General features: G+C 52.0%; 1 protein-coding gene and 1 pseudogene across 5 annotated transcripts; both read left to right on the top strand.

The window, feature by feature from the left end:
• Positions 1–4,807: 4,807 nt before the first annotated feature.
• On the top strand, positions 4,808–30,653 carry CDK18 (cyclin dependent kinase 18). 4 transcript variants are annotated; one of them, XM_029229712.1, is made up of 16 exons: positions 4,808–5,033; positions 21,337–21,487; positions 21,650–21,789; positions 22,355–22,480; positions 23,309–23,365; positions 24,204–24,318; positions 24,506–24,600; positions 24,827–24,889; positions 25,364–25,487; positions 25,611–25,731; positions 26,715–26,812; positions 27,092–27,197; positions 27,327–27,369; positions 28,022–28,112; positions 28,462–28,516; positions 29,192–30,653. In XM_029229712.1, the coding sequence occupies exons 2-16, from the start codon at positions 21,373–21,375 to the stop codon at positions 29,484–29,486; spliced, it is 1,644 nt and encodes a 547-aa protein (XP_029085545.1). In that variant the 5' UTR covers positions 4,808–5,033; positions 21,337–21,372; the 3' UTR covers positions 29,487–30,653. The 4 variants fall into 4 exon arrangements, with proteins under 4 accessions (XP_029085545.1, XP_029085546.1, XP_029085547.1 ...); XM_029229713.1 differs by having other exon boundaries at positions 28,439–28,516; positions 29,192–29,461; XM_029229714.1 differs by having other exon boundaries at positions 21,713–21,789; positions 28,439–28,516; positions 29,192–29,461.
• A 20,981-nt stretch (positions 30,654–51,634) lies between these two features.
• LOC114899702 lies at positions 51,635–52,254 on the top strand (annotated as a pseudogene). Its single transcript, XR_003794635.1, has one exon. The product of XR_003794635.1 is annotated as a 60S ribosomal protein L21 pseudogene (transcript).
• The last annotated feature ends 3,923 nt before the right edge of the window (positions 52,255–56,177 follow it).

Below are 56,177 nucleotides of genomic sequence, written 5' to 3' on the forward strand. Positions count from 1 at the left end.
TGTGTGTGTGTGTGTGTGTGTGTGTGTGTGTGTGTGTGTGTGTGTGGTATGTTTGGGAGGCACTGCTGGATACAGGGGTGGGGTTCTAATTGGTTTGATGGTTGCTAGGGTCAACAGGGCTGTGATTGGCTGACTCTGTTTATGTGTCCGCCCTGTCCTAGAACCCTCTAGGGATGCAGCTGTTGCCCGATCTGAGGTCTGGCGTGGTCGTGCATGGGGGGCGGTGTGTGTGTGTACATGTGTACACACATGCACAAGTACACATGTGCCTGTACATGTGGCACAAACAGTGAGGAGAAGATGCTTGGTGCAGCGATAAAGTGGAAACTTCCAGGCTCTCTACCGGAATTACAATGGAATCAGGTAAATGATATTTTTCTCCTACTCATCCCCACTCTCCACATGTCATTGGAAAACAATGGCCTGGGTTTCTTCAGTGGAGGAGTAAGAACTGGCTGAGTCCAGCCACATCCTGCTTTTCCAACTGACTAGTACAGCCTAAGGAGCTAGGCCATAGGGGCTTGGTACATGGGCTCAGGTCTCTGCTGCCACTTTCCCCCCTCCCTGTCAAGGACATACATGCCCTTGGGGAGAATTTCTCTCTGTTTTTACTTAGTTTCTCATTTCTCTTGTCTTCACTTGTCTCCTAGAACCCTAAGAAGGGCTCTTTGGTCAACCACTAATGATCTCACACACATGCAGATCTTTTTATAGTTTACAAAGCACTTTGACATTCACACTCTCATTGAATCCTCCTGAGAGGCAGGCATTCACGTTATTCCCATTTTGCAGAGGAGTAAAACTGAGGCCCAGATAAAGAAATGACTCCTGCACCTTAGGGGCAGAGTCAGGTCTCTGGGCCTTCCAAGGGTTCCTGCAGTGCTTCTGGAGACCATGCCTGCCTGGGTGAGGGAGGGACCAGAAAGGAGGAGAGCCTGCAGCAGTGTTGCAGGAAGGAGATTCTCTGTTGGCTGAACTCTCCCTGTCTGGATGCTGCGCCTCCCAGGAGAAAGTGGGGCGGGCTTGAACTTTGATTTTTCAGAAGCTATTCAAAAGCGCTGCCCACACAGTCTGTGAGGGAGAGCTGTTTCCAGCTTCCCCACTCAGCCCTCAGGCACCCAGGGATGCCTGTCCTAACTGCAGAGCAGCAGCATGTCACTGGCAGTGGGGAGGAGGGACAGGATAAGAAGGAAGAGTGGGTTGGGCTGCCCCTGGGGCCCGCATTGTCATGCTGCTCAGGCCTGCCAGCCTGTTGTGCTAGGGCCACCAGAGCCTCCCAGGAATGCAGCAGACCCTTTAGGCTAGCAGAGGGGAGGGGCCTGCAGGGGAGAGGCCCCAGGAGCTGGAGCACCAGGGGAAACCCCCAGCTGAGAGAGTCTTGTCTGACCCTCTGCAAGGAGCCAGTTATTGGGCTGTAGAGAAGGGAAACAAGCATTGATAGGTGCTAGATTTACATCTCATGAAAACCTCACAACAGCCCCGAGAGAGAGACTATTACCATCTCCATGTTACAGACGGGCAAACCAGAGATGTGAGTAACTGCCCAAGGTCATACCGTCTATGTGACTTTAAAGCCTGAGGTTTTGGTTCGTGGGGCAGCAGCGTGGGAGTCCCTCCTTAGTGGAGGACACAGGTAGTGCTGCTTCTACTAAGCTGGGCTTATTGAGAGATGTATGGAAAGAAAATTGGCATGGGAGAAGGGTGGGGTCACCAGAGGATTTGGAGGCAATTTTCCGAAGGGCAGAGAAAGGGAGCCGAAAAATTAGGATGAGCCAAACACACACACACGTAGGCTCTTTATCCTGCTAGCAAGCTCCACCCACATGCCTATGGTCACTCTTACCTGGCTCCCCCTTCTACCTGTCCATTTGCTCATGCCCTTCCCTGGGGCTCCCAAGGCTCCATTTGCCATACAGACTGCATATAGACACCCATCTGCAGCCCATCCCCCTCCCCCAACCCCAAGGAGCAAGGCGTTGCCTTCAAAACTGAAGATTTCAAAGATTCTGAAATGCAATCCCACGTCAGGGGGTGGGGGGGATGATGTGATAGTCTCTGAGCAGGTAGCTGACCCTACATCATTTAAGGTGTCACCTCTCCTCTGTGAAACTGTCCCTGATTCTCCTGGGCACAGTTAAGGGATTCCTCCTGGAAGTTACCTTTGCCTTGCTAAGGAACTCTTCCTCTGCACATCTCTCTCCCTGGGATGCTGACCTGCATAAGAATGGGGACTGAGATTTAAATCCCAAGGATCCATCCGGTACAGACCTTGGCACGTAGCAGGTGCTCAGTAAATGTTTGTTGAATAGATAAACAACAGTAATTTCATCTCCTATTTATTGAGTTCCTGTTACAAGCCAAGCCCTGTGCCTTGGCATACATTATCGTTAATATGCACAAGCACACACATCGATTTTAGTATCTTTGATTACAGACTGCAAAACTTGGCTCAGAAAGTTTAAGTCACTTGCCCAAGGGCACATAGCCAATACAAGGAAGTTCTGGGAATCGAGGCATCCCTAAGGAGCTCCCAGCTTGGCCTATCACACCAGTGGTTCCAACCTTGACACTCTCCACTCCCTTAACTTCTAGGTGCGAAGTTCCGTGACCCTGTCTCCTAACTATCTCTCCTCCTCTCCTCCCTGCTGCCACTGCGCTAGTCTAAGCTTGCATGATGTTTCACCAGATTCAGCCTTGAAACTGGGGTCCGCATGTTCAGATCTGACCCCACCATCAATCCTCCACTTGACTGCCAGAAGGATCGTCCTAAATCACAGACCTGGTGATACCTCTTTCCTCTGAAATGCTCCAGGTTGCCTTGTATTGTCAGGAGAGGGTCCTGGCTCGTTAGCCATGGTGTACATAGAAGGGTCTTCAAAATCCAGCACCTGCCTCCCTTTCCGAAGTCACCTCCGGCCCCACCAACCCTAAGCTCTGGCCTCACAGAGCTGTGTAGCCGCATCTTCTCACCCCTGCACTGTGTACATCTTATCCCTGCTGGAAAAACAGAAAAGCCCTTCCTCCCCCCATTGTCCTCTCATCCTGTAACCCTCAGTTCAAGCAGAGCCACCCCTCCAGGCAGCCACAGCTCTAACCTTGGCCCTCCACCCCGGAATTGGTCACTTACTGCCCCATGAGACGGTGAGCTTTCTGAGGGGGAGGGCTGCATTTCATTCTTCTTTCGTGCCCAGTAAATTGGCCGTTATTTGGCATATAAGAGATGTTCAGAAAACTTTGTTGAAACCTCTTGACCTCACCCATCCCCCTGGTTCCTTTGGCTTCATTCTCTCTAATCCTCTAAAATACAGTTGCTTAGCATAGCTCCTTCCCTGCCTCTGCATGGACTCCTCCCTGCAACCCTAGTATTCTTATCACACACGTGGATTATGGAGCCAAGAAGGTTGCTTCCTTTCCTGAAAGCCTGGAGACTCTGGATCCATCTGCTCTTTGCAACGCTTCAACACTCGGCAGTTTTATTCTCAGAGTGCATGTGCCCAGGAAATCTGCATGCCCTGGCAGGGAAAACATAGGTAGCAAAGAGTTGGGAGGCCCTTTGCCAGGTGGCCCTGCAGACTACCCACAAGTCACTCTCCTGATGGGCCCAGTGTCTTCCTTCTCCCTCCCAAGTCCAAGCCCTGTGGAGTTGCAAGAGATCTTGTGCTACAGGTTGGATGCAGGCTGATGTTGGAGGGCAAAACTCAGGCCCATGTCTTCCAGAAAGAAAATTTTCCTATCCTCAACAACTCATTCTCTCTAGGGAAAGGGCCCCAGGCTCAAAGCCTAGGACTTAAGAAGTGGCATTCACTTTTGATCATCGTCAGAAAGTGTTCAACAGAAACACATCCCCACTGTAGACTACCCTTCCTCAAGAGACCCCTGACAGGGCCCCCAGACTGCAGAGGCCATGTCCACTGGCAGGGCAGAGGCCACAGACCTCCCTGATTTGGTGCCCATCTCTTCTTCAGGAGGAAGCAGGGCTGGGAGGGGCCCAGATGGGGCCACTTCATTCCATCCCAGTTTTCCTTCGATCCCTGAAGTCTGATGGTTGAGGGAGAGGAGGAGAGGCCACTGGCTTGGATCCTAATCATGGCTTGCCACTAACCCTGTGGGACTTTGGGCCAATCCAATATCCTTTCTGGGTCTCAGTTTCTCCTTCTCTAAAATGAAAGCTGGACTAGAACTAGCTATTCTGTAAGCCTTCTTAGATGATTCTCAGTTGGCCTGCGGGGTTTAATTCCAAAAGGACAAACTGCATTTCTCATCAGGGGAGGAAGTGGGAGTGATGATTACCTTTACTTACCTAAAGGTAAGTGACAAGTTCCACTGGACAGGACAGAGGGACAGCCCTGCCCGGAATACTGTTGTCAAGAACTCTAAGGGCGAAAATGACCAACAGGACCTGGCCACGCATATTAGCTCCTGCGGTGCCAGGTGCTGGGATCCAGGTTCAGACTCAGAAGGTTGGAAGGGCTACACCTAGGGGTGGACACTCAGCAAATCACCCCGTGCCCTGGCCCCAGTCCTGGGTGAGTCCGGAGGGCCTCATCCCCTAGTGTAGGCTCTCAGGGCCAGTCCCACAGGGCTGGTAGAAGCCAGGCCTAGGAACGAAACCGGAAGAGGCACTTGTACCCTGGTTCCCAGAGTGGGAGAAAGGGGTGGGCACCCGGGCAGAGGGAGCCCTGGGGATTGGCAGCGGCAGTGGGCAGGGCGGGAGGGACGGGGGAGGAGTCAACTTGTACGTGTGAAAAACTCTGGCGGGGGCCGGGCTCTTCCCTTCCTCTTCCTCCTCCCCCTCCCTCTTCTTCCCCACCTTCCTCCACCCCTTCCCTTCCCCTCCCCTTCTCCCTCCTCCTCCTCCTCTTCTAGCTCAGGTTGCAGCTTCTCTGGGGAGCCGCTCACCTTTCCGGAGCTGGGGAAGCCGCCCCGAGCCCGGGCAGGGACCCCAGCAGGGCGCAGGGCACGACGCCCAGCCCCGCCGCACCCCGGCCGTCGCGGGCTGGAGCTGGCGCACCGCGGACCCCAGGACACGCGCGGTGAGTCCCGCGGGCGGCGCGCTGTGTCCGGCCGGCTGGGCGGGCGGCGTGCCGGGGGAGGAAGGGGAGGTCGGAGGAGGGGGCACCGCGGCGCCGGGTGAACGAAGCAAAGGTAAGCGGAGCGGCTCTTAAAGGCGCCGTTCTGCTTTTGCCCTGGGGAGAGAGGTTGGAGGGAAATACCGGAGCGACATGGAGAGGTCCGAGATCACGAGGCGAGTGGACAAGAGTGTTGGGGGGTGGGCGATGCCCTGCAAAGGCCAGTCCCATGTTCCAGGTGCTTAGGAGGGAGGACTGTTTTGCCTTCTCAGATCCTCCCCCCCCCCCCCCCCCACCCCCCCACTCCCGGGAGTCTCCACCGGTACTCACTTTGGCCCCCGGGCTCCTAGGAAGCAAAGTTTTCCACCCCATCGGGAACCAGGCGCTTTCTCAGTTCCCTTCCTTATGGGAAGGGCAAGCTTCAGGAGTCTCCGGTAACGGGAGAATCCGCCAGTGTGGGACCACATCCCGCCTTGAAGGCCTTTCTGGGCTCCGGTGAACTTTCCAGAGAGGCAGGCTGTGGCTGGGTGGGAGGCCAGGGCCCTGGGGTGAAGGTGGAAGGACAGGACACGTGAAGCCCTAAAGGTGCCAGCGCTGAGGGGTGTGTGGGGGGCTGAGTGGGGGCCTCTGGGGTTTACTGTGCCTCTTCTCTCCCTGCCCACCCGGGAGCCCAAAGGGGCAGTACCACCTCCCCACCCAGCAGCAGCGGGCAAAGGGTTAACGCAGCGGTGGGAAAGGGTGGGTGGCCTGTTGGGAGATGTGGCTTGAGGATTCTTCTGTCTCGGGGGAGATGATCAGGAATCAGAAATCTGAGGTCCGCTGTGCTGGAGGCCTCTGTTCTCTCCCTGTTAGGGGCGGGGGGTTTCTGGAGCTGTCTGCAGGCTTTGTGGTGGGAGTCCGGTTGTTGAGACAGTAACTGATCTTCTGTGCTTGGGGTCAACGCCCTGCTAGGCACCAGTGACCTCTTTCTCATTCTCTCTGAGCCCCTTCCCGACAGCAAGGGTGGGAGAGTTGGGGCTGTGAGGAGTGGGGGTCAGCTTCCCAGAACCTCAGCCCCACCCCCAGCCCAGCCCTCAGCAGTTCCCCAACTGTGTCCTGGGCCCTGTGACTCACTGACACCACCAGCCTGCCCCTCCTGTGTCAGCGCCCTTTGAGATTCGGCATGTTCGTGTGACGTTTTCCACTGGGCACGGGCACACAGCACATTCCCGGACACTGGACTGAGGGAGTAGAATCCTCGAGGACGAGGATGCCTGGAATGTCTGGCTGACAGAAATGTCCTCAGAGATCCCCTACCTTTCCTCTGCCTTGGCCAGGGGGCTGGGACCACCTTGCTTAGGGTTGGGGGAAGGCGAAGATGGTCCCAGGCAACACTGGCTCCTGGGTTTGGGTCTGCATCTTGAAAGTGTTCTGGAGAGAGGGTCACCTTGCTACAGCAGAGCTACTGTCTCGGGTTACCCTGCCCCAGTCAACCTCCTGTGCCGCTGATGTGCCTGTGAGGCTGACCTCCCCCCGGCCCTGCAACCTCATTGCCCACTGGGACTCTCCCCGCTGGCTGCCCACGCCCCACCAGGAGCTTTCATTCTTCCCAAACTTCCTGGGGCTTCCAGAGCCAGAGTAGACTTCAGTAAGTTGCATCCGATTTCTGAATGCCTCAGTGGCTACCATTTTTTGATTTTATTTTTGACTGGGCATTTATTATTGATTGGGTGCCACACAGCTTTATGAAGTAGGTATTATTATCTTCATTTTATGGTGAGGAAACAAAGACTGAGATACCAACCTTCCCAAAATCCACAAAGGTGGGATCCAGCCCACTTCATCTGACCTCAAGCCCCCTGGCTCTTAGTTCCTGCCGCATCAAGGGAGATGCCAGCCTACTCTGGAGTTGTCTGATTCTATAGCAGTCCTTGGAGAAGGAAGGATGGGGCTGGTGCTGTGAGTAAGGAGGCTCCCCCTTATCCTGTGTCAGGCAGAACCAAGCTTCTCCATGGATCGCAGGAGAGAGGGTACCTGGTCTGAGGAACAAGTAGGTTTTTGGTCTAAGATCTCATGGGACTGATTGAGCTGCCTGCCTTGGAAGCCTTCCCATCGGGCCTTGAGGAGATGAAGCTGCCTTTATGGCTGCATTTGTTTTCTTGACAGACCCAGACTGTCCTCTGCCAAGCTGGCCTTCCTGTGCCCACGCAAACAAGCCCCATACTATAGGGCAGAGCCTCGCTTGGCTTCTCCCAGCTCCTACTCCAGCTGTGCCTCTACTTTCTGGGGTCACCCTGTTTTGGACTTTTGTCCAGCATCTCCATCCATCCCTCCGTGGATTTCTTCTTTCCTTCCCTGAGTTTGAGGCCTAAAGGAGAGGGCCAGCCCAGCTCCTGCAAGTATCAATACCAGCTGTGTGACTTCTCTCTCCCCAGCAAACTCTTGAGCTTCTCCCAACCTCAGTTTCCTCATCTGTGAAATGGGGATCATAATAAGGAGGTTTGTTGCATGAATTAAATGAAGTAATGCATTGGCACACGGCAAATACTAAATAACCGGTAGCTGTATTTGTTATTTGGAAGGGAATTCCTAGTTATCACACTGTACCTGGCTTTCAGTAGAGACGGAGGCAGGCTTTCCTGATCCCATCAGGCCAGGCCCTTAGAGAGTATCTTTCCTGTTCCTCCAGGTTGGGGAGGAGGGCTCTGTGTAAGAGAATGGCGGGTGGGGTGGGATACCAATTGGATGAGAACCTGCCAGGAGAGGACCAGGAGTCTGTGCTGTGGGACTGTACCTTACCCTCTATCCCAGTTTCTAGGATGAGTGAGGTGGGACCTGGAAACGCAACAGCTCCCTTCTCTGAGGGCCTCTGGCAGGGCCTCCTTTCCCTGGGGTAAGAAGACCCTCCCCCAGTACTTAATTAATTGCAGTCCCTGCTCTGCTCTGTTGTCCGGGAGGGAGTGGCTGGCCTGGATCCAGACTCACCTGATTAGCTTCACCCTGTTGGGTGTGAGTCACATTTCTCTTCCCCCGTCCACCCTGGACCCTTCGCCCTCCTGGCATTAGCTGCTGAGTAGGCATTTTCCCATCTCCAGGGGGTGGGAGCAAACCGAGGTCTTGTCCTGGTCCCCGCAGCGCATGTGTGCGCACACACGGAACCCAGCTCTGAGGCTGGACTCCTGGCAGCTCAGGCGGAGGGTCTGGGACCCAGGATCATGACAGAGCCAGTGGCTGGGCCTGGCAGGAGCTGGCCAGTGGCGCAGCAGCAGATCAGGAAGAGGGAAAGCTGTAGGCGCATCTCAGCCAGACCTCCTGTCTGAAGGAGAGCGCATCTGTTCCTGAAATCTCCACGGTTCTGTCTGCGGAGGAGGAGCAATGAGGAGGCGGGTGTGAGAATTGCCTTTGAACTGAAAAGGGTCTTGAGGCTTCCTGACAGCATGAATTACCCTGGTGAGACAGGACACCCTGGTCTTGGAGACATTGGCCCAAACTTTTGAAGGGACAGTGGTGAGACCCTCTTTCTTGGAACTCTGGATAATGGTTTTACCCTGTGCTCCCACCCCACCCTTCAAACATTAAATAAAGTCTTCCCTGGAAATAGAGGGGTCAGTGTAGACAGCATGACCCGACAATGGCCAGCTGGTACGTTCATCAATTTTTTTTTTTTTTTTTTTTTTTTTTGCGGTACGCGGGCCTCTCACTGCTGTGGCCTCTCCCATTGTGGAGCACAGGCTCCGGACGCGCATGCTCAGCGGCCATGGCTCACGGGCCCAGCTGCTCCGCGGCATGTGGGATCTTCCCAGACCGGGACACGAACCCGTGTCTCCTGCATCGGCAGGCGGACTCTCAACCACTGCGCCACCAGGGAAGCCCCTCATTCATCATTTTTGTGTGTGGAGTGTGTGTCTCCTGCTCACCGTGGGTGGGGGCAGTGTATGGACTCCAGGGTCAGTGCAAATCCTGCCGCTGTCGCTCAGTAAGTGGTTGCCTTAGGTGAAGGAACTTGCTCACCTGAGTTTCAGTTTCCTCATTTAGAAAATGGAGAGAGTAATAGTATTACCTCATGTGGTTGTGAGAATTCCAATGAGATAATGTCCACAATATTCCTTGAATTTTGCCCTGCCTGGTGTCATTATCCAGGGTGGTGGCAGATGGATTTAGTGGCCACATTTGGCAGTTCTCAGGACCCTGGCCTCTCCTTGATCCCTGTAGAAACCAGGGCTCAGGCCCTCAGTTGGGCAGGAAACTCTGTTCTTAAAGCATTTCTACCCTCCCTTACCCTGAGCACCCTCTCCATTTTATCATTATTGTGGGAAGCTCTGGCAAAGTTCCAGAATGATTTTTGTCCTCACACCTTGCTTCCCTAAAGGAGCCTCCCCTTTCCTGCCTTTGGGGATCCCCTCAGGAACTGGGGCTCCTTCTCTCCTCTGGCCCTAGCCACCCAGCAAAGGAGATTCTTGCTGGGTGACCAGGCCCAGGAGGGGACGTGGCTGTCCTTCCCCACATCCTGGCAGGATCCAGTGCCTGGAAGCAGGTAGGTGGTAGGTCCTGCACTGGAGGGCATCACACTCATGACATCAGCGGTGCTGGGTCTCTAGACCCCCTCTGCTAGCAGGGCATAGGCTGAGGCCAGGAAAGGGGGCCCTGAGCCCCTCCCTGTTCCTGGCACGGAGCCCAGCTGGCAGCACCCCTTGCCACGGCTGGGCCGGGTGCCACATTCTGGGCTGACGCCAGACCTGCCTGGCTCCTTCCCTGTGCAAGGCAGCCCTCCAGTGGGCTGCTGATTTCCCTGATAATGGTGCCCGGTGCGGAGAATGCCGTCTCCGGCCGGGTCCTTGCCATCCTTTCCAACCCTGGGTGAGCAGAAAGGGCATGGAACTCAAAGTCACGAGCCCTCAGTTCTAGTCTCGGCTCTGCCCCATCAACCCAGTGGCCTTGGGCAGCTCGCTCCCCTTTCTGAGTCTTCCGTTCTTCACCCGAAAAACAAGGACACAGACTAGGGGATTTCTAGAGCTCCGTCCAGGATGGCTGGTTTGTGGTTCCAGCTTTTGCCAATCCTGCTGGCAAGGTGAGCTGTGCTCGGAGACCCCAGGAGGGACTCTGCCTCTGATCCCCCAAACTCTGCAGCACAGGGCCTTCCCCCAGCTGAGGCCAGGGCAGCTGGTCCTTGCTACAGCTTCAGTGGATGAGAAAGGCCTGGAAGACCTCCTCCTTGTCAGATAAGAGGAAAATAAGTACTTCCCAAAGGAGTGGGTGCCGGATTCAAACGCCATCCAGGCACTGATGCCCAAGGGCAAGGCTTGGCGAACCATGGCTCTTGGCCAAATCCAGCCTATATTACTCGACCCGTGAGCTAAGAATGATTTTTATAGTTTTAAGTAGTTGGGAAAAATTCAAAAGTTGAAAGTAATATTTTGTGACACTTGAAAATTACATAAAATGCGAAGTTTCGTGTCCACAGTGAAGGTTTACTGGAACACAGCCACACATTCATGTACATCTTGTCTGTGGGTCCTTTATGGGGATAGAGCTGTGTAATGGCAGAGACCATATGGCCACAAAGCCTAAAATACTGACAGTCTGGCCTTTTACAGAAAAGTTTGCCGACCCTGCTCAAGAAAACCATAGTTCTCCCAATGTTTGCACTAAATAGTTCTGGAATCTACCTAAAAATACTTTTTTTCATTTAAAAAGAAGCGTTACTTCTTCTTTTTTTTTTTTTTTTGTGGTATGCGGGCCTCTCACTGTTGTGGCCTCTCCCGTTGTGGAGCACAGGCTCCGGACGCGCAGGCTCAGCGGCCATGGCTCACGGGCCCAGCCACTCTGTGGCATGGGGGATCCTCCCGGACCAGGGCACGAACCCGCGTCCCCTGCATCGGGCAGGCGGACTCACAACCACTGCGCCACCAGGGAAGCCCCGTTACTTCTTCTTTTAACATTAGCAGTGAATGTTCATTATGGAAATATTAGAAGATGCAAATAAGCAAAAAGAAGGTATTAAAATAACCCATAATTCTGCCACCCTGTTATATAACTACTGTTAGCATTTTAACTTAGATCCTTCTGGAATATATATATGTGTGTATGTGGGGGGGGTATATATACACACACACACACACATATATATATATTTATATCCTTCTGGATTATATACAGTGTATTTACATGTATTTATATAGTGTACATGTATGACACATGTATATCTAGCACACATACAGCTTTTACAAGTGGTACACAAATGCCCTTTTCATTTAAATACACATCTCAAACTATTTGCTGTCTCGGGGACTGTCCTAGGCCCAGTGGGGTAATTCTAGGATCTCAGACCCTAGGGGAAGATCTAGACCGAAATGCCCAGCAGGCAGTTGGGCCTGTGTGTGTGAGGTTCAGGGGCTTGGTGGGGCCAGAGCTGTGGATCTGGGAGTCATCAGCACATGGGTGGTGGTTTCCACCGCAGGAGAGCATGAGGTCACCAGGATGAGTGTAGATGGGGAGGAACAAAGGGCCAAAGAGGGAACTCTCAGGAACACCGACATTCAGGGACAGGTAGAGGAAGTAAGTCCACCAGACAAGGGAGGGAGAAAGAAGCAGGAGAACCAGAAGGCTGGGGGAGGGGAAGACAAGCCAAGAGCCTGGGACAGTGCCTGGTGCTGAGTGGATACTTGTGAAATGAGAGAGGGTCTAGGAGAAACCAGCGCCACCCCTGAGCTCTGGGTGGTGGGTGCCGCTGATGGGACGTTTAAAGAACAGGTGAACAACTGCAGGATGTTCAGAGGCATCCCAGAGGGGGCCTTGGAGACAGAGAGGAGCAGGGAGGTGGTCCCGGCCGAGGCGGCCGCCTGGACCCAGCCTGGTGAGAGGGCGGCCATGCTGAGTGGCCCACTTGCCCTAAAGGATGGAGAATGTTGGCCAGGGTCCTTCAGAATGTGGGCCTGGCGTTGTTGGGCCAAACTGGTGGCGGTGGAGGCCTGGGAGTGCAGTATAAATAGAACTGTGGTCTGGAGGTGCTGGGAAACCCTCCCCTCCTGCCCTCCCTGCTCATGTGACTGAGCAGTCCCCCGGGATGCCAGAGCTTGAAGGCCCCTGCCGTTCTGTTGCTAAAGTTGGGCATGGCGAGAAAACCAAAGAGATGTTTACAAAGATCCCATGAGAGGTTCTTCAACCTGCACAAGGGAAGGCTGAAGGAGAGGTGACCTGGACGCTCTTTATTTCTCCTCCTACTGATTGTATAGAGGATGGTGGGCATCAGCAGCTGTCCTTAAGCAAACAGAGAGGGAACAGTTGTGAGCTGTTTCCATTGGGATTCAGGAAGAAAGACCTAAGAAGAGGTTCCAGACTCTGGAATTTTAAAAACACTGTGTAGTAGGTGAGGGACCTTCCTTGAGGGTCTTTAATGGATGCTGCTAAGAGGAGTGGAAAAGGGTCTTCTCTGTCTGAGAGGTGAGGCAGGCCTGGTCTGGAAGCAGACATGGGAGACAGAGATCTTGCCTGCGCTGGCTCCTTGCTCCAGCCTCTGGTCTGGGATGTTATGCACGGTCAGGACAGAAGGGCACCTTGTCCCATCATATCACTTAGAAATCCAGAGCCTCCACAGAGATTACAGGCCAGCCTTAGCTGGGTCTCCAGAAAAGGCTAAAAAGAAAATACCAGAAGATGATATATGTGGCTTCATTCCTTGAGCCTTAGGAAGCCAAAAAGAACAGAGTATCAGCGGTGCTGATGTGGGGCCCACACCAATGGGGCAGGGGGGTCAGGAGGGGTCATCTGTAGGGGTCGAGGCCAAGGTCTGAGCCTGGGTAGTGCACCTGACCTGTGAGGCCATGGAAATCTGCCCCTAGGGGATGGGAGCCCATGAGGAGGGCCCCAAGGTCTGCCAAGCCCCTCTCCACAAGCCCTGGAGGCCCCAACTCGGTGCATGTTCAGTTGGTACCTCTCTTTAGGATCGTTTCCATCCCCTGTCTATCCCTCACTGTGCTGTGGCACCTGCCAACCCTGAGGCCTCCACAGACCTCACTGGGGGAGTTGCTGCTGGGCAGGAAGCTGCCCCCTCTGCCCCAGCCCACACTCCCCCCACTACCATGGGGAAGAGTTGGCTGGAGAAGGAGGGCTAGGTTACAGATGAGGCTTGGAGTCCAGTGGGCAACTGACAGTCTCCTGGCAGCCCTCTTACCTCCAAACAGCTCCCAGAACCAGGAATTTTCAGCTTTTATAGATTTGCTCACTGATCATTTGAGGGTTTGCTTGGTGCCAGGCCCCATGTCAGGCACATGGGGGTGTAATGATGAGTCAGACCCAGTTTTTGCCCTTAACAAGCCCGCAGGCAAACTAGGGAAACAGAGAAGCAAGCAGTTACAGTACAGGGAGCCAAGGGTGCTACTTGGGGACGTCCAGAATGCCGTGGGAGCACAGATGAGGGGCCCCCACCTGGCTGGGCCAGCAGGGTTTCAGGCTAGAGAGGACATGAGGGGCATCGTAGAAGGCGTCCAGGAAGAGGTCATGCCTGACTGGAGCCTTGAAGATGGGAACACTTTTCTGGCTTTCCCCTTGTCCCGGGCCCGCAGGTCCCTGGGTTCCAGTTCCCACTGAGAGCCAGGAGAAGCGAGGAGGAAAGATGTCCCAGAGAGTCCAGGGCTGGTTGACGGACCCCCGGGCTTGCTCTAGTGTGCCCAGAAAGAGGGCAGGACCAGGCCATCCCCGTGGGCTCAAGTCCCACCTGCTGAGAGTAGGGCTGGCCTGACAAGGAGAAGATAGACGTAGGAACAGGTCCCTGGCCTGCCTGAGAGTGGAAGGGGCTGCACACAGACAGACAGTGTTCTGGAGGTTCAAGGTGCCAAAAGGTCTTTGTCTTCAATGGCCCTAATGTTTAAATGTCTATAGAGGAAAGAGGCTTGAACGAGTCATTATGGTGCACTGGCTACGGTCTAATTCAGCCGTGTGTTCATTCATTCCACAAACACTGGCTGAGCACCTGGTAGGTTCCTTCCACCGTGAGGCGCTGGGGAAGCAGAGCTGCCTGAGACCATGCTCTTGCCATGAAGACATCACCATCTAGTTACGAATGTGCACAGGCTGCTCTGGAAGCATCTCATTTTACCTTGAGGGAGGACGGGTGGCCACGTGCGGCTTCCCAGGGGAAGCAACACTTGAGTTGAGCTTGGCAGCGGTTTTTACCTAGGGAAAAACGAGGAAGGGCATCCCAGGCCAAGTGAAGGTTCATGTGGGCCGTGAGTGTGGTTTACCCTGAGAACGCCAAGTACATTTCATAAAGCTGGACCCCCCAGGGAGGGGTGAGAGCTGAGACAAGGAGGAGACAGGGGTCAAAACACAGGAGGCCTAGTCTTCTGGCCACTGGAGTTTGGACTTTTTCCTGAGGGTGGTGTTAATATTGAAGGATTTAAAATAGGGAAGTGACATCATCAGAAAGCAACTGAGAAAGTTAGGTCTCGCAGCCAGTGGCAATTGGATAGGAGGTTAGGCATTATCCCCATTTAGCAGAAAAGGAAACTGAGGCATCGGTGTCTTCCCAGGTCATAGTGCTAGTAGGTGGGAGAGCTGGGACTTCTTCCATGACTCCAAACTGCGGAGGATTTTGGAGAGCAGGGCTGGGCAGCACGTGGCCCTCACTGCGGGACTTTTGCATCAGGTAGGACGCCGTGGAGGCTAGTGGTGCATTTGTCCAGGGCAGGGGCCACCCTGAGCCCCAGACGCTTCGCCTCCTGACCGGCTTCTCGCAGGTTAGTCCTGCCTGCTCCTGGAAGGCCTTCCCCGCCTGCTTCCCGCATTCCAACAGGGGCTGTGAGAATCTTCCCTGAGCTCTGTCCCTGTGTCCAGAGCATCTGTTCGCTGGCAGAGTGACCACAGGCCTGTCTGTCCCCTTGATTCTGACCACTCAGAAGGCCCCAGGCTGACAGCCTCTCTCATCCAGGCAAGAGCTCGCGGAATGAGGTGAGTGATGAGGGCTCCAGGGCTTCTGCTTCTGCTTCTGCCACTGCCTCTCAGCTCCAGCCAGTCATGCGGTGACTGGCTTCTCCTGAGGTTTGTCGCAAACTAGGGAAACTAAAGCCTCAAGCTGTGCAAAGCAGGGTCAGCTAGAAGATGAAGGAAGAGATGGTATCTGCCGGCTCCCTGCAGGCACACTTCTACTGCAAGGAGGGAGTGGCTCTGAAGTCTCAGCTCATGACGTCTGCAGACTTGGTCAGCTGTGGCCTCTAGCTGTTTTGAAACCCGCCCAAAGGCCCAGAGTGGCTGAGTGGCTGAGGTGGGGGCAGGAAATGGGCAGCCGAGAATGTCATAAGGATCCTAGCTGATGGTCAGCCTTTGGGACCAAGGGTCAGACCCTCTGGGCTTCAGAAAGTGGGCAGCTGGAAGTTACATCCTTCCTCCCCTGTCCCTGAACTCACAGAGACTGAGCGCTGAAAGAAAAGGAAACAAAGCCAAAAGAGGGACTTGGAAAAGTATCTGACATGTGCCTGGAATGCAGCAGGTGCTCCATGTGCTGGTGAAACAGCCAGCCAGGCCCGCTGTATGTGGCCAGCATTAGGCACTGGAATCAAAGCACCCCTGATGAGGGAGGCACGAGGGAAGTCCTCACTGTGATCCCGTGGATGATGCACTTGCATGGAGTGTGCCCATCAGATGGGCACCCTGCGGTCCTAGGGGCTCTGGGAAGCTTCTGAAGACCTAGGACCTGAACTGCATGCTGTGTTGGGGAGTGGGGAGAGCAGAGCCCGAGAGGAACGGGGGGGCAGGTCTTGAAGGACCATGGGTTGCAGGCTTTATTGTGATTGGGACTTTATTCAGGAGGAAGGCAAAGGGGCTTCTCATAAGGGTTCCCTGAGGAATCTCAGAGCCTGGCTCCCTGGAGGTTAGGAAGTGAAGCTGCCCTCCTCCCTCTGCACCAGTCTGCAGCCAAACTTCTGTGAGAGGGAGGCTGTGGCCCAGCTTCCCTGGATGCTCTTGTCAATCTCCTTTTCTGCCTCCATGGTCTCCCGGTCTGGGTCGCCCAGGTGTCCCAGCCTAGAGGCAGGTGTTAGTTCTGGGGCCTGGCAGAGGTCGTCCAGGGGGTGGGGAGCGGCAGGCCACCTCTGCACTACCTGGATGGTGGGCCCGTGGGCCGGCCTGGCCTGCCCCGTGGATAAGAGCAGTCAGCTAGGAGGCCCAGGTCCCCTGCCCGGCGTGGCCCTGCCGAGTTGTGTCAATAATTGGGGGGACCCCTCCTGCCTGGCCTTTCCGTCTCCATCTGGTGGCTCAGGCCTGCCGATTGCCAACCATGTTCCCTGTTCCCTGGTCCTCTTCCATCCCAAGGCTTCAAAGTGCCTTATGGGCTCTAAGAACGTCTGTGAGGGATGTGTCTGATGCGCTTTATATGGGCCTCTTTTCTGGTACATTTTTACATCTGTGCAGGAAGTCGAGAGAAAAAGAAAAAGAGAAAAGAGAGCTAACATTTTCTGGGTGTCTTCCTTGTGTCAGCTCGCTCAGCATCCCCACTCAGACATCCACTGGACATGAAACACATGCCTAAAACCCCACCCAGACCTCCAGTCCTAGCATCCCTCATCCCCACTATGGCCACCCATCCTTCCAGTTGCTCAGGCCAAACCCTTCAGAGTCCTGCTTGACTCCTTTCTCACACACCATATACAATCTGTCCGCAAATCGCTCGGCTCCACTTTCAAAATATACCGAGAATCCGGCCGCTTTTCCCCACCTCCACTGCTCTACGCTTCCCCCAGCCGTCACCTCCTGACCGAGCTCCCTGCTGCAGCCAGAGGGAGCCGATCAAAACCTAGATGGGATCAGATCACTCAACCCCGCAAAGCCTCCCAAATCCCGAGGGGCCCCAACACGATCAGCTCTCTTCTCCAGCCACACTGCTGTTCCCATACCGTACCAAACTCACTTCTGCCTCAGGACCTTTGCACCTACCGTTCCCTTGCTGACATGCTTCCCCCAGATTCTGTTATGACTAGCTCCCTCCCCGGTGCCTACTCAGAATTTTTCCCAGAAGATGTCACCTTCTCAGGGAAGACTTCCTGAACACCCTATTTAGAACTGCAACATCCCACCTCTCACACCCCATCCCTCTTTCCTGTTTTATTTTTCTCTGTTGCGCTTGTCACCATCTAACATACCATATATTTTATTTACTTATTTTCTTTGTTGCCTCTCCCCACCCTTTTAGAGTGTCAGGATTAATGAGGGCAGGATTAATGTCTGTTTTGTTCACAAGTGGATTCTCAGGGTCAACAACAGTGCCTGACACATAGTAGATGTTCAATAAAGAATTGTTGAATGAAAAGCTACGAGCGATGGTGTCACTGAATCTCCGTCATCAGCCTGCTAGTGGTGGCACGGGATTGGAAGCTGGGGTTGTCTGACTTTAATTCAGGATGGCGGTGGAGGAGACCTGGAAGGTAGAAAACCGTACTTACAGCCTAGGCCGCAGGGAGGGGCAGGGTGGGAGAGTTCCAGTTAGGAGAAGAGAGGAGCAATGTGGTCACTTGAGTCTGTGTACTTGGCAACAGTCAGGAAATTGCTGCATGATTCTGAGCAAGTCAGTTCCCCTCTGGGAGCCGCGTTGTCCTCCACAGGCGAGCCAGGGAGGATTAGAATGGTGGCTCTGTGAGTGCCCGTTCCTGCTAACACTCCAGGAGTCCAGCCCTTTCTTGCGGGGCACACGGTGGCCTCGGGGCAAGTGTCAGTTTCCTCTCGGTCTGGCTCCTCCTTCCTCCTGAGCTACCTGCTTCTCTGGCACCAGCAGGAATTGCTGGGCTGGCTGGTGTGTGCCCAGGAGGAGGTGATGGGAGGTAGGCCGAGAACTCTAGGGACTCACCTGGGCAGGAGGGAAGGCCTGGTTGGGGGTCTGCCTGCCCACACCTGCAGCTCCTGAGGGGGCCTTCTCCTTCAGCATCCCCCCATCCCACCCGGCCAGGCCAGCGTCCTTGGACGCCCGTCTCCCTCTTCCCCTGACACCAGTTGCACGGGGACAGCCCCAGATGGCTCCCTGGCCCTGGGGACAAAGGCCACACTGTGCCCAGCCCTGGGCTGGCTTCAGGCCGGGTCACACTGAGCCCTTCTGTCCCCAGATGGGGGTGAGGGGCAGACCGCACGAAGGTAACAGGCCTTTTTCCTGTCGCCCTTCCCCCCTGACCCTCAAATCTGAGGAACTGACTCTCCCAAGAAAGAAGTCACAGAGGCATCTTGTGTCCTGACGTAGGGAACAACAGACCATTCACTGCCCAGCCTGCCCTGTCACACCCAGACCCTGCCGGGTTCAAGGCCCCAATTGTCCCCGTCCGAGAGCAGCGTCCACTCTCTGCGTGGTCACCACCCTTGCCGCCTGCTCCCCTGCCACCATCAGGAAGTCCATCCCTACATCTGACCGCCATCGCTCCTGCTACAGTGACAGCCACTTCCTCTCGGTCTCTTCTCAGGCCGGGTGCAGAGCAGCTGGTTCCCATCGTCCGCGTTGCTTGGTCCCCCATTCCGGCTCAAGTGAGCCGTCCCCAGTTTCACCGTCCACATGCTTGCTGGTCCCACTGATGTCTCCTTGCTGCTAACAAGGAGGGCAGGTGCAGTTCAGGCTGCTTCTCCTTTGTCTTGTAGAGATTGGGGGCCTCCCTCCCAGAAGGCTTTTGATGAGCTCCCCTCTCCCTCCCCTACAGGCAAATGCAAGGGCGTGAGATATATGGCCGCTACTGGTGGATTCCCGAGCCACAAACCCTATGTGCCATCCCATAAATCCCAGACTGTAGGATGGCTTTATGGGGAGGCCTGTTTTTAGAAGAGGGCGTGACTGGCCGCTCTTGGCAGAGCCCAGACCTCAGGGAGCCAAGTGCCCACTCGCCCCACCCCCTAGGATGAGCATGACTGAGCTTGGGGTATCGGTTTATGCAGGGCAGACATTTTCTCCCCTTCTGGTGGGTCTTCAGCTCCACTCAGCATTCCTCCACCTTCCCGTGCCTCCGCAGCTTCGAGGATTCCTCGTCTCAGCACATGAGTGCAATCTGGAAACCTGGGCAGGTTACCATCCCTTACCTAGACCTCAGATGCTTCCCAACCATGGCTCTAGTGTTCAGATCATTGGGCGTGGGTTTTTTTTTTTCATTTGTGTGTTTGGTTTTGGCCACCCCCTGCAACCTGTGGGATGGGGGATGATTTTTTAAAATGCATTTTCCCAGGCACCATCCTCAGAGCCTCAGTTCCAGAATCTGAGGGCGAAGCCCAGGAATCTGAATGTTTCCCAGAACTCCCTGCTGATGCTCGTGTTCAGCCAACTTGTAAACAGTTCATCTGTACAATGGGGACATCTCCACTCTCCCGTTGTGTGGGAAATATGAGTCAGCAGGCAGGGCGTGTCGAGGTCCTCTTGTCACTGGAGGCTACACGCTGCCACCATCATGAAGCCCCCCTTATGCCCCCCCATCCCCGGCTGGCTGCACACAAGAGTGAGGTGAGTGGCAGCCTGTGGGAGCTTCCTGTCCATGAGAATCCTGCAGACGACAGGCCCGGACATCGCACAGAGCCAGGAGGAGTGGCTGAGGTTGGCTGGCAGGAATGAGCTTGGAGATGGTGAAGTAAGAAAGCTCCAGGCTGGTGGGCTTTGCAAGGAAGCTGGAAGAAGAAGACCTTTCAGCTACCTTCTCATCAAAGGAGGCCTCACAGCCCCCAGGTTCCTTGAGAAGAGGGACCAGGCTTTACTCACCACTAACCCCAGTGCCTAGTGTAATGCTTGGCACTTCATTTGTTGAGCCGAACGGAGTGAGACTTCACGGCCCACTGACAGAGATAGGCTCGGCTGGCAGTGCAGACCCAACGTATGTACTCTGAGAGGTGCCAGCCTGAGGAAGGAGTGCCTGGCCATACCCAGTCTCTGGGCTGAGAGGAGCTGGAGGGCCACAACTTAGCTGCATTTGGGGGTAGCCAGGGAAAGGACCCTTTCCAGGCTGGCTGAGTACAGAAGGATGTGATCCTTAAGCAAAGTAAACATGCTACTGACCCATAATCCCTTAAACCAGGATTCAGGAGGGGCCTGGTCGCCTTGGCAACTGGTTACTGGCCAGTGACAGTGCTGAGAGCATCCTCTGGAAATGGGCTATGCTTGGTGCATGGGTAAAAGCTGGGAGAGGGTGGCCCCCTCCCATCACAGGGCTAGCCCTGATGGCTTCACGGCAGGCGTGGGTGGGGGCCCTTGTGAGGCCTCTTGATCCCAGCCCCACTGTAGCTGAGGGAGAAGGAGGCAGAGTAGAAATGAGGGGGTGGCCACACTGGGAGCTTATGAAACCATGGAGGGGAGGGGAAGGGGGGAAAGGGGAGGGGAAGGGGGGAAAGGGAAGGGAAAGCATGACAGCCCCACTCTGAGTTTTCAGGGCAGAACAGAGAAGGGAGGGTCTATGGGAAGAAGCAGTTGCACAAGTCTCACTGGGAGGCCAGCGGGTGTCCCCTCACTCGGGGCAAGAGGAGCCGCAGGGAGGGAACCTCTTCTCGCTGGGGAGGGGGCCCTGGGGTGAGCAGAGCAGCCCACCCCTCTCTGCAGTAGACACCCTGCCTGCTGGGGTTCTGGTGTGGGAGGGGCCAGCAGTGTTCAGCCCCTCCTCCCTGGGGGCCCTGTCTGTTTCCGGTAAATTTCTGTCTTTCCCTTGAGACATTCAACTGCTCCTGACCTCCCATATTTCAGCAGGAGGGATGGGGCTGGGCCAGCTCAGATGCACACATCCTCTCCCTTGTCCCTTTCCTCTCTTTTCCTGTCTCCTGGGGACCCAGGACAAGCCAGAGAGGGACTCCCAGGTGTCAATATTAGGATGAAATGGGGTTGGGACCAGACTGCGTTACAAGGGTGTAGGCTAAGTTATGTTCAGCTTATGGGCATCAATCAGTACGGCTTACTGGCTGTTGACATATTCAGCCTCTCCCGTGCAAGTTGGTAAAGAGCTGCTGGCCCTAGGGTCACCTGGTTCTGGTGTCTTCCCTGCCACCCCTGGCCTCCTTCCAGAACTCTCTAGACCTCCGGCAGCTGGAAGGTTACCATGTGGCCCTGGGGAGGCCTTCAGGATCCTATTGGCACTTCCAGCTGCTGTTATGAGCAGTACTTTGCTGTGCTTCTTAATATCCCCTGTGAATATCTCCCCCAGGGACAGGGAGTCCTCGGGGGGATGAGATTCCCAAGGAGGAAGAGGGTTAGGAAGCTGCAACCCTGGCCCCTGAGTGCGGGGCGACAGAGCTTGATGGGAAGCTGGTGTCGACTGGACCCATTGCCGTGTTCTCACCCGCTCTTCTCACTTTTTCCCAGGACCCTGCGGCCTGCGGCCTGCTGATCGTGAGCAAAATGAAGAGCTTCAAGCGCCGCTTCTCCCTGTCAGTGCCCCGCACCGAGACCATCGAGGAGTCCTTGGTCGAGTTCACAGAGCAGTTCAACCAGCTCCACAGCCGGCACAATGAGGGTGAGGGGTCTGGGGCCCTTCCCCCGCCCCTCCCCACCCGGCATCCCCCCCCCGCCCCTCCCCACCCTCCCTGACACATCAGGGAAGGGCAGAGTGAAGTCTCCTCCCCACCCCCATGCCGGGGCAGAGGCAGGGAGGGTGGCTGATGTCTCTCCCTCTCAGGCCTGCAGCTCCGTCCTCTGGGCAGAGACCCCCAGCCAGAGTCCAGCACCTTCTCCCCCACAGACAGAGGGGAGGACCCCGGGCAGCTGTCCCCTGGCATGCAGTACCGACGGCAGAACCAGCGCCGCTTCTCCATGGAGGTGAGGGGCTCCAGGCTCTACGACACATCCACAGATGTATGCCCGGGAAGGTGGTTGCCTTGGAGCCAGACTTCATGGGTTCAAATCCCGGCTCTGCCATTGATTAGCTCTGTGACCTTGAGCAGGCTACGCAACCTCTGTGTACCACAGTCTCCTTGTGTTAAAATGGTCATCGAGAAGATTAAATGAGAATATATGCCACGTGCTCTGAACATTCCTGGTACATAGCAAGGGCGAGACAATTTGACTATTGGTCTTATGACCCATATACATGTGCCCAAGTGTATGAAAAACATGCTTACAGAATCGCAGTGTCTGCAGGAATCTCATTCTACAGATGGTGACTCTGAGGTCCAGAGAGGGGAAGGCACCTCCTAAGGTCACACAGCAACCCCTGGATGTTCATATATGTCTCAGCACATCTTTGAAGCCTCACAGCCCATGGTTCAGTCCTGCTGGGGTTGTTCACAGGGAAAGCCAGGCCCAGGGCCAGAGGCGAGGGTCCCACAGCCCTGGCTACCCTGGAGCAAACACTGGCACCCCTGTCTCATCCTGGCCGCTGCAGGACATCAGTAAGAGGCTCTCTCTGCCCATGGACATCCGTCTGCCCCAGGAATTCCTCCAGAAGCTGCAGCTGGAGAGCCCAGACCTGCCCAAACCGCTCACCCGAATGTCCCGCCGTGCCTCCCTGGTGAGTCCCAAGAGGGTCAGAGGTCGCCTGGGTGGAACACCCTCTCCCCTGCAAGACATCAGTCCTGGTTTTGCCTGTCCCGGCTGAGGCCTGCAGCAGTTTCCAGGGAGGTTTCTGGGCCTCTGGCGCCACCTTCTGGCCGAGAGGATTCCCACAGCTGGTCCTCTTGGTCAAGCTCCATTCCCTAGTTGAGTCCCACCAGTGCTGGAGCTGAGCTCCAAGCCCCCTCTGGGTTCCAGAGTCTTCACTGGCGTGAGGTCAATAAACCAGCTGGCCCGTGTTTCCAAGTCTTGGCTGCCTATCAGATTTCCCTGGGAGTATCTTACAAAACACAGATTCTGGTCCCCAGTCCAGATACCTACAGAATCAAACTCTGGGTGGTGGGGCCCAGGAATCCGTATTGTTAGGGGTTGGGTACTACTGAGCTGGAGCAAGTGTGATGATGAGAGAGGCTGTAGCGAGGTGGGTTCTGAACTGGACCCCCAAGGTACAGTGGAGTAAAAGGCACAGTTCCTGCCCTTGAGGGGCTTCTGAGCAGGATGGAGACAGGTGATAAAGGCCTGTGGCAATCCCAAGACTACAACCCTGGGCTCTGCACCCACCACTGCCACGGGAGAAAGAAGCTCACACTTCCAAGGCCTCCCTCCTTTATCACAGGGACAGAGAGAAGTGGAGAGGGAGGATTTGGGGCTGCCCTCACCCTGCTAGCCTCAGACCCCCTGGGGGTCTCATTCCCTTTCCACCTGGAGGCTGGGGGTGAGGAGGTGCACTCTATGTGGGACTGCTGGGGCCTTCAAGCTCACAGAACCCTATGTCTCCCCCTCTCAGTCAGATATCGGCTTTGGGAAACTGGAAACATACGTGAAACTGGACAAACTGGGGGAGGTAAGAGGCTGGGTTGGGTTTTCTCCAGGCCGCCAGGCAGGATGGCGAGGAGGAGGAACAGGGTCTTCCCCAGCCTTCCCCAGTCTGCGGTCACACTACCCCTGTCCCACAGATCTTGCCCCGCAGTCTGGCCCAGCCTTTGGCGGGTGTTAAGCTGGGCCCAGGTCCTGGAGGAGGGCATGAGGATGGGGTGGCTGATGGGCTCTGGGGCAGAATCCAGTCTTTTTTTCCCCTGCTGATATTTCTTGTCTGGGATCAAATCCCAACTCCTCCGTTCACCAGCTCTGTGGCCTGGTGTGAGCTATGTGACCTCCCTCTGTGCCTTGGTTTCTTCCTCTGTCAAATGGAGATCCTAATTGTTCTACCTCGTAGGGTGTCGTGAGGCCTGAGTAGGTCACTGTAAGCTTTTGTGCCGTGTAATTATTAGCTATTTCCGTAAACACTGTGCTGGGCTTTGTGTTCCAGGCTGGGGGTGGGGGTGGGCCGTGGTTTACAGAGCGGAGGAGGATGTGGCCCTTTCCTTCCAGGAACCCAGAGGAGACCTACACATAAACATCAACAGAACATAAGGAAGAACAAAACTGGTGTTATAATAGAGGGACACCTTGCCTGCTGGGGGCTTACAGGAAAGACAGTTCCTTCTGACCGGGAAGGAGTTAGGGATAGCTTCACAGAGAAGTGGGCTTTGGAAGAAACAGAATTTCAGTGAAGGGGTCGGAGGGTAGGGAAGGGCGGTCCTGCCAAAGTCACGGCCCAAGCAGAGGCACAAAGAGGAGGACGTTGGACAGAGGAGAGCGGGGCCTGAATGTGGCTGGGCTGCTGGGGTTCTTGTTCCCAGGGAACCTATGCCACAGTCTTCAAAGGGCGCAGCAAACTGACAGAGAACCTCGTGGCCCTGAAGGAGATCCGGCTGGAACATGAAGAAGGCGCGCCCTGCACTGCCATCCGAGAGGGTACAGCATCCTAGGGTCCTGTCGTCTTGGGGCTCCTGGGAGGAGGGGTTCCTGGCCTGAGCCCTGGTGGCAGCCTGGGGGCCAAGAGTCATTGCTGGAATGGGGACTCCTGAGGCTGGTCCCAGGAGGAGAGGGTATGAGGGGCATATGGGGCCTAAGGGACACAGGCAGGCCTGTCTCCCCATAGTGTCTTTACTGAGGAACCTGAAACATGCCAATATTGTGACCCTGCATGACCTCATCCACACGGAGCGCTCCCTCACGCTGGTGTTTGAGTACCTGGTGAGTTGGGGTAGGGGTGGGGTGGGGGAGAGAGGGGGGTGGCCCAGGCCTTGTTCTGGAATCAGGTTCTCAGATGCTCCCATTCAGGAATGGCCGAAGGGCCCAGGCTTAGGGGCAGCTCAGAGCCAGGGACCTGTCCCACTCCTCGGCTTGGGCCCTGCCCAGGGAAGGGCGCCTGGCCAGGCGTCAGGTCAGGGCGAGGGCTGAGCCAGGCCCTGTGTTCCAGGACAGTGACCTGAAGCAGTATCTGGACCACTGTGGAAACCTCATGAGCATGCACAACGTCAAGGTAAGAGCCTCCGTGTCATGGACCTCCCCGCTCTAACGCTGAGCGTCAGGTTCCCTCTCTGTCAAACGGGAGCGTGAGTTACCTGCCAGGATGAAGAGAGGCTTCGGGGAAATTCAGAGGGATGAATGACGTCTTCTGTGTGCGTACGTCCCCACACAGGCAGGCTTCCTGGCCCAGTGTGGTGCCTCTCAGCTCCCCGGCTGGGGTACTCTCTCCTCCCCCACCCTCCTGCCTCCTCTGTACACCTGGTGCCCTGCCCTCTGGATGGCATTTCCTGGGGTGGATGGGGCCCAGGATGTGGCTTCCACGTGGGCAGGAGAACCAGGTAGCTCTCCAAGTACCTCACCTCCACCCAGTCTTGTCCCCATCCCCGTCCCAGCCACGGGGAAGAGGCGCAGGGTTCCTCCCTTCCCCCCTCCCCTCCATGGGACATGCTCCCACCTTGCACTGCTTCCTTTCTTTTCCCTCCCCCAGATTTTCATGTTCCAGCTGCTCCGGGGCCTTGCCTACTGCCACCGACGCAAGATCCTGCACCGGGACCTGAAACCCCAGAACCTGCTCATCAACGAGAGAGGGGAGCTGAAGCTGGCCGACTTCGGTGAGGGCCAGAGCCTACAGGGCTGGGTTGGGGTAGTGGAGGAACCTGACACAGTCTCCTCAGGATGTGGGCACTGTCGCGGGGGTGGGGGTGGGGGCGGTTCAGTGACGGGTCTGTCCCTAGGACTGGCCCGGGCCAAGTCAGTGCCCACGAAGACCTACTCCAATGAGGTGGTGACCCTGTGGTACAGGCCCCCCGACGTGCTGCTGGGGTCCACGGAGTACTCCACCCCCATCGATATGTGGTAAGCAAGCGCTGTGGGACTGGGCGGGAGGTTGGGGGCGTGGGGCAGGGGCTTCTGCACCTGCGACTCGCTTTTGCTGCCCCAAAGCCCTCTGCGAAGGACTGTCCAATGTCTTTTGAATAAAAGCCATGTGGCGTCCTGCTGAACTGGATGTTAAAGAATTGAGGGCTTCCCTGGTGGTCCAGTGGTTAAGACTCTGTGCTTCCAGTGCAGGGGATGCGGGTTCGATCCCTGGTGGGCAAACTAAGACCCCACATGCTACATTGCGTGGCCAAAAAATAAAATAAAGAGAAGCAAGTTTAGGGGGAAAATAAATAAAAGATGCATTTAAAAAAAAATAAAATAAGTCAGAGCTACATTGGGGTTTCCCTGGCTCTAAATAGACTCTCCTAGGCTGTGCTTCTGAAATATTCGCCCAGGGGTACATAGGGGGTTACCAGAGGGCACAGGAGGGCGCCCACAGTAAACATGATGACTCTTACCCAAGCATCAGTTCTACTGAAAAATTTAGAAGGGATACTTTTTTTCTTAAAATTAACGCACGTATGATTCAGTGTAGAAGGAAAAAATTGCCGAACTTTAAAGGTAAAGCACAGTTTTCTGATGAATGGCTGCTGTGCCCTACACCAGGGGTTTCCTTGGAGAGTGGATTTGTGGACTTCTCTCGTCCAGAGGGGCACATGATGGGAAGTTTGAGACAACACTGCTTGAAGAGCTGCCTCATGGGTGCTGGCTATGCAGACCCAAATCCTACAGAGTGAAAGGGGAGAGATCAAAGCGTCCTAGAGCCCTGAGAAGCCCCCAGAGGGAGGCTGTAGTGGGTGGCTGTGCTGTGCTAGGAGCCTCTGCAGCTCTGGGCCACCCACCCCGGTGCCATGACCCATTTGAGTCACCGTGGCAGGGCATCGTGGTGGAGCAGCGCTAGGAAGCGCGGGTGCAAGGAGGTCCAGCCTAACGCCGCCCATGCCCATTGCTCCCTGCAGGGGCGTGGGCTGCATCCATTACGAGATGGCCACAGGGAGGCCCCTCTTCCCCGGCTCCACGGTCAAGGAGGAGCTGCACCTCATCTTCCGACTCCTCGGTCAGTGTCCTGCCGCTCCTCCCTCTCACCACTAGGGGGCGCCGGAACTCTGTCCAGCCCGGGCGCATATCCGGACTGGGAAGAGCAGCTCCCACCGGATCTCTACAGGGCCGGGGGAGGTGAGGAGGGGTGGCGAGGGGTGAGAGGCCAGGGCCGAGGGCGACTTGGGGGGGCGCGGTGGACTCAGTCATTCTATGACCCCACCTCCTACCTTGCACCCCTCCAAGTCGCCCTCGGCCCTGGCCTCTCACCCCTCGCCACCCCTTCTCATCTCCCCAGGGACCCCCACGGAAGAGACGTGGCCTGGTGTGATGGCCCTGTCCGAGTTCCGAGCGTACAACTTCCCCCGGTACCTGCCCCAGCCTCTCATCAGTCATGCTCCCAGGTAGCCCTTCCTCCCCACTCCTCCTCTCTGCCTGTGGGCCTGGCTGTCCCTCCCGGAGGTGGCTGTGAGCCCCACCCGTCCCACCCCGCCCCCATAGACCAGACTTGTGCCAGCTCCTTCCTCCCGCAGGTTGGACACTGATGGCATCAACCTCCTGACCGGCCTCCTCCTGGTGAGTGTGCTCCCACGCCGACCAGGGCCAGGCAGTCAGAGAGCTGAAGCCCCAAGATCCCAGCCCAGCCCTCCGTCCCACCTGCGTGCTGGCGTTCCCCACGTACCCTCCACCCACTGGGCCCGAGGGGAGTGCTGGCTTCCACAGACTTCAGAGTGGGTACACTCCCAACTCAAACCCCAATTCAGACCCTAGCTGTGTAGCTGTGGGCAAGTTACAGAGCTCTTCTGTGCCTCAGTTTCCTCAACTGCAAAGTAGAATGAATCATTCACATTTTGTAAGATGGTCTTGAGGATAAATTGAGGTTATGGAATACACTTAGAATGGTGCCTGTCTTGAATAAGCACACGATAAAGGGTAGTTGTTAGCACTACATGTTAATATTACTATTAAAGTTGTGATCTTAGATGCTTCAGCATCTGTATTTCCATCCCAAGAGGAGGTCACTCTCTGAAAGCCCCCCTTCTGGTTTTCTCCTGGTGGCTGGAGATCTGAGACCCTGAGTTCTGAGACTGCCTTGGCTTGAGCGGGCAGCTGACCCCAGGGGCTTCTCAGGTTAGACTCTGGCCCTTCCCTTCTTCGTCATATAACTTAGCATGGGAATAGCATTGCCCAGAGGGGTCCCTGCAGTCCCCCACCCTCTGCTTTTCAGTACGAATCCAAGAGTCGCGTGTCAGCAGAGGCGGCCCTGAGGCACCCCTACTTCCGGTCTCTGGGGGAGCGTGTGCACCAGCTCGACGACAGTGAGTGTGTAGGGGAGGTTGGGGGAAGGGGTCAGGGCCACCCCAGCACCAGAGAAAGGGAGCAGCTGGTGTGAGTGGAGGAGCCGGAAAGAAGAGGCCAGAGGCCCTGGGTCTAGCTGAGCAGCCTGGCTGCCCCTCTTTGGGTTTTCGTTTGCAACAAGGGGAGGAAACCCTGTGGATCCAAGGTGCTGCCCGAAAGGCCCAGTTAGGTGCTCCTGGGCCAGTCCTAACTAAGGGGGTGCTCGATGGGTGTGGGGGCCTCAGGCTGCAGGAGCAGGGCCAGCTCCACTCAGCTGTCTCCCGGCCTTTTCCCTCTCTCACCCCAGCTGCTTCCATCTTCTCCCTGAAGGAGATCCAGCTCCAGAAGGACCCAGGCTACCGGGGCCTGGCCTTTCAGCAGCCAGGTAGGGGCTCATGCCTCCCCCACCTCCTCTTCTTATTAGAGGAGGCCAGGGCAGGCGGCTCCACCCTCTTGAGGAACAGAGATAGGGCAGCCCCTCCTGCCATGGGAATCAGCGTGGCCTCCCTGACATTGGCCTGTCTTCCGGGGGCCCGTGGGGAGCAGGGAAGGGACTGGTTTCCCTATCTCCTTGCCAGGCTTCCTCCTCCTGTGTTTCCCTCCTCAACCCCCACCCTAGACAGAACGCTGCCTCTGACAGTAGCCCTGAGGAAGGTGCACGCTTTTCCTGATTCATTCTCTCTGCAAATTCTGAGCTCTCTGGCCTCCATCCTGGGAGAACTATACTTTGTTTCTAGACTAGCTGATGGCCTCAGACATGATAAGTGCTTTCTATGGAGTATCTCATTTAATCCTAAAGTACCCCTTGAAATTGGTACTATTAGTTAATGCTCCCCATTTCACAGGCAATGAGACTGAGGCTCTGGGAGGCTAAGGTGCAATTTCACATAGCTAGTAAGTAGCAGAGATGGGATTTGAACCCAGGGCTGACCAGCTCCCAAGCACATGCTCTTGCTGGCTCTATCAGAGTAGCTCTGGAGGACGCCCGTCCCTCCTGATCTCAGGTGACCTTCGGCCCAGCTTCTCCCTGCAGTCCCACATCTTTCCTTCCATTCTCCAGGGCGAGGGAAGAGCCGGCGGCAGAGCATCTTCTGAGCTGTGCCCACCCTGCTGTGGCCCAAGGGACGAGAGGTCACACTGAGCACAACTGCGGCAGGATGGGGCCCGTGTGGCCTCGGAGGACTGAGGAGTCAGGGCTAACGGCCGGTCCAGAAGACCTCTCGGCAGCCCTGCTGGCCACGGCTGTTTCCTCTCCCTTCTTCCCACATGCCTCCCCAGTGGCCTTGGCCTGGACACCAACCCCTCCGTCACCTTCCCTGGGGCTGGGCATGAGCTGCTTCCCTGGGAGGAGGTGAGGGGACAGGGAGCGATCTCAGACACTTTCCCACCCTAAAGTGCTCAGACACCAGCATGGAACCCACATGGACAGAAGAATCTAGAGGCCGGGCAGAGCGCTATGCCTTGAACATGGGCACCACCATGCCTCCCCACCCGGGGTACCTGCCTGCCTCACCAGTTTGGTCGAGTCCCTTTCAGGCCCCTTGGAGCCCACACGTCTTTCCCCTTTTTCCCCCGCTGAGAGCAGGAAGCAACATGGCACCTTGTCTGGGACTCTGGAATCCTGGGTGCCAACGTGTGTGCCAAAGCCCACCCTCACCTGAGGGGCGGGTATCCCCAGAGCAACAGAGGGAGTTGTAGCCCCACCCCCTCTTCTCATCATCCCCCACTTGTTCCCATTCCCCACTCCTCGCCAGAGGCCCTGTATGCTGCTGGACGCCCAGTTGAGTCCAGTGGTGGCCTGGTCCCGCCAGCTGCACTCCTGCCAGCTCAGCCGGGCCCGCCCGTCTCCCCAGTCTGAATGGGATTGCCTTAAATTGGCAGGTGGTAGAGCACGCACTGCCCTTGGAGCTCTGACCCAAGCTGCTACCTCTCCACCCTTTCCCGAGAGTGGTTCCTGCTTATCATTCCTGAGCGCTGGTAAGCCAGCCCTGGGCCAGGGTCCCAAGGACGGTACCCAGATATGCAGAGTCACCCTCACGCTGCTGCCAGCTCCCTGGGGCTGGCACAGCCTCCCTCGTCCCCTCCTTCCCGGCCCCCGTGGCTCTGTCCTTGCTCCACCCTATCTGGGCACCAGCCTCCCCATGCCCCTGGCCTCCCCAGAGGGCGGTCACCAGAGAAAGGATCAGCACCGCAGTCTGAGGTACAGGAAGGTGGGACAGGACGGGATAGACTTTGATCCCGAGCCCTGAGCCCCAGGCCCCAGGGGACTGGGAGTGTTAGGGCCTGCGAGAAGGCCCCGCCCCCCACCCCTATGGAGCACACCTGTCCTATTCCCAAAGTCTCCTCAACACTTGGCTGAATCTTGGATGGCGAGGCCAGGTCCCCTGCGCACCCCCCTCAGGCTGAGGAGCAGCCCTGGAGGGTCTTGGCTTCCCCACAAGTCCCTCCCCTCCTCCCCCACCGTACTGTGAAAGTCCCGTGACTCAGCGCAAAGACAGATAATATATTTAATTCATGTTGTACAGAAAGGAGTGAGCAGTCTCATGCTGAAAAGCTGGTTTTGACAGATTGATGCCAAAGATGGAGGACAGAAGGCCCCCTCCGGGCCTTCTGAGTGCAAGTGGGGCTTGCTTGTATGTGTACGTAAAGTGGAGAGAGAGTTTGGTTTGTATGTGTCCCTGAACCCACCCTGGGCTATGGGCATGGTGCCCTGCACCCTCCCTGCTGTATTCCAGATGCTGCTGCATTCAGAGCTGGAAGTCAGCTCTGGGTGACCTGGGGTGGGAGCAGAAGAGGCCTGGGACTCTGTGCTCGGGGTCCCAGCCGTGGCCCAAGTTGGTGCCTGAGGGGTGGGGCCAGCCAGGAGTCCTGGGGAAGGGTCTGGGGTTCTGGCTACTGTCGCTGACCCTTGTGCTCCCCCAACCAAGTGGCTCTCTGACTTATTGGGGGGCAAGGAGGAAAGTTCAAGAGAGGGTTGACATGGGGGATGGTCAAGGCCAGGGCAGCAGAACTAGGATACAAACCTCCCTATAATTCTGGCCCAGCAGTAATTGCACAGACCCGACTCCCCTTCCCGCTGCCCGGATGGCCTCTTACCTTGGGTCTGTCCATTCCTCCTTTCACACACATCTCCCAGAGTTCTCAGCATCCTGCTCCATTTTCCATTTCAGTGTCCAGGTTTGTTCTCCCCAAGACCACCCTGAGAATGTCAGGCCCCAAACCTCCTGGCCTTACCTGACCAGTGGCCTTATGTCTGGCCATAAGAACTTTCCAGTTTGCTGGCACAGTTGAGGAGGCTCATGCTGAGAGGTTGGGTGATGTCCCCCAAGATCATGGAAGTAAAGAGTGATTCTCAGCATGGATTCTGCCAGCCTAGACCTCCTCACCTCTTAAAGGCAGCCAGTCGCTAAACTGGAGGACAGTAAGGGCAGGGGCCAGGAGACACATTGGTGGGCATCTGAGTCCGGCCTTTTAGTTGAATGTGGGAGGAAGCTAGCGAAGACCTAAGGTTTGCTAAGCTCCCTACTGTGTGCCAGGCACTATGCCTCTCATTGAATCCTCACAACAAGCCCCTTTCTCCCCACTTTGCAGGTGAGGACAGTAAGTTTCTCAGGGGTTAGAGGACTTGCCTTGGGTCATGTAGCAAATTAGAATCCCAGGTCTGTCTGCCACTCCAGCCCGTGGTCTTCAAAGAGGAGAAGGAGTGAGGAGGGGAGGTGTAGACCAGGCAGAGCCCCAGGAGCCAGAGAAACACACAGCAGGGAAGGCCCCAGAGCAGACACTGCTTTGCTGGCGTGCCGCTTGACACCAGAGGCCACCGTTGTATCATAGAGAGCAGTACCCACCAGTTTACAGAGGCTTCTGCCCCTTTAAGAGCCCACTCCCCCAGGGAGGCTCACTTGGGTGGGGGGACTTTGGAGGTCTCTGTGGAGACATTAAGGCACTCTGAGCTTCTGCCCTAGAAAGCTTGGGGATGTTCAGCTGGACAGGCTCCTACCAGCCCTTGTATGTAGTTAGTGCTCAAAGAAAAATGATGTTTCTGGAGAAGGAAGCTGGAGGGGCGGAGTAACCGGTTATGAGCTGCTGGGGCAGAAGGGCTTCGAGGGTTGCCGTCGGGCTCTCCGGTGGCCAGACTGCCGCCACACAGGGCACGTGTCCTGGAGCCCTCTGTTTCCTGGGCACCCCCAGCTTCATTCCCACATTCCTTATGGCTGGCTCTCACAAACAGCGGCCTGCCCCATACGCTGGAGTCCCTGGCCAAACCTGCCAGCCAGTCATTTCCCCCTCTGACCTCACTTTTGCCATGGGCTCCTGGGATGGGTCAGGAGTGCCTGGGGCCCCCGACTGGGCCCACTCGGCGGGGTCGTTTGTGCTTTGCAGCAGCCCTGCAGCTGCTGGACAAAAGGTCCTATTTGAGGGTGACAGCAGCTCTCATGCTGGGCTCTGCCCCAGTCCTCTCCCACCCTGGTGGGACCTGGGGCTGGCTCTCCCCTGCCCCACCCTTCCTGTGGGCTCTCAGTCACCCTGTCCCTCTGATCTGGGCCCAGTGGTCAGGGCTGATGCCCCACAGGCCACTGCTCTCTTTGCCCTGCTAGGCTACGTGGGCCAGCCCGGTGTGGGACACTTGCCAGACCACCTTTCCTTCCTCCTCAAAGCAGCTCAGCTCCTTTTGGACCACCTTTCCACCTTCATCTTTGCTTAGACCCCTGCTTCCAGTCTTGACACTCCACAGCACCCCTTGAGCCCCTGTCTCCAGAGCAAATCATCAGCCCCGTGAATTGGTCACAGCCTGGCCCTGTGCTGGGTGCCAGGACACCGAGGTGCAAGACTCTCCACACTTGCTTTCCGGCAGTGGGAGCTCAGACCTCCTGGCGTTGACGGCCTTTCTCTCAGCAGATTTTTATCAAGCACCCACTGTGTGCCAGGCACTGTGCTGGGCACTGAGGATGAGGCAAGACCTCCATGTCCCTGCTCTCACAGAGCTTGCATCCTAGTGAAGGAGGAAGCATCACGCAAATAAATGTGACACGTCAGGGGTCAAATGTGATGACACAGAAGCAAGCAGAGTCAGGGGAGATGTGAGGGCACAGGGTGGGGGCCTGGCACACGGTATGGTCAGGGGCCTCACTGATAAGATTGGGGAGCAGTGACTTGTAAGGGGGGAGCCATGTGGACCCCCAAGGACAGAGTATTCCAGCAGAGGTCCTGAAAGGAGGGTGTTTGAGGATGAACAAGGAGGCAGCCAGGTTGGAGCACAGCACCTGGGCGGGGTGACAGGAAGGCTGGCTCACGTGGAGTGGAGCAGTGGTCCTGCGCGTTAGATCCACCAGGGAGCATTTAAGAAGTACGGACGCCCGGCTCCAGCTCCAGTGATTCACACGGATTTTCCAGCGGTGAGGCTAGGCAACAGTAGTTTCTTAAAAGCTCCGCAGGTGACCCCAACGCGCAGCCAGGGTTGAGAAGCACTCACGTGGGGTGCTGTGGGGCATGGAAGGGACTCTGGATCTCGTTCTGAATGGCGAAGCCACTGACCTCTGTTTTTAAAGGCTCAGAGAGACGAATAGGAGAAGGCAGCCCCCGAGAGGAGGGTGCTATGGGCGGAGGAGGGAAGGACCCCCCCGCACACACACACACACACACACACACACACACACACACACACACACATACAGGCAGTAGGAGGAGGCTGCAGCTGAGGGGCGCAGGAGGGGAGGAGGAGCCTCTTCTCGGGGGCGGTGCCCTGAGGTGGGGGCTGTCCTCGCACTCACCGTGAGGCACCTGAAACTCTGGGCAAGGTAGCTTGCTGGGCCACATAGAGCAAGGGAGAGTGTCAGAGTTCAAACCCAAGTCTGCCTACCCGAGCAGTGCAGTGCTTGCACGATACCGTCTGCCTCCCAGGTGGCTGTGGGCGGGTACAGGAGGCGCCACCTTACTGTGTGCTGGGTTCCCGGGAACTGGGAACAGCACCCTCAGCCTCCGGTCACCTACAGGCATGGCTGAGAGGTGACCAGTAGGTCCCAGTGAGTTAGCTGAAAGTCACTGTGCCCACCCCACCACATGTGCCCTGCCATCACCCAGCCCCTCCTCGGGACCCTCCGGACCTCCCCACCACTTCAAAAGGCAACGTTGAGCATCGGGGGCCCAGTTCCTGTACCAGAGCTGTGACCGGCGTCCTTTCTGATGGTCGGTGCCCAGCTCCGGAGAGCCGGCGCCAGCTCTCCTCAACAGGATGGACAGGGTGGGTGGGCGGCTCCAGAGGGATCGCAGATGCCGCTTAGCCACTTCCTTCTCTCTCCTGTCCCCGCTTTCCCTCTGCTACCCCCTCTTTCTGCCCCTCACCTGTCCCTTCCTCTTGCTGGGGTTGCCCTGAGTAACACAAATGGAGAGATCGATCATCTGGCCGGGCCTCTTCCCGAGGGAAGCCTCTCCTAGCTGTCCACCCCCGCCCCAAATCCCTGAGAAGCTCTCTTGATGCCAAGCGGCATCTCTGTCCTCCTGCACGCTTGTCCGTCTCATCCTGGTGATGTCAACACGAGGCATGGCGGTGCTATGGCAGCAGCTGTGTGAGCAAGCGGATCCAGCCAGAGTGGTGGATACAGGGCTCGACCCTCTGGGACGCAGTCAGCGCTCCTCCCTGCTCAAAGCTTCTAGCCCAGCCCCTCATCTTCCCGTCTCCTTCTGAGCTCCTCCCTCCCACATTCACTCATTATTCACCTGAGACTTCCTGACTACATGCCAGGCTCTGTTTCCAGTATCTGGGATACAAACTTGACCCTTAGACCCCACTTGCAGGAGCTCAGAGCCTCAGCATCAGATAGGATGCGATCTTTGCTTCCCTCTCATGAGGTCTCAGTTTCTTGGGGGAAGGGGAGTTGTCCATTAGTCACTTTTTTCAAATTTACCAAGAATTTTTGTCTTTTACTTTTTTTTTTTTTTCAGACACAACAAAGACTTTTTATACCATCCATGTTTTCCCTGGAGGAGAGATCAGCTGGGTCCCGGGTCCCTGGGGAGGCATCTTGCACATCCAAGGCTCCAAAATCCATGAATCTGGATTCAAATCCTAGCTCTGCTGTTTGCAAGCTGTGTCACCTTGGGCATGTTTCTTAACCTCTCTGTGCCTCAGTGTCCTTCTCTGTAAAATGGAGTTGGTGACAACACCTTTTCCATGGGATTGGAAGGATTCATGAGAGAATTCCCGTGAGGGGCCTGACACGAGTGCTCAGTGAGCGGTAGCATGAATATCACTCTGCACATGCCCAGCCCCTTCTCCACCAGCAGAAATTCCATCGCCCTCCTTCCCCCAGGGATCCTAGTCCTGGCATTTAAATTAGATCATATTTTTTCTTGTTTTGCATTCTTCACCCTTGATAAGATCTCAATTAGCAAGAATGTATTAAGCATATTCTACCTAAAAGATTTTGCAAGACTTTAAGATTACCTCATCCCAGAGCTTTGTTTCCACAGAGTTTAAAATGTAGCTGGGGAAGTAAACATGGAAAGAGAGTTTAGGATAAAAAGCACTGGGTCACAGGTATCACTCAGTGGATCAGCTGCCTTCTGAAGCAGTGAGCTCTCTGTCCCTGGAAGCATCCAAGCAGAGGCTGGGAGACCACTTGTTGGGAATTCCAGGGGCATGCACTGTTTCTGGTAAGTCCTACCAGGTTGCAGAGAAAGGAGCCGTCTTGGGATAGGCCAGATCTGCCCCTGGTCTGACCATGTTCCTTGGGTCTCTACTTTGCCAAGCAGGGCGGCAAGATACAGCCCACAGGTAAGAAGCATTCCTCAGAGATGCCGAGAGGAATGTGGCCAACGGTAGTTGCAGGCTTGCAAACACCCTTCCACCTGGGTTGCAAGATGCCTGGAGCATCTGATTGGGCCATTTGCTTTGAGGCCAGACTGCCTTGGCCTTTCAAGACCTGGGGCTGACTCTCGGGTGTGGGAATTCCTAAAGCTGGAGCTGATGAGGACAGGAGGGAGGGCTACCTTGCAGCAGGGGGATGGGCCCAGTGCCGTTTCATGCCTTGAGGTGATGACTTGAAGTTTACCCTCAACCACCTGTGATGCTACACCTCTGGCTAAATGCTCTACTCAGTAATGGAATTGACTGCCCAGCTTTAGGGCACCAGAGGAGGGGGAAAGGTTGGAATTCCCAAGCAATAGAGGCAGTGCCGTGTGGAGGTCAAGAGCAGAGCTCTAGTGCCTTGGCTCGAATCCTGGCTCCATCACTTCCTAATTGTGGGATCACATAAAATGGCTTCTCAGTGCCTCAGTTTCCGCATAGGTAGAACGCGTGAAGATTAGATGAGTTAATACATGGAAAGTGCTCAGAATTTATTGGCCACGTAGAAAAGCACCGCCTAAGTGTTGGCTGTTGTTTTGTTGCCTGTCCTCTAGGGTGGAAGCAGGCATCACTCTCTCAACGGGGGAAGGGTTGTAGGGGACACAACAGTGAATAAAGCCCCTCTGTCCAGGGGAACCCACCCATCCTCCCAAACTGCCACCGGAGTTTCAGAATTCTGATGTCCCTTATCCTAACAGATGTATGTTAGGCAAGGTACCGTGAACTTAACAAACATTATTTAAATTTAAAAAAAATTTTTTTTAAATTTAACAGACTTTTTTTTTTAATGAACACACCATTTTACTCCAAATTAATTTAAAGAAATAGTAAGAGGTTTACAACAGTTGGGGACAGAGATTGTCACAGTGGCACTGTTATACCCAATAAAAAGATGGAAGCAACATAAATATCTCACAAGAGAAGTATAAATACATGTTTTTCCATCCATTACATAGCTAGTATGGAAACATTTGTATCTCACTTTCTTCTCAAAGCCTATTTCAACTCATGGAAAACTGCTTATGACATTCTTATGAAAATTATTTACAACATAATTATGTTATGACATAGGTGAAATACACTGGTTGTAAAAGTACACAGTATGTAAAATGTATAGTCCTAATTTTGTATTTATACAAGTATCATGACAAAACAACTAGTATATGTATATGTATACAGATGAGTGATTATCACTTTCTCCGCCATGAATTTCTCCATTTTCTCAGTTTTTCACAATGAACATGGGTTATCTTTATGGTCAATGAAAAGGACAACAAAAGCCATTATTATGATTATATTGTCGCTATCAGTTGGGTTTCCATGGCTCTAGAGTTTTTACTTCCATTTCCCCTGATGTACATGTCTGGAGAGATGCTCACAGAGAGGATGGCTCTGTGTTCCCATGACCAGGGCTGGTCCCTCCTGGTCACTGCCCACTGCGAGAAGGATCCATGGGGACCACATTGGCTCTGGGCTTGGAGGGGCCCCTAACAGACGTTTATTAAAAATCTCCTTGGTCCAGATCACTCTGTGAAGTACTAAAGATTCAGAATTAAGTAAACAGTTCTCTTTCCTCAAGGAACTCACCGGCTGGTCTGGGAGAGAGAAGCCGATTGCAGAAATGTTGACAGTAATGGGCAGTTACCTGCATCTGCAGGTAATCCCAGAGGGTGTGAGCGGCCTGCCCAGGGAGCTTGTCACTTGCCTGCCTCCCCGCCCCTTCCTCAACCTCTGCCTACCTATCAGTATTGCAAGCCTCAGAAAGTGAGTTGGACCTCTAGGCTTCATAGTTCATATTAGTGAATGAAAATGAATTAACATAGAAATGAAACCTCTGATACGTTAGGAACCTGCTGGAACCCACCTCTGCAAGTCCTTCCCTTCCTTGCCTGCACCAGTGAGCACCCCCAGGTGACGCTCTACTTTGAGCTTAGACCTCTCTAGACACAGCGCCATTTAGTCAGGTGGTAAAAGCCGGTCTTGTTTCTAGGTGTTTCCATACTCCTCCAACCCCCATATCCACCCCCCACCCCCGAATACTCAAAAGAATGTGGCCCTGGGCTGCAGAGGAGCTCCTGGAGGCCTCAAGACATCCTGTTGACTATCCCACTGTCATCTCTAAGGGGCTGTGCCCATCCCCAGCAAGTGCCCCAGCGCTGTGTCCCAGCCCTGACCCTCCTCTCTCTCCGGTCCCGTACCTGACCACCCACTGCACACTCCTTACTCCTGCTAGCAGACCAAGGACCACCTTTCCCCGAAGGTGCCTCTTCCTTCAAGCCTTCGTACCTCTGCCCGGACATCCCCTCCCACCTCCTGCAGCAGCTCAGTCAGACTCTGGGCCTCGGGCAGGTGGTGGGACTCAGTGCTCCTGTCCCTACAGTGATGGGGTTGGGGGGTACAGATGCCCTCAGAGGGTCCTCCCTGCTCCTGATTTTACATCAACCTGTCTGTTCTCACTTTAGGGTTTTGTGGGAGCCATTTTCCTCTCTCCTCCTTTCAAGCATGCCTCAAACCCTCCTCCAGGAAGCCTTCCCTGATCAACTCCTTGAGCACTATGTGCTCAGTTCTGCTGGCACCAAATAGGTGTACACCAATGCTGATGCAAGGGCTTCATGGGGGCCTTAGCCCTTCATAACCTCCATTTCCCAAAAGGCTACCCAAATATATACAACCTAAGGAAAAACAGAGAGCCTAGTATGGAAGTGTGACCTCCAGGTAAGTTTTCCAATAACTGCCCCCCGACCAGCCACACTCCACCCCATCCTAGCCACCACCACCACCCCCAGCCCGACTGCCTAGAAATTCTCACAGCCTGTGGCCTGCGCTCATGTATCCAGGTTTCCAACGTGTTAGGTCTCTTCTCTGGGTTCAGGTTGCAAGCTGCCTGGGTTGAAGAGGGCCGTGTCCTCTTGAGTGTGCCTCCCCCAGGCGTGCCATCCCACTCCCCAATTGCTTTGTTAGGATAATGACACCAGTTGGTGACCAAGTAATGTATTTATAGTTATTGAGGTGCTTTCATGCATGGTAGCCCATTTTGCTCTGAAAACACCCTGTGTGGTAGACAGGGCATGTGGGATGACCCCATTCAATGGATGTGGAAACTGAGGCCCTGGGAGGTTTAACACCTTGCACATAGTTAATTAAGTGACAAAGCAAGGCCTCCCACCAGGTATGCCTGCCTGCCTCACTGCCCTGTGAACTGTTTTGCTTGCCAGCTCAGGTTTTAATCCGTTCCAGTGTCAGGGCTGTTGAGCAGGGACCCCCAGGGCTGACGGGGGAGCCAGAAGAAGCAGATTTGACTTCTAATCTGACTCACGCAGCTGGTTCAGAATGCAGCCAAAATGGGGGAATTTGGTCCTGCTTCCACTCCCCTTCCCCTCTTCCACAGCTGCTTTGACATCCTGTTGCCTCCCTCTGCACCCCTCCCTCCCCACCCCCAACTTTGGGAGCCGTGGGGTGGGGTCCCAGGAGGATGTGAGCCTATGGACAGGCGGGATGTTTTTCCTACTCTGTATTGTTCTGCCCATGCCCATTGTGTGGGCTGAGAGCAGGACGTCACCAAGTCGCCTGGCAAACTTTCAGCAGAGCTGGGGAACATTTCCGGAGGGAACTGACCCATTATAAATGGCTGAAGCTTTTTACAAGCTTTGGTATTTCTCTGGATCGGCCGGACTGGGGGAGCCAGGGAAAGGAAAGACTTGAAGACTTCCGGTTCCTGGCAGCCAACTGCAAGGCTGAAGGTCCCAGGGACCTTGGCAGACCTGAGGTTTGCCAACACCTAACCCCAACTTGGGATGGCTCACACCTGAGGGTAGGAATGGACCTAGTCACCTTGAAAAGCTTCACTGTGCTCACCCAAGGGGAAATGCAAGGTCAGAATTGTTTTAAAGCTGTTCCGTGTTTGCTGTGGGGTGAGTAATGCTCAGTGTTTTCAACTCACAGCTCTTCCTTCCCAGGGGAGGCATTTATTTATGCATCTCTCTTTACCACTAGACTGGGTGTGCCTTCAGAGAGGTTCCTGGATGCCAGGTGCTTTGCATCAGTTTTCTCATGGTTTGATTGAATCCTGGCAGCAAGAGGATTATAGGCAGGTATAGTACGCCACTTCTTACAGATGCGGAAACTGAGTCTCACCAAGGTTAGGAATTAGTTCCAGCCCACACAGCTACTTCATTGCAGAGCTGGGATTTGAACTCAGGTCTGTGACACTCCACAGTCCACGATCTGCAGCAGGATTTCTCAAACATTCACTTGCATAAGAGTTGACTGGAGTGCTAGCTAAGAATGCAGATTTTGGGGCCCTGCATTCTCCCCAATTCTAATTCAATAAATCAGGGTGGGGCAGGAAATCTGCATTTTTGCCAAATAACAGGGGATTCTGAAGCACTTGAGCCGCAGGTTGAGAAACACTGCCTTGGGTGTTGGTCTCCGTTTTATGATTTTAGCCAAGAGAGCAGCATCCTGGACTAAAAACAGAGGCGCAGCCCCAGGCCCCTACTGAGACCTCAGGAGGTGGCCCTGTCCCCTCACTTGTCCCTGCCTATGTGTGAAACCCAGGAGAAGCAGCCTGGAGCCTCAGAAGACAAAGGGAACCCGTCTGCAGCATAGAAAATTCTCCCATCACCCTTTATAACATTTGAAACACACAAGATAGGAAACTGAGCAACAAAGTCAGAATAAAGGGGCCCTCGTTCACCCCTCAGACTTTTATGGACCCCTGCTATGGGAAAGGGCTTGGGACAGACTCCTCTGAAGTTCTGAGGTGGCAAGTACAGCTGGATGCATCAGGAACCTCCTGCTTCAGAGTTACCTGGGGGTTTGCTAAGATGCAGAGTCCTGGGGCCCATCCCAGACTTCCATAGCCAGAATCCCTGGGGGGTAAACTCTAGGTGAACTCATTTTGCTTTAAATGTGTTCCCCAGACAATTCTGAAGCAAATAGAGGTTTGAGAACTGGTGGCCAGAGGGCCTGGGAAGGAAAGGAATTCCTGAAGCTGAGGACCCCAGGAGGGCCCCAAAGCTACAGCCTGGGTGGGAATCCCTGGGGTGAAGCTGTGGACTAGTGAAAGAGGTACCACACTTAGTGTGTGGAATTCTGGGTTTGAACCCTGGCTTGGCCACTCTGCACTCCTGGGCAAGTGACAACCTCCCTGAGCTCAACTCCTCACAGGTCAAATGAGGATAATCCGGTCCACCTCTGCGCCTGGCTATGAAGACCCAGTGAGCACACAGTGGGCACTGAATGGACAGCAGCAGGTGAGCGGTGGAAGAAGCTGATTCTAAGTTTTCAGGCAATGCTGACAGGGCTCCCAACAGCATCCAGCTGCCACAGACCCACTTCACTCTCTTGGAGAACCAAGGACTGGGTTGGGCGATGGGGGTTAGAATTCAGAATCTTGACTTGTGGACTCTGATGGAGTGGCCTGGGACACCCTCAGAGGGTCAGAAGCCCTGTGGTCTGAAGGACCCTGAAGCCCAGGTCGTGTCTGGAGGGCTGTTTCCACCACTCCACTCCCCTGTCCGTCCACTTCCCAAACCCTCAATTTCACACCAAGAATCACACCATAAGCATGGGCTCTGAGAGGTCAGCCCAGGGGCCCTTCCCCGTATGACCCTCACTGCTACTCAGTCTTGTTTCCCTGGAGTTGTCTCTGTTGAGCTGGGGGACCTAACTGTTCCTCTCCTCCTTCCCATCACCCTTGGGTGCCTCCAAGGACCCCTATCCCCTCTTCCTTGACCATTATGCCCTCTTTAGAGACTCCTTTTCCCCCTCTCCCTCTCAGGAAGCCCAGGGGTCATCCTCAGGCCAACTGCTAACTCCCTCCGGGGAAAAGATCTGAGAAACCAATTCATACCCAGTGGGTACACTAAGCAGGCCAGAGGCCCTCCCCTGGAATAGGTGCACTTTACAAGCAGCTGTAAGAAGGCAGTCCAGGGGGACCTGAAGAGGGCCTCTCCCCTGGCAGTACCGCCTTGAGGTTAAGAGTACAAGCTCCGGAGACAGAGGGTTCGTCCTGGCTAGACCATGCATTAGCTGAGTGACCTTGCGCCACCTGCTTCAGTTTCCTTATGTATCAAACAGAGAAATAGCAAACGTATCCACTTCTTTAATGCAGGCACGTATTAAGTCTCAACATATCTGGCACATATTAAGTACTCAATAAATGTTAGTCATTATTGCTCATTAGTGGAAGGATTTGGGACATTTACTAGTCTAGATTTCATAGGTTAATGCCTGTGTCCATCCGGGGCTGTGTGCCCACCAAGTCCAAGCTCAGCCCTAGCTGTCTAAAGGGAATGCTGCACATGGGGCCAAGTGTCTGAGTTCTTGAGCTGGGATTCATCCTCTTGGTAAATCTCCTTGGGAATAAGGATGAGGGCAACAGCGGCTGGATTAGGGGAGAGTCTCTATTAGTATCTCTTAAGCCAGGGCTTAAGGGAAAGCATAGGTGGATATGAAGGGAATTTGACATCTGCTTCTCTCTTAAGGTTCAGTTGCCTGTGAACTGGGGGTGGGGCTTGGTAAATCACTGGGTTTCTGCACTCTGAGATCCTGGGAAGGAGTGGGATTCTCTGACAGCTTTGTTCTTCTGTGCCAGTCTGTGAGTCTGCGAAAAGGCAAGTAACAGCCTCAAATCCTCCAAGAAAGGGGATGGAGGGTGGGGCCTGTTCTTCCTGCTCCTATCATCTCCTTCCCTTCTGGCTAATTTCCCTCTCGATAGGAGCAGGCAAGAAGACTCAGAAGGCTTCTGGAAGAGATTGGAAGTCTTCAGGGCAAATGTCACCTCATCTCCCAGCCCCACTTTTTCCAACAGACATGAGAAAATACCTCCTCTCCCTTGGGCAGACCAGCCACCCTGGGGAGAGCCCCTTCTCCTCAAACTGGACCACTGGGGACTAATCCTTGCCCACCATTGGTTTGGAAGATGCAGCTCTCTGTGAAGAATGCCGCTAGGTAGAGGGCCCCACCAGGATGGGAGCAAAGACTGCGGCCAGGTCAGGCAGGACAGCAAGATCACGCCCCAGAAACCCACGAACAGAAAGGAGACACCAAAGTGAAGTGAGCACTGCAGCCAACAGTAACTCTCTTAGCACCTCCATCTCACAGAAGGTGGAGGAAACCACAAGAGAGCCGTTGGGCCCACACTCTCCCGACGTTCATCCTGAGTCAGCGCCTGGGCTGCTCCCGGAGGCTCAGTGACTCATAAGACAAGGGCCACAAGCATGAGGAATCCAGTCCAGAGGGAGACAGCGTGTCACCTGGGCACAGAGGAGGGCGCCACTGATTCTCTCTAGGCGGGAGAACATTGAAGCTGGACACTGAAGGCTAGGTTGCATTTCTACAGGACAGTGGGGAACAGCAAAGGGGACTTGTTCAGGGGTCACAAAGCCTCCTGTGGGGGGCAGGGGGAGGGGTGATAGGAGAGGATGGAAATGTAGGCAGGGCCTCGAAAGGCATATTGAAGTCACTGACCTTTACCCTGTGGACTGAGGGGAGTGGAAACACACATAATTTTTTTCCTGATTATTAGGAGCAATATACCTTTGGCATAAAAACCAGAGAAACAGGGCTTCCCTGGTGGCGCAGTGGTTGAGAGTCCGCCTGCCGATGCAGGGGACACGGGTTCGTGCCCCGGTCCGGGAAGATCCCACATGCCGCGGAGCGGCTGGGCCCGTGAGCCATGGCCGCTGAGCCTGCACGTCCGGAGCCTGTGCTCCGCAACGGGAGAGGCCACAACAATGAAAGGCCCACGTACCGCAAAAAAAAAAAAAAAACACACAAAACACAAAAATCCAGAGAAACAGAAAAAGTATAAAGAAGAAAATTAAAATCACTCATATGTCAACTACCCAGAAATAACCACTGAGGTTTTCCTTTCAGACTCTTTCTTATAAATAAGAGACCTTTAAAAAGGGTATATGTAGGATAGATACAACATGTAATATATAGTCATATTAATATAGCAAAATGCATATTTCATATTAAAAGATTATGTTATGTTAGAACATAATCTGAATTCAGAGAATATATCAATTAACATACAAGTTATTATATAATAACTTAGTATAATATAGTTCATTTTAAAGAAAACTAAATTGAGATGTTATAAAGAGGGAGTTTTCATTTTTATTTGTTTATTTTTAATAGACAACACATTCGTGTGCTCCATAATTCAGAAGGCACAAGAGGTTATATAGTGAAAATGTCCCTATTGCTCCATCCCCTACCATCTAGCTCTCCTCCTTGGACTCAATAAATGTTGTTGTAACCTTCCAGGAGTTTTATGCATAGACAAGAAGATAAACATATTATTTTCTCCCCCTTTACACAAATGTTACACAATTGTTAGCCACTTATTCTGCATCCTTCAGTTTTTACTTAGTATATCTTGGATACCATTTCCTATGAATGTATAAAAAGTCCTCTCATTTTTTATGGCTACATACTTTTCCATCATATGAATGTATTCTAATTTATTCAGCAAGTCTCTACGAATAGTCATTTGGGTTTTCTCTAATCTTTTGCATTTATAAACAGTGCTGCCATAAATAACTCTACATATGTCGTCTTGCACAAGTAAAACTCCATATGCAGCATAACTTCCTAGAAGTGCAGTTACAGGTCAAGGGTCAGATGCAGTTATAATTTTGATGCATATTTCTTAACAGCCCTCTGTAGAGGTGATACTAATTGCTTTAAAATGTCCCTCTTTCGATGTAAATGAGGGATAAAATCAGGTCTGAACTTAGAGTATAAGGAGGCTGGATTAGAAGTGGGCAGGCAGGAACCAGTTTGGAGGCCACTGCAATAGTGCAGGAGAAACCTGCCTAGAACTGAACTATGGGTCAGGACCATTGGACAGGGAAGCCGGAGCCCTGAATTCAAGAAACATTCTGGACTTAGAACTGATAGGATAGAGACACAAACTGGCATTTGGATGTGAGGGTGCAAAGGTCTCTAACAGAGTGACCCGGTGGGTCTGGAAATGGCGTCTGAAGTAAAAAGGTGAAACAAAAGCTGCAAACAGAGAAGGAAGGAGCCCCCTGGAGTCTCGTTTCTCGAAGTGTAGAGACATTTATTATAATGATAATGCTCTTACTTTGTTTCTCCTACATCAAGGAAAATGACCTTCACTCTGGAAAAGGTAAAACAGACACATTAAGAGGGAACTGAAGATTCCCCTTTAAAAAGACAGATTATTGGTCACATGTGTTCGACACTTCTCCTTCCTGACCCCACGAAAATGATTATAAAGCAATGAGCAAATGTTACCCTCCCAGGGATGAAGAGAACAGGAGAGAGGCCACCGCGGATAAACGTTCTCAGCAAATATATAGGAGCTGAGAAATGGAGAAGAGAGTGGTCATTGATGAAGTGGGTGGAGGACAGTGAACCCAGAGGGGCAGGCAGCGAGAGAGAGAGACGGCTGCACATTACCGCAGCAGAACCACAGTGGAGCTCAGGCCTCCGAGATGCTATGAGGGTGGACGGTGTAGAGAAAGCAGGAGACATAGCCACCGCTGAAGTGAGGAGGACTGGCCAACGGTACATGGAACAGTCAATTCCCAAGCAACACACAGGGCAGCCAGGGATCCATCTCCAGTCGGAGGCTTCAGTTCAATGGTCCCAAAGCAGGGGCTTCCACCTCTAATACTGGAGTCCTCGTGTGATGCAGGCTCACTGCTGAAATGAAATGAAATCTGCCACCTGACCAGCCCAGCCTCACTCTTAAATATGAAAAGACAAAGATCATCAGACATTTGAAAAAAAGCCTCTGGCATGAAAAAAAATAAAGATAAATGGTGTGGGGGGGTAACATAATGTCCATAATGGACATATTCCATTATTTCTCTTTAGAGAAATAATTTAGGAAACAGAAGACTAAAGAAATTTTCAGTAACTAATAGGTAATCAGGGAGATTTGAGGAGGTGTTGCATCCCTAAACAAGTATAGGATGCTATGAAAGGAAGACCAGAAAATAAATGTGAGCTCCTGGAAATAAAAGATAGGATTATGGACATTGAAATTTCAATAGAAAGTGTTGGGACGTAAGAGAATTAGAGAAGTAGTTTCACGTCTGGATAAGAGAAACATCCAGAAAAAAAGTAAAGAGAAAAGCAGAAGAGAAGAAATTCTCAAATAAGAAAATAAAATAATTCCCCAAAGCTGAAGGACAACTTGTAAAGGGGACACCAAGAATACAGCGCAATGAGTGAATAAGGGACCCACATATGAGCACCATCATGGTGAAATTTTAGAATAGCAGTGATAAAGACAGGATCCTAAAATTTCCCTAGAGGAGAAGAAAATTTACCTCTAAAAATATAAGAATCAGACTGGTCTCAGGGCTCTCATTAGCAAAGACTACACTGATGCCTTCAACATTCTGTGAAAAAAGCAATTTTCAACAAAGAAGTCTATATCCATCCAAATTATCATTCACGTGTGAAGGTGGAGCTATAACACTTTGAGAAGCTAGGGACTCAGAAAAATCTATGACATACCGCCCACTCCTTTTTTTCTTTCTTTCTTTTTTAATAACAATTTTTTAAATTGAAGTATAGTAAATTTACAATGTTGCGTTAGCTTCAGGTGTACTGCAAATTGATTCAGTTACATATATATATATATATATATATATATATTCTTTTTCAGATTCTTTTCATTATAGGTTATTACAAGACACTGAGTATAGTTCCCTGTGCTATATAATAGGTTTTTGTTGTTTATTTTATACATAGTGGTATATATACATTAATTCCAAACTCCTAATTTATCTCTCCCCACACACATACACTCCTTTTTAAGAAATTACCTGAGATGTGGTGTAGCAAAATGATAGCCTAAACAAAAACAAAACAAAAACAAAGGGAGGGAGGGAGGAAGAGAAGAAGGAAGGAAGGAAGGAAGGAAGGAAGGGAGGGAGGGAGGGAGGGAGGGAGGGGAGAGAAAACAGTGGGACCCGTCAAGGGCATCAGTGAAAAGAAGTCCCCGACCAACAGCTATGTAAGAGAAAAGCAACACGCCCAAATTAGAGCATATAACGGAGAGGGCCCCGTGTGAGGTCCCTGGGAAAAAGAGGAACCTCGGAAATAGAATACTCGATAAGCTGAAAAGTAGGAAACAAACATGAAGAAATAATCATGGCAAGTAAAGAGAAGAAGAGGAGGGGGAAGGGGAAGGAGAAGAAAGGCAATCTGAAACTATGAAAAACTAAAACAAATAAAAGAAAGAAACATAATTATAGGACATCGCTGGCTCTGCAATAAACAACATTTACATTGTTACAAATGTAAACATTATTTATTGGTTTTAAACTTTTAGAACCAACTAATAGGCAAAGCACAGAAGACTTAATTATGGTTAGAAAATTATATATACAGGTAATCAACTTTGAGCATTTAAAGTAAATGTTCAGAAGACAGAAGCTGGGAAGGGGAGCTAAAAGGGAAAGGTAGGAGTGATATCCTTATCCTTCAAAATAGTGAGTCAAAACTACTATCCATAGCTGATGGTATGAGAAATAAAGATATAAATATGTTACTTAAAGCAACATACGTAATCAACAGCTTTATTTTTATTTTATTTAGAGGAATTAAATAAAAACAGTTATACAACCATGTTGTGAGTAGGGTGGGGGAGAGTTATTTGGATGATATATATGAACTAAATCCTTATTTTTCATAGTTATAAATAAAGAAAGGATGTTTTAAACTGAGAAATCCAGAAACGGCCACATAAGCACATTATTTAGAGATATAGAAGTCATTCCCAGAATAAAGAGCTAAAAGACTTAGAAGCAGTTGCCTCTGGGAGCAGGACTAGAGGGGGAAGGAATGAGGTGGGACTGTTCCTTGCAGGCTCTTCTGTTCTACTTTATTTTTAACCATGTACATGAATTACTTGGATATAAAAATTTAAGTACATCACAAGATAGATGAGAGCTTATGTGGCTGCAGATGAATTCTGGGGGCCAGATTCAGATGAATTAGACACAGGGTCATGAAATACCTTGCAGGTAGGACTGAAAAACAACCTGGGTAAATGATGAGGACATTGGAGATAAGAAAATGTTCATTTTCACAAAGAGACAGAAGGTATTTCTGGAAACTATATACCAAATGGCTCAATATAGAATCCTGGCAAAATTCTAGCACAGATTATTAAACAGATGGCTTGGGAGTGCTTTGTGATTTATTTATTTATTTATACTCTGCCTCCTTCCAAAAAGAAGGATTTGTAGTGGCTTATAGAGAGACGTACAATACAATAAGATTAAAAAAAAAATTTAATGAGAAAAGAGTCTCAAAAAGTTAAACTTAAAAGTACTATATGATCCAACAAATCCACCTGTAGGTATATACCCAAAAGAACTGAAACATGTTCACATAAAAACTTGTAAATGAACGTTTGTAGCAACATTATTCATGATAGCCAAAAAGTGGAAACCCAAATGTCCATGGAAAAACAAAATGTGGTACATCCATTTTGAACAATGGAATATTATTAGGCTATGAAAAGGAATAAAGTATTGATACATGCTACAATGTGAGTGAACCTTGAAAACATTATGCTGAATTAATGAAGCCAGACATAAAGGGCCACATAATTATATGACTCCGTTTATACAAAATGTCCAGAATACACAAATCCATAGATAGAAAGTAGATCATTGATTGCCAAAGGTTGAGGGGAAGAGGGATTGAGCATGGGTAATGGGGTGATGAAAATGTTTTGGAATTAGGTAGTGGTGATGTGAATATACTAAAACCCATGAACTGTACACTTTAAAAGACAGGATTTTATAGTATGTGAATTATATCTCAGTTAAAAAGCATTATTATGGGGAAGACTGAGGAAAGGAGGATGAAGAGAAAAGGACAGAAAATAAAGAGGAATCAAGTCAGTAGACAACACATATACCGTAAAATTCCATATAGGTGATAAAGGTGGATCACGACTTTGACCGTGAGCTTTCCAGCAGCTACTACAGGCTTGGAAAATAGTGTTAATTAAATGATTCCCAGCATCCATAAGATAAACATGAACTGGTTGCTCAGGAGAATCACAGCTTTTCCTAGTGCCCAATAGAAATTTCTGTGTGTCTTTGTATAGTGGTCCGTTGGCAACAGCATCCCTACCATAACTCCAGTCACATATCTTCAAGTTGCTCAGACTAGGCATAAAGTCCAAGGATAATTCAGTAAAGGCACTTTAATGAGGGGCCTAAATGGTGTGGGATATGCAAGCAGCTCCTGTTGATAAAATGTGGATTCTCTGGAGCAGTGGTTTCCAACCTTGGCTGTGCATTAGAAAGCCCTGGGGAGATTTTGCAAACTACCAACGCAAGACTCCATCAACCAGAAAGTCTGACTTTTCTGAGATTCCAACATACATACTGTCCCCAACTTATGAAGGTTCGACTCCTGATATTTTGACTTTACAATGATGTGAAAGTCATATGCACTCAGTAGGAGCCATACCTGGAGTTTCGAATTTTGATTTCTGGGCTATCAATATGCAGTACAATATTCTCTCATGATCCTCCTGGGCAGTGGCAGTGAGCCAAAGCTCCCAGTCAGCCAGGAGATCATAGAAGTAAACAACCAATACAGTTACAACCATTCCTTACCTGTAAGACCTTTTTGTTTTTCACTTTCAGTACAACTTTCAATCAATTACATGAGATATTCAACACTTAATTATAAAATAGGCTTTCTGTTAGATGATTTTGCCTAATGGCTAATGTAAGTGTTCTGAACACGTTTATGGTAGGCTAACCTAAGCTATGATGTTTGGTAGGTTAAGTGTATTAAATATGTTATTGGGGGGTGGGGGGGCTTGCAGGATATCAGTTCCCCGACCAGGGATTGAACCTGGGCCATGGCAGTGAAAACCCGGAATCCTAACCGCTAGGCCTCCAGGGATCTCCCTATTAAATGCACTTTTGACTTAATGATATTTTCAGCTTACAATGGGCTTATGGGGACGTAACTCCATGGTAAGACAAGAAGCCAAGTCTGAGAACTACCGACTAAATACAATAGATGAGTTGAACATCCCTCATGGAGTCCTCTATGAATATCATTTCTTCCTCAGTTTTTCATAAGTTCAAGGTTATGACAGTTAAAACATATATTCGCATGGCTAATATTTTCTGAATGCCTGCTATGTGCCAGGAAGGTGCTGTATAGTGCCCCTGAGAATTAATGTGTGACTCAACTTCTATCCTCGAGGAGCTGACATTTGATCCACATTATGAACACCCCAGCTGGTGACCACAAGAAAGGGAGGTAAGTGAGGAGATGGGGGGAACACAAGGCAGGCAAAAGAGGCATCCCTGAGTTGGTGGGGAGCTCCCGGTAGAACATATAGCTCATCTGAGCCCTGAAGGAAAGGTTCATTAGGAAAGAGGAGGGTGGAGAATGGTGCAGTGCGTTCAATATTTTTCTCAGTGGTTTGGGTGAGTACAGTCATCCCGTGGTATCGCAGAGGACTGGTTCCAGGACCCACCACGGATACCCAAATCTGTGGACGCACAAGTCCCATAGTCAGCCCTCCATATCCCAGGTTCTGCACCTGAGGATTCAACCAACCTCAATACTGTATTTACTGAAAAAAAGCTGTCTATAAGTGTACCCACGCAATTCAAACCCATGTTGCTCAAGGGTCAATTGTATTAGTAAATATACATTATGCATGTGAGGTGCCATCTTTCTCTGGAACAGCTGGAGGAGCAGCCCTTCTGCTGCATGGCTGAATTGGAACCCGAAGCATGCTGGCAGGGAAGAGGAACCCAAAGAAAAACTAAATGAGACACGGGAGCAGGGGAAGGCAACGGAGAAGTGTGAACAGCACCGAAGAGTGTCTACCAGCGGCTTTGCATATGCTCTAATTTCATCCCACCATAACACTGTAAGAATTTGACATTTTACAATTGAAGAAAATTAGGTTTATCATGTCAAGCCCTGAGTTGTCATGGCCAAGTGTGGGCCCAGAACATAGTCCAGGCCTGACCCACTCCCAGGTCCAGATTCTTTCCATTATTCAACGTATACCAAGGCTTATACTTGGATTCAATACATCGACTGCTCATAAATGAGATGGGAAGACTTGGTTCAACAGCAGCTCTTGTGGGGGAAAATGTTAATAGCTATAAGCTCAAGCACAAGTCTTAGGTGTGTAAGTAGGAGTGTGAGAGGCAGATGGTGTCATGGGAAGGATCCAGTGTTTGGAATCGGGATACCTGGGCTCAAAATTCAGCTTCAATATCTACTAGGTGTGTGATTTGGGGCAAGATACTGTGCATTCCTGAGTCTCAGTTTCCCAATCTATAAAAGGGGATAATAAGGCCTATATCACAGGATCATTGTGAAGGTTACAGATAATGTAGGCACAGAAAAGAAGAAGATATTTACATTACTCAGTTATTACACATAACTGAGAAAAGACATACCCGGAATAGATTAAAAACTCCTAAAGAAGTTTTTAAAAGACAGACAATCCAATTTTTAAAGTAGTCAGAAGACTTGAAGGGGCATTTCACAAAAGGTGATATTCAAGTGGCCAATAAGCACACGGTAAGATACTGAACAGTATTTATTGTGAGGGGAATGCAAATTAAAACCACTGAGATAGCTTCTTTTCGTCTGGAACCGCCATCTTCCAGTAATTCGCCAAAATGACCAACACAAAGACAAAGAGGAGGGGCACCTGCTACATGTTCTCTAGGCCTTTTAGGAAACACAGAGTTGTTCTTTTGGCCACATACATGCGAATCTACAAGAAAGGTGATATTGTAGATATCAAGGGAATGGGCACTGTTCATAAAGGAATGCCCCACAAATGTTACCATGGCAAAACTGGGAGTGTCTACAATGTTACCCAGCATGCTGTTGGCATCCTTGTAAACAAACAAGTTAAGGGCAAGATTCTTGCCAAGAGAATTAATGTGCCTATCGAGCATACTAAGCAGTCTGAGAGTCGAGATAGCTTCCTGAAACGGGTGAAGGAAAACGACCAGAAAAAGAAGGAAGCCAAAGAGAAAGGTACTTGGGTTCAACTGAAGCTCCAGCCTGCTCCACCCAGAGAAGCACACTTCATGAGAACCAATGGAAAAGAGCCTAAACTGTTGGAGCCCACTCCCTATGAATTCATGGCATGATGGGTGTAAAGAAAATAAAAGACCTGGACTGTAAAACAAACAAACAAACAAACAAAAAACCACTGAGATGCTGGTATACTACCAACACGATGATTAAATGAACATGGCTGCCAATGCCAAGTGTTGGCAAGGAAGTGGAGCAACTGGAACTCTAGTAAGTTTGTACTCTGATACAATCACTTTGGATAACTGGTAGCATCAACTAAAGTTAAACCAACCCCACAACCTAGCAATTTCACTTCTGGGCACTATCTCAATAGAATGAGAGCTTATGTCCACCAAAAGGCAAGTACATGAATGTCCACAGCAGCTTTATTTATAATAGCTCCAAACTGGACACAACCTGAATGTCCGTCGATAGCAGACAGGATAAATAAATTGTGGTGTATCCATATAATGTTCTCCTATATAGCAATGAAAAATAATGAACACTACTCTCATAGACATAACATTGAGCAAGTACAGTACTGTTTCTGGGGTGGGTGCTGGAAGTGTTCTATATTTTGATCTGGGTGGCAGTCACCTGGCTATGTAAATACGTATGTAAAAATTCAGTGTGTTCACATAAGGCTCATGCACTCTAACGTATGAAAGTTTAACCTCAATAAAAAAAAGTAAACAAAAAGTTATTGTATGTCATGTGCTTGGCACAGAGTGGGCACTCAATAAATAGCTGTCAAAACTCTCCTTTTCTAGAGAAGAGGAGGCAGCAAACTCATTGCACTGTGTGCCGAATGGACCACTTGGGACCCCTGGGTGTGGTGCTGGGAGCCTCCCTTTTTAAGAGGGTCACTGACAATCAGAGCATGACATGATGGGGAGATAAGGATGGCAAGGGGTCTGGAACACATAGTAAATGAGGAATGGCTGAAGGAAGTGGAGAGAATGTTGGGGACAATAAAACTTAGGAAGAACACGAAGAATGTCTTCAAGTAGTCAAGGGCACTCTGTAGAATGGGAATTAGACATTTCCTTTGTGGTTCTAGGGCAGTGATTCTCAAACTGAAGCTGCAACTGAATCCCCTGGAGGACTTATTAAAACAGATTACTGAGCTGCACCCCCAGAAATTCTGATTCAGCAGGACCAAGAATCTGCTTTTCTAGCAAGTTCCCAGGCCAAGCTGCTGCTGGTCCAGGGACACACTTTGCTAGTGTAACTGAGCAGGGCAGAACTCTCACAGCAAGTGTTTGCAAGCAAAGTAAGGGTTCGTTGCAGGGCACCAAGCAAGGAAGTGGAAGACAAGCCTAAGATCCACTCCCTCTTGGTCCTTGAGTTAGGGGTTTTTAAAAGGGAAAGACAAAGAAGCTGGGGTTAATCACCATCTTGTGACTGTTCTTACTCATAGTTTTGGGAGTCAGGATGCCTAAGGCTTATGAATCTCTTGTCCGGTGGTCCATGACCCAGGGGTCTTTTAGCTCATCTTGCCCAGGAGAAACTATCTGAGTCTGAACATTAATGACATTATAGACAACAGCAATTTTAGTCATCTGGCTCTGGGTGATCAGTGTTCAGTTAGGACACAACTGAGGTCAGAGGGGACAAGACAGGAAATAAAGTTTTGGATAGAGAGGTTAATCATAAACTCAGCAGGGGAACTTGGTTTGGGGGGACTCAGTTTCAATCCCTGCTCCTGTTTTGACTTTCTCCAAATCTTTGAGGGAATGGGGCAATGACTGCTCTGGCTACTTTCTGCTGAAAAGGGGCATAGTCCTGCCTCAATTTGGGGAATGGAAATATTGTACACCGAGTTGGAAATATTCCCACGTTCCAGGTTTTGGATCTAAATCTTGCATAATTAAATTCTTAGTGCCTTGGTCTACCCATTTTGGTGCAATAGCTTATAGCACATTTTATGCTCAGGTACCCAATTAGGAGTAGGAGGAAGAGTGACAACCTGAACTTTTTTTCCCTTTTTGTAACTTGAACTTTAAGAAACCTTGGAAAATAGATCTCCTTCCCTGAGAAATTCAAGAAAATAAGCCTGAAAACCAGTCTGAACCTGGCACTTCTGGAGAGACTTATAGTAAAGAGTTGCCTAATTTTATCTAAGTAGGTTTTAACTTCAGTTGTAGTATTAATGTACAAATAACAGGAGCTATTAGCCACTACACATATGACTCCCTTTTCTACTAAAATCTAATCTAAAGCAATTTTATTGTCTAGTACTATTCTGGCTAAAGAATCTAGTGCCTTCTGCTGGGAGGCTATGACTTGAGCTGTTTCATCTGTTACTATTCCCAAAGACGTAAGAGGAGAGTTTGAGACCGTAGATTGCAGTTGCTAGAAGATACTGTTTTTGAGAATAGCTGATGATGTCCTTGAGTCTGATACAGTTCAGAAAATTCAAGTTTCAATAATACAGGAAAGTGTCTAAAACCATATCCACAATGGCCATCCAGCTCTACTTTGGATGCCTGAACCAATGTTAGTCTATTTTTTTTTTTTTTTTTTTTGTGGTGCGCGGGCCTCTCACTGTTGTGGCCTCTCCCGTTGCGGAGCACAGGCTCCAGACGCGCAGGCTCAGCGGCCATGGCTCACGGGCCCAGCCGCTCCGCGGCATGTGGGATCTTCCCGGACCGGGGCACGAACCCACGTCCCCTGCAACGGCAGGCGGACTCTCAACCACTGCGCCACCAGGGAAGCCCTGTTGGTCTATTTTTTATTTCAAAATGCATTCTTTTCCTTGATGGTTAAAGCAGACGTACAATGCGTGTTTGATAGGCCACAACACAGGTGGTTCTAATTAGCATAAAGTTTAAGTTAAATCATGTATAAGCCAGAATGACTTCCCTATTCTTCAATATGTGAAAATTTCTTCTATCATTTCCCCTTGTGTTTGCAAATCTTTCAATAGAAAGCATTGATGATCAAAAATACTTGTCCCCCGATGCCAGGGTGGTTGTTGCCTGCCCTAGGTTCACCATGTCCCTTGGTGCCTCCTTTTGTTTATATATATTTGCCTAGTTATCACGTTGAGAGAAAACTAATCAGACACAGTGAACAAGCTCAGAGGTATGCTAATGGGGAAACATTTTATAGACTCTACATTTTTACCACTTATACCAAATTGTCGCACAGATATCGTACATGTGCTTCTAGCAGTAGACTTAAAGCAAGCAGTGATATATGTCATGGGTAGTCATACCCTGTGACAACTTCACAAGAGAATTTTCTTTCTATCCTGAACAGGGGTCTCCAAACCACAGGCCGTGGACTGGTACCGGTCGGTGGCCTGTTAGGGACTGGGTCGCACAGCAGGAGGTGAGCAGTGGGCGAGCGAGCGAGCAAAGCTTCATCTGCCACGCCCCATCTTTCCCCATCATTCATATTACTGCCTGAACCATCCCCCACCCATCCATGGAAAAATTGTCTTCCACGAAACTGGTCCCTGGTGCCAAAATGTTTGGGGACCACTGATCCTGAACATTGGAGGCAATAGTATGGTTACAAGTAAAATAATAGCTTCCACTTTTGATAAGGAGACATACATTTGGTAAAAAGTTCAACTGAACTAGTAGGATGCGTCTTACGGGTCTGGTCTGGATTCTTGGGTCAGCTGTCTACTACTGCTGTCATTATCATTTTTTTTTTTTTTAAGATGTTGGGGGTAGGAGTTTATTCATTAATTTATTTATTTTTGCTGTGTTGGGTCTTCGTTTCTGTGCGAGGGCTTTGTCTAGTTGTGGCAAGTGGGGGCCACTCTTCATCGCGGTGCGCGGGCCTCTCACTATCGCGGCCTCTCGTTGCAGAGCACAGACTCCAGACGCGCAGGCTCAGTAGTTGTGGCTCACAGGCCTAGTTGCTCCGCGGCATGTGGGATCCTCCCAGACCAGGGCTCGAACCCGTGTCCCCTGCATTAGCAGGCAGATTCTCAACCACTGCACCATCAGGGAAGCCCTGTCATCATCATTTTATGCTGATGTCACTTGGGGTTATCAGCCCTTTCTATAGATCTGATCAGGGCAGAGGCCCTTCTTAAAGGAAATATGAAGTCAAAAGTCAATTCCCTTCAGTTTTACTGAGATTGAGCTCCTTA

Source organism: Monodon monoceros, unplaced genomic scaffold (genome assembly GCF_005190385.1).
Source record: "Monodon monoceros isolate NGI ecotype Baffin Bay Population unplaced genomic scaffold, NGI_Narwhal_1 Super_Scaffold_18, whole genome shotgun sequence".
Taxonomy (NCBI): Eukaryota; Metazoa; Chordata; class Mammalia; order Artiodactyla; family Monodontidae; genus Monodon; species Monodon monoceros.

Coding starts and splice junctions, on each gene's coding strand:
- CDK18 (XM_029229712.1), top strand. CDS start 21,373: ATGAAGAGCTTCAAGCGCCGCTTCTCCCTGTCAGTGCCCCGCACCGAG. Junction 25,732..26,714: donor TCCACCCCCATCGATATGTG/GTAAGCAAGCGC, acceptor TGCTCCCTGCAG/GGGCGTGGGCTGCATCCATT. Junction 28,113..28,461: donor TGTGCACCAGCTCGACGACA/GTGAGTGTGTAG, acceptor TTCTCCCTGAAG/GAGATCCAGCTCCAGAAGGA.